Source organism: Lepisosteus oculatus, unplaced genomic scaffold (genome assembly GCF_040954835.1).
Source record: "Lepisosteus oculatus isolate fLepOcu1 unplaced genomic scaffold, fLepOcu1.hap2 HAP2_SCAFFOLD_37, whole genome shotgun sequence".
NCBI classification, from domain to species: domain Eukaryota; kingdom Metazoa; phylum Chordata; class Actinopteri; order Semionotiformes; family Lepisosteidae; genus Lepisosteus; species Lepisosteus oculatus.
The window spans coordinates 728,781-800,869 of NW_027167902.1; positions in this window are offsets into that span (position 1 = coordinate 728,781).

Consider the following 72,089-nt stretch of genomic DNA (forward strand, 5'->3'; position numbering starts at 1 on the left):
ATGATAAGAGAAAAACTGAAATAACCACAGCTACGCAAACACCAGTCCACCAAAAAAAAATCATTTAATTAAAATAAGGTAACATTTTTTTTTCATCATCATACGGATGAACTGTGCTAAATGTGTTTCTAAAAAGAAAAAGCAGGACGTGAGTCGTGAGCCAAGATCATGACTCTTTTGCTCTTCTTCACATCAGTTTTCATCTGCGAGGAGGAGGAGGAGGGCGGCTCCTGATGTGCTGACACTTGGGGAAGTGCCTCTGTGCCGGCCTGGGGGCAAAGCGCCGGCCGCAGTGAGGGCAGGGCACGTAGTCGGGGTTTGGATTCGCGGGGGGCTGGGGCAGGTTCACAACTTTCCCTCCTTGCGTGATCACCTGCTGCACCTCCCTGGCCTGTTTGATGCTCCGAATGAAATCCTCGTGCTTCTGCCTCCAGTTGTTCTTTCTCAGCTGGGAACAGGAAATGAAACCAATAAAACAGCTTCCAGAAAAAGTCCAGACTAGCACTGCGTACACAGTCTGGTCGCAAACCATTCACAAGGCAAGAAAATATCAATACAGTAATAACGTAGCTTTCTGGGGCTACCTTTCAGGTCATTGGGTAGAGAGTACAATTTACGTAGTTATGGTTTTGTTTCCTGTGAGTGCTATTTGCTTGATATGTAGATTTTTACAACAGAATTCAGAAGTCACTAAGACACATTTATTCTGTCTGGCAAATGTGCCTTTGCGGCAGTTTTTCAGAAGAGTACTTCATAAAACACTTATTTATTGTTTACATTGATTTATAAGCTGAGTCTGACTCTAGGAGAAAAAAAGGGAAGCTTGGAAAGAGTTTAAGGATAGCCCTTACCACGATTGGCGGTTTAACCTTCTTCTTATGGATGTATGTCTCCAGTTCTGTTCCCTTGGCCCTGTGCTTGAAAGAGTCAAAAACCTTCCTCTTTGAATTCTGAAGCTTCTTGCAGATCTTGCTGTGTTTCTCCAGCCTCTCTACAGCAAACTTCCCGTGACACAGTTCACAGGGCACCAGCTGAGGGTTTCCACTCTGGCTATTCTCATATGGAAATTGCTCAGCGGTAGGGCACATCAGACTTGTAGGGGACAAATATCTGTTTTCCACTGACAGAGTTTGTTCATCCAGACATGTGGTGTTATTTCTGAAGTGGCCCTGCGCGGCCTGTGCCGCTGACACGTCGCTTTCAGGGAGCCTTGCTTTCTTGAGATACTTTCTCCTTCCACAGGGGACGTCTTCTAGCCCACGGCTGCAAGGGCTCACTTGACGTCTCTCCTGATGGGAAAGCGCAGAGGGAAAGTGCGATTCTGCGCATCCGCCATCTTCCATTGGAGAACCATAATCAAGGTTGTCTCCTCTGATAGGAAGGGCTTTCCTTGGAGTGAAGGCTTTTTGCTTCTCCATTCTGCAGGTCAGAAGAGGCACGGCCTTAGAGCGGTGGTTGGCCCATGGTCCTCTGGGGCAAAGCTCGCTCTGCCTCGCCTCTATTTTCCCTTCCGGCCACCTCTCTGGAGTCTTCCATCTCTCTCGGAACCATCCTCAGCTCCTCCTGAGCTCTGAAGAGCTTCGCCTGCATCATGGCCTCCTTCTGGCGAATCTCGTCCTTCATCATGGCCTCCTTCCGGCGCATCTCATCCTGCAGGCTGGCCTCCCTCCGGCGATGCTCCTCCTTCAGCGCGGCCTCTGCCTCGGCCACTTTTCGTAGCTCCTCTTGCAACTGAAAGTGCTCCTTCCCATTGGCATGAGAAGGGCATTGCCCTGGAGGGGTCGCCACCATGGGGAGGACAGTCCTGTCCTTAGGTTTGCGTACTCTTGAGCCCCTCCTGCCCGGCCTCTCGCAGGGCCTCTCATGACCATCCTGAGGCGGGGTGGGGGCAAACAAGGAATCACTCTGTGCGTCCGGGCGGTCCACAGCCCGAACCTCACCAGGGCCGGAGACTTTCCTGTTACCCATAGGCTTCAGGGGGTAAGACCGATCATACCCCACAATGTTCTTCTCGGGGCCCTGTTGGGCTTGGAAGCGATAGCTGTTCCCCATCTTCTTCTCCGCAGCGTATTTGACATATTGGAAACATTTTCTCATCTTCTGTAGAGCTGCCTCCTGCCGCCGATTGTACATGGCGATCATTTTTTTCTCCTTTTCCTGCATCAGTTTCTCTTGGAAGGTGTCCTTCAGAAGCTGTATCTTGAGAGGCGGGCAGTACGTGGAGATCAGATCCTGTTGCCTTAAGGGCGCGGGTCGATTCGAGTCTGTGTCCTTCGGGGAGGGGGACAGAGCACCAGGCTTAGGACTGGGCTCCATTGGCAAATGAGATATGAGCTTTGTTTCCCAGGTATCTGGAAAAGGCAAAAATGGCAAATAAATGATATCCTGCACAGTCTAGTATGGTCTAATAGAAAAGAATAAAAAAAAACAATTCAGGAAATACACAACTTTTTAATATTAAACCTAATGGTGTTGAATGCTGCATGCTGACTCAGTAGGAGACAGATCCTAAACACAAACATTATAATAAACATTTGTTTCCCAAATAACATTCTCAATGTTCAGAATGCTTAAAGTCATGAGCTTTTTTAAAAATGTTTAACTGAAACCTGGAAATGTGCTATTTCATTTCAAAGCTTGTATTATATCTATGATATAAATGTTTTTTTATATAAAATTAACCCATTATGCAACAGGGGTTTGAGCAAAAGTCACTGTGAATAAGGGAATTTATCAATATTAATTAGCCGTTTCACTACATTATAGATAGCTGAAGGATTATGATACAGTATATCGATTTCGCTACACATTGACAAGCATATTTGATGACACTTACCAAACAAGTTTTAAACAGCGGAGAAATAGTTCACCACGACGATAGCAATGCAATGTTTGACTGCATCTCCCTATGTGATATATCTGTATTTGGGTATATACAGATCACGTAATTCAGGGAGCACTGTTACGTCAGGTCACCAACCATTATTACGACGCTCATATGTCATAGAGCTCCTTAGGATGTTTGTATAATCTTTATCCAAATTTTCATATGGCCGCAGTTACGGGGTTTATTTTACAGTTAATGTAACAGGGTGTCATTATATTTTTCTGTCTTTATGGTGGCAGACCACTTAAATAAATCTGAGTAGGCGGTTTCTACAAGTGGGTCAGATAAAATATTAAATATACAGTAAAAGCTCACACCTATTCATACCCTTTATGTACTGTATATCTACAATTACGTATACTACGTATACAGTTATCGTATACTATAATACGATAACTACCATTACAAAATGTCTCCCTTTTGATTTGAAGTGGTTCTTTTAAATAAGTAAATTGCAATCACTTAGCCTACATCTGAGCTCCTAATTCATCGCGACGACGGACTGAGACTCCAGTCGGATTTGTGAGAAGGGGTGTGCCTGTTTTAAAACCGATTCATACGTCTTAAACACATGGACATAGATAGCAGTCTGTGTTATATAATTTATCTTTTTATTTTATTTAAATTTAAGTATCACATACACATTTTCAAAGTAACTGTACCCCTTTTAATTATGATCCCCATCGCTCACAGCTCCGAAGGTGAGACGAGGGCTACTTCAGATGGGATTTCCAATATTTCTCTCTTAGCTTGTATACCGGTGGAAAGGAGAGGGGTCTTAAAACGTGTTGATAGTAAGATTGGGATGTATTTGCAGTCTAGATATAGTTTTTTTAATGTTCGGAGCCGCCACAGATTCATTTTCTTACGACTGCTTTTCTGGATGACAATGACAATGCAAACGATGGTGTTAAGGCGAGGCTGTGCCTTAAGGCTCCTCTGCTTACAATGTTCAGCGCGTAAATCGCAAACGAGCGCCTTCCCTTACGATGAAAATGCAGAAAATAAGACCACGAGATTTAAACCTACGGCTTACAAATTTATGCGTAAACACTAAAACCGTATCTTTAGCAAAACTGGCGAGACAATGTGTTTTATCATTTAAAAAAGTACTGGAAAATAATTAAAGGTTATCACGATAAACAGAGGTTACTGATCTACTACTGTACGCTGTGACCAAAAATGAGAGTCCCCCGATCCTCGCAGCCTTCATGCTTTGGTCTGGGCCTGGCCGTTTTTTTTTTAGGATAATGGGGTCAAGTTAAGAAATTATGCAAGTTTCTAATCAAATCCAAGGGCGCCCCGATCTCCTAAACATCTTTAGAAGGCCGACGGACCACACTGCACGGTCCGGGTCCGGGCCCTGACCCGGTTCTGGATAATGCCAGCTTAAAGTGAAAAATTCTACTGTACATATTATGTTTCTTATTATGGTATATATGTATAATACAGTGCGACCGCTTCACGAAGCTAGAAAGAAAGTTATCCGCCTTTTTTATTTTACCTGCAATTGAATTTGCCATTAAAATCATTATTAATACCGCAGCTGCTAAATAACTTACCTAAAAGCGTTCAGATACAAAAGCACTTGAGCTGTAATGTTTGTATACTGTTGGCCCGATGACCTACTTCAAGAAGAATTGTTACATAGACCGCCAAGGACTGTCATCACACTTTACGTCATAAAGCGCTTTAAAACTTTTGACAAGTTCAACACCTCATATTTTGTACTGTTTATCATGTTAAAAGCAACTCAAAGCAATTATAAAAATGATCGAAAGGTAAAAATACAAGCTTATACGAGCTGTCGTTTTAACATTTATAACATATATTTAAACAAAACATATATCATCTATTTTAATAAAATAGAAAAGTGTTCTTAGTCTTCACTTAAAAGCTGTTAGAAGCTGCCTTTCTGACAAGAGAGTTCTGTGAGTTCCACAGTCTCAGTGCATTAAAGTCAAAACCAGTTGCTTTTTATTTCCTGTTTTACGACAGAGCAAGGAGGGTGTCCACAGACCACTGTGCACCTGCAGGCTGATATGGGGGGTAAAAAGTCTAGAAGTTAGTAAATAAGATTTTAACATATGTTCTAAAACACACCGGACACCTGTACAGTGATGCCAACACAGTGATCTGAGCTCCTTCTTTGAGTTAAATCCTAGCATCTGCATTTTTTACAAGTTGTTGCTATGGCAGAGCATGACCAGAGCATAACAGAAACCACCCATTTTCTAACCGCTTCATCCAATTCAGGGTCAGGGGGTCAGGGGGTCGCGGGGCACGGGGGAGCCAGAGCCTCAGAAAGTAATAAGCAGGAGATACCTGGGACTGGATGGTAGTCCAATGCAGGGAAGACACAGACACTCACCAATTATCCCAGAAGCCAATTAACCTACCAGTAGTTCTTTGAAGTGTGGGAGGAAGCCGGAGCACCCAAAGCAAACTCATGCAAACATGGGGAGAACATACAAGCTCCATACAGATAGCACCCCAGGTCCAGAAGTGTACCCAGGGCCTCAGCACTGTGAGCTAGCAATGCTAAACGCTGGGCTACTGTGCATGCAAATTTCTAGGTATCAGGTGATCAATCAGGTAGTGTTTCTCAGATAAAAGGACACCAGTAATTTAGTATGAGAATCAAATTGACCTCAGAACAAAATATAACTTATGTTATATAACTTATATAGAACTTACTACAGCATAACTGTCTTATTTGTAGAAAATATTAACAGCATGCCTATTAAACATACAGTATCTAGCAATCAGCAATCAAAATAAAAACATTTCCAAACATTGAAACTGCCAAGTTAATGAAGCATTTCAAAGACATTAATCTATTCAATAATTACAGTTTTAAGTAGATAACAGATTTATATTCAGATTATGAAAGCATCATAACAACTGCTGCTTGTGTAAGGAATCCATGAATACCACTGTACATGAGAATTCCACACCTATTTGTAATCAATACACAAAATCCTATTGAATTTCAGGTACTTGTTTATTCAGCATTGCTTGACTCCGCGGACTCCTTGTTGTTTCAATATTCTAGCAATAGGACTAATCGCCAATACAGTGCCGTTGTAATCTATGCCTTCTGCCAGCAGAGGACGGTATTCGCACAGCCAGTTCAGGATAAGATACGGTCCTCGCAGTTCACAGTACAACTGGCCAAAGCCGTATTCGGAATATGCTCTCGATAACCTCGTTTAGTTTAAGTACGGCCATATTTCATATCAACCCACAGATGCATTGCATAAACACTAGAATTCTGGTTGTACTTAAATTGACCTTATACGTTTTGGATTATGTTTAACCTTCTTCAATTTCTTCAACCATATTTTGAGATGATTACGTTTACAGAAGCAAATATTATTCAGTGCTTTTTCTTCACTCCTTTAATCAAACCCACATTTCTATAAGGAGGGCCATTGTGAAACTCCCCAAAGTGAGCTGAATTAATCTTTTATTCTTCACACCTGCGAAGTCATTCCTACATTGTGTAATATGAAGGCCTTTCATTATTCACGTATACTACAACATCTGAAAATAATGGGTCTTGAAATAGTTGAATGAAAGAAAATCCTGAATAACTCCTCCAAATGCGTGTTACACTTTCATCAAGTACACACACTTTGAATGTGATGAACTATAAAAAGTTATTTTAACCATACCCAATGGAGCTCAGGAGTGCGATTGCATACACAATCATGTTTTCAGTGTTTGGACATCAGCCGTACATCAGAACAATCATTTCACTAACACAGCTCCATGTTGAGTGACTTCCCTCCAAGAACACAAAGTCACTTTCCCTTAGCAATTATTGCATGGACTTTGATTATCTGCCTTCTGCATCAAGCCCTGTATTATATACGGTACAAAGCCAAGCTTTGGGATAGTGCTTTGTTTGGATCCTTGTCTTGATCCTTTTGGATCCCAGGCTGCTCATTTGCAAATGAGTTTTGACATTAATTATAGTGACTATAGCAATGAGCTGGCACTGTGGTTCACAGAGCTGGGGTCCTGGGTTCAATTCCTGGGGTGCAGTCTGGATGGAATTGTATGTTCTCACTTCATTTGTGTGGATTTCTTCCAGGTGCTCCAGTTTCTTCCCACAGTCCAAAGACATACAGTACTAGTAGGTTAAGGTGGAACTACAGTCCCAATTTTGCAGACACAAAATTATTTAATTTCAGTCACAAAATAAAATCATTGACATTATAGAAAAACTTTACAAACTCAAAATTGAGCACAAAATCATGAATTTTGTGAAAGGACTGTAAGTTACGCCATGTTGTAACAAATTCGCATTCAAGTTCCACACAAATTGCGATGTGATGCAGCCCTTCCTGCTCACTAATCACTGTAATAACTAATGCAATGTGATGTAGGAGAGAAAGGGTATAGGTTATGCAGCAAACATTTCACTGCAAAAAACGTTCCATTCCAAGGTTCTTTATGCAGAGTTAACAATGTAGTATTATTTATTGGCAAAAACGTAAAAAAGTTGAGAGTTATATTTCCATTGGATTAAACGAGATGTATTCACAAGCCTGCTCCTTTACAATGTCATAGGGCCACAACAGATTATAGGAAGTTTTGCTGCCTCGTTCTGAATCGCAGAACATGGTAATTCTTTAACCTTGAAATGTAGTCTATTTTGTGATGTAATGATGCAATGTCCCTTTACTGAGAGCCAGCAATCAACGGATGTGTCTGATCGTGAATGGTTTTCCCTGTTGTTTGTTGTATTACTTGGTGTTGCATTTTAAGCTGTGCATGAGGCAGGACCCGGAGGCTGCTGCTTCTGCTGGTGCTTCTGCTGGGATTGAGGAAGAGCTGAGCGCCATGTAAGGCAAAGACACTGCTTTCCACTTTATCAGGTGCCTGGAGTGTAAGAGCTGCAGATAATATTGAGTCACATTAATCCCAACATATTTCAAATATTATGAAAATTAAATAAATTAAATCAAATAACTTTCATTAAAAAAATCAATCACTCTTTACCTTGCTTTTTCAGTTGTTTTTAAGGAAAATTGATGCCGAGAATGTGTGAATACTGCTTTTTGATGGTTCCAAGACCAATGTGACCTGTTCTATTGCCTGCTAATTGTACGTTCCAGGTTGAAAAATTATTTTTAGGAGGTCAAGGTGTATGAATGATAAGAGAAAAACTGAAATAACCACAGCTACGCAAACACCAGTCCACCAAAAAAAAATCATTTAATTAAAATAAGGTAACATTTTTTTTTCATCATCATACGGATGAACTGTGCTAAATGTGTTTCTAAAAAGAAAAAGCAGGACGTGAGTCGTGAGCCAAGATCATGACTCTTTTGCTCTTCTTCACATCAGTTTTCATCTGCGAGGAGGAGGAGGAGGGCGGCTCCTGATGTGCTGACACTTGGGGAAGTGCCTCTGTGCCGGCCTGGGGGCAAAGCGCCGGCCGCAGTGAGGGCAGGGCACGTAGTCGGGGTTTGGATTCGCGGGGGGCTGGGGCAGGTTCACAACTTTCCCTCCTTGCGTGATCACCTGCTGCACCTCCCTGGCCTGTTTGATGCTCCGAATGAAATCCTCGTGCTTCTGCCTCCAGTTGTTCTTTCTCAGCTGGGAACAGGAAATGAAACCAATAAAACAGCTTCCAGAAAAAGTCCAGACTAGCACTGCGTACACAGTCTGGTCACAAACCATTCACAAGGCAAGAAAATATCAATACAGTAATAACGTAGCTTTCCGGGGCTACCTTTCAGGTCATTGGGTAGAGAGTACAATTTACGTAGTTATGGTTTTGTTTCCTGTGAGTGCTATTTGCTTGATATGTAGATTTTTACAACAGAATTCAGAAGTCACTAAGACACATTTATTCTGTCTGGCAAATGTGCCTTTGCGGCAGTTTTTCAGAAGAGTACTTCATAAAACACTTATTTATTGTTTACATTGATTTATAAGCTGAGTCTGACTCTAGGAGAAAAAAAGGGAAGCTTGGAAAGAGTTTAAGGATAGCCCTTACCACGATTGGCGGTTTAACCTTCTTCTTATGGATGTATGTCTCCAGTTCTGTTCCCTTGGCCCTGTGCTTGAAAGAGTCAAAAACCTTCCTCTTTGAATTCTGAAGCTTCTTGCAGATCTTGCTGTGTTTCTCCAGCCTCTCTACAGCAAACTTCCCGTGACACAGTTCACAGGGCACCAGCTGAGGGTTTCCACTCTGGCTATTCTCATATGGAAATTGCTCAGCGGTAGGGCAAATCAGACTTGTAGGGATCAAATATCTGTTTTCCACTGACAGAGTTTGTTCATCCAGACATGTGGTGTTATTTCTGAAGTGGCCCTGCGCGGCCTGTGCCGCTGACACGTCGCTTTCAGGGAGCCTTGCTTTCTTGAGATACTTTCTCCTTCCACAGGGGACGTCTTCTAGCCCACGGCTGCAAGGGCTCACTTGACGTCTCTCCTGATGGGAAAGCGCAGAGGGAAAGTGCGATTCTGCGCATCCGCCATCTTCCATTGGAGAACCATAATCAAGGTTGTCTCCTCTGATAGGAAGGGCTTTCCTTGGAGTGAAGGCTTTTTGCTTCTCCATTCTGCAGGTCAGAAGAGGCACGGCCTTAGAGCGGTGGTTGGCCCATGGTCCTCTGGGGCAAAGCTCGCTCTGCCTCGCCTCTATTTTCCCTTCCGGCCACCTCTCTGGAGTCTTCCATCTCTCTCGGAACCATCCTCAGCTCCTCCTGAGCTCTGAAGAGCTTCGCCTGCATCATGGCCTCCTTCTGGCGAATCTCGTCCTTCATCATGGCCTCCTTCCGGCGCATCTCATCCTGCAGGCTGGCCTCCCTCCGGCGATGCTCCTCCTTCAGCGCGGCCTCTGCCTCGGCCACTTTTCGTAGCTCCTTTTGCAACTGAAAGTGCTCCTTCCCATTGGCATGAGAAGGGCATTGCCCTGGAGGGGTCGCCACCATGGGGAGGACAGTCCTGTCCTTAGGTTTGCGTACTCTTGAGCCCCTCCTGCCCGGCCTCTCGCAGGGCCTCTCATGACCATCCTGAGGCGGGGTGGGGGCAAACAAGGAATCACTCTGTGCGTCCGGGCGGTCCACAGCCCGAACCTCACCAGGGCCGGAGACTTTCCTGTTACCCATAGGCTTCAGGGGGTAAGACCGATCATACCCCACAATGTTCTTCTCGGGGCCCTGTTGGGCTTGGAAGCGATAGCTGTTCCCCATCTTCTTCTCCGCAGCGTATTTGACATATTGGAAACATTTTCTCATCTTCTGTAGAGCTGCCTCCTGCCGCTGATTGTACATGGCGATCATTTTTTTCTCCTTTTCCTGCATCAGTTTCTCTTGGAAGGTGTCCTTCAGAAGCTGTATCTTGGGAGGCGGGCAGTACGTGGAAATCAGATCCTGTTGCCTTAAGGGCGCGGGTCGATTCGAGTCTGTGTCCTTCGGGGAGGGGGACAGAGCACCAGGCTTAGGACTGGGCTCCATTGGCAAATGAGATATGAGCTTTGTTTCCCAGGTATCTGGAAAAGGCAAAAATGGCAAATAAATGATATCCTGCACAGTCTAGTATGGTCTAATAGAATAGAATAAAAAAAAAACAATTCAGGAAATAAACAACTTTTTAATATTAAACCTAATGGTGTTGAATGCTGCATGCTGACTCAGTAGGAGACAGATCCTAAACATAAACATTATAATAAACATTTGTTTCCCAAATAACATTCTCAATGTTCAGAATGCTTAAAGTCATGAGCTTTTTTAAAAATGTTTAACTGAAACCTGGAAATGTGCTATTTCATTTCAAAGCTTGTATTATATCTATGATATAAATGTTTTTTTATGTAAAATTAACCCATTATGCAACAGGGGTTTGAGCAAAAGTCACTGTGAATAAGGGAATTTATCAATATTAATTAGCCGTTTCACTACATTATAGATAGCTGAAGGATTATGATACAGTATATCGATTTCGCTACAAATTGACAAGCATATTTGATGACACTTACCAAACAAGTTTTAAACAGCGGAGAAATAGTTCACCACGACGATAGCAATGCAATGTTTGACTGCATCTCCCTATGTGATATATCTGTATTTGGGTATATACAGATCACGTAATTCAGGGAGCACTGTTACGTCAGGTCACCAACCATTATTACGACGCTCATATGTCATAGAGCTCCTTAGGATGTTTGTATAATCTTTATCCAAATTTTCATATGGCCGCAGTTACGGCGTTTATTTTACAGTTAATGTAACAGGGTGTCATTATATTTTTCTGTCTTTATGGTGGCAGACCACTTAAATAAATCTGAGTAGGCGGTTTCTACAAGTGGGTCAGATAAAATATTAAATATACAGTAAAAGCTCACACCTATTCATACCCTTTATGTACTGTATATCTACAATTACGTATACTACGTATACAGTTATCGTATACTATAATACGATAACTACCATTACAAAATGTCTCCCTTTTGATTTGAAGTGGTTCTTTTAAATAAGTAAATTGCAATCACTTAGCCTACATCTGAGCTCCTAATTCATCGCGACGACGGACTGAGACTCCAGTCGGATTTGTGAGAAGGGGTGTGCCTGTTTTAAAACCGATTCATACGTCTTAAACACATGGACATAGATAGCAGTCTGTGTTATATAATTTATCTTTTTATTTTATTTAAATTTAAGTATCACATACACATTTTCAAAGTAACTGTACCCCTTTTAATTATGATCCCCATCGCTCACAGCTCCGAAGGTGAGACGAGGGCTACTTCAGATGGGATTTCCAATATTTCTCTCTTAGCTTGTATACCGGTGGAAAGGAGAGGGGTCTTAAAACGTGTTGATAGTAAGATTGGGATGTATTTGCAGTCTAGATATAGTTTTTTTAATGTTCGGAGCCGCCACAGATTCATTTTCTTACGACTGCTTTTCTGGATGACAATGACAATGCAAACGATGGTGTTAAGGCGAGGCTGTGCCTTAAGGCTCCTCTGCTTACAATATTCAGCGCGTAAATCGCAAACGAGCGCCTTCCCTTACGATGAAAATGCAGAAAATAAGACCACGAGATTTAAACCTACGGCTTACAAATTTGTGCGTAAACACTAAAACCGTATCTTTAGCAAAACTGGCGAGACAATGTGTTTTATCATTTAAAAAAGTACTGGAAAATAATTAAAGGTTATCACGATAAACAGAGGTTACTGATCTACTACTGTACGCTGTGACCAAAAATGAGAGTCCCCCGATCCTCGCAGCCTTCATGCTTTGGTCTGGGCCTGGCCGTTTTTTTTTTAGGATAATGGGGTCAAGTTAAGAAATTATGCAAGTTTCTAATCAAATCCAAGGGCGCCCCGATCTCCTAAACATCTTTAGAAGGCCGACGGACCACACTGCACGGTCCGGGTCCGGGCCCTGACCCGGTTCTGGATAATGCCAGCTTAAAGTGAAAAATTCTACTGTACATATTATGTTTCTTATTATGGTATATATGTATAATACAGGGCGACCGCTTCACGAAGGTAGAAAGAAAGTTATCCGCCTTTTTTATTTTACCTGCAATTGAATTTGCCATTAAAATCATTATTAATACCGCAGCTGCTAAATAACTTACCTAAAAGCGTTCAGATACAAAAGCACTTGAGCTGTAATGTTTGTATACTGTTGGCCCGATGACCTACTTCAAGAAGAATTGTTACATAGACCGCCAAGGACTGTCATCACACTTTACGTCATAAAGCGCTTTAAAACTTTTGACAAGTTCAACACCTCATATTTTGTACTGTTTATCATGTTAAAAGCAACTCAAAGCAATTATAAAAATGATCGAAAGGTAAAAATACAAGCTTATACGAGCTGTCGTTTTAACATTTATAACATATATTTAAACAAAACATATATCATCTATTTTAATAAAATAGAAAAGTGTTCTTAGTCTTCACTTAAAAGCTGTTAGAAGCTGCCTTTCTGACAAGAGAGTTCTGTGAGTTCCACAGTCTCAGTGCATTAAAGTCAAAACCAGTTGCTTTTTATTTCCTGTTTTACGACAGAGCAAGGAGGGTGTCCACAGACCACTGTGCACCTGCAGACTGATATGGGGGGTAAAAAGTCTAGAAGTTAGTAAATAAGATTTTAACATATGTTCTAAAACACACCGGACACCTGTACAGTGATGCCAACACAGTGATCTGAGCTCCTTCTTTGAGTTAAATCCTAGCATCTGCATTTTTTACAAGTTGTTGCTATGGCAGAGCATGACCAGAGCATAACAGAAACCACCCATTTTCTAACCGCTTCATCCAATTCAGGGTCAGGGGGTCAGGGGGTCGCGGGGCACGGGGGAGCCAGAGCCTCAGAAAGTAATAAGCAGGAGATACCTGGGACTGGATGGTAGTCCAATGCAGGGAAGACACAGACATTCACCAATTATCCCAGAAGCCAATTAACCTACCAGTAGTTCTTTGAACTGTGGGAGGAAGCCGGAGCACCCAAAGCAAACTCATGCAAACATGGGGAGAACATACAAGCTCCATACAGATAGCACCCCAGGTCCAGAAGTGTACCCAGGGCCTCAGCACTGTGAGCTAGCAATGCTAAACGCTGGGCTACTGTGCATGCAAATTTCTAGGCATCAGGTGATCAATCAGGTAGTGTTTCTCAGATAAAAGGACACCAGTAATTTAGTATGAGATTCAAATTGACCTCAGAACAAAATATAACTTATGTTATATAACTTATATAGAACTTACTACAGCATAACTGTCTTATTTGTAGAAAATATTAACAGCATGCCTATTAAACATACAGTATCTAGCAATCAGCAATCGAAATAAAAACATTTCCAAACATGGAAACTGCCCAGTTAATGAAGCATTTCAAAGACATTAATCTATTCAATAATTACAGTTTTAAGTAGATAACAGATTTATATTCAGATTACGAAAGCATCATAACAACTGCTGCTTGTGTAAGGAATCCATGAATACCACTGTACATGAGAATTCCACACCTATTTGTAATCAATACACAAAATCCTATTGAATTTCAGGTACTTGTTTATTCAGCATTGCTTGACTCCGCGGACTCCTTGTTGTTTCAATATTCTAGCAATAGGACTAATCGCCAATACAGTGCCGTTGTAATCTATTCCTTCTGCCAGCAGAGGACGGTATTCGCACAGCCAGTTCAGGATAAGATACGGTCCTCGCAGTTCACAGTACAACTGGCCAAAGCCGTATTCGGAATATGCTCTCGATAACCTCGTTTAGTTTAAGTACGGCCATATTTCATATCAACCCACAGATGCATTGCATAAACACTAGAATTCTGGTTGTACTTAAATTGACCTTATACGTTTTGGATTATGTTTAACCTTCTTCAATTTCTTCAACCATATTTTGAGATGATTACGTTTACAGAAGCAAATATTATTCAGTGCTTTTTCTTCACTCCTTTAATCAAACCCACATTTCTATAAGGAGGGCCATTGTGAAACTCCCCAAAGTGAGCTGAATTAATCTTTTATTCTTCACACCTGCGAAGTCATTCCTACATTGTGTAATTTGAAGGCCTTTCATTATTCACGTATACTACAACATCTGAAAATAATGGGTCTTGAAATAGTTGAATGAAAGAAAATCCTGAATAACTCCTCCAAATGCGTGTTACACTTTCATCAAGTACACACACTTTGAATGTGATGAACTATAAAAAGTTATTTTAACCATACCCAATGGAGCTCAGGAGTGCGATTGCATACACAATCATGTTTTCAGTGTTTGGACATCAGCCGTACATCAGAACAATCATTTCACTAACACAGCTCCATGTTGAGTGACTTCCCTCCAAGAACACAAAGTCACTTTCCCTTAGCAATTATTGCATGGACTTTGATTATCTGCCTTCTGCATCAAGCCCTGTATTATATACGGTACAAAGCCAAGCTTTGGGATAGTGCTTTGTTTGGATCCTTGTCTTGATCCTTTTGGATCCCAGGCTGCTCATTTGCAAATGAGTTTTGACATTAATTATAGTGACTATAGCAATGAGCTGGCACTGTGGTTCACAGAGCTGGGGTCCTGGGTTCAATTCCTGGGGTGCAGTCTGGATGGAATTGTATGTTCTCCCTTCATTTGTGTGGATTTCTTCCAGGTGCTCCAGTTTCTTCCCACAGTCCAAAGACATACAGTTCTAGTAGGTTAAGGTGGAACTACAGTCCCAATTTTGCAGACACAAAATTATTTAATTTCAGTCACAAAATAAAATCATTGACATTATAGAAAAACTTTACAAACTCAAAATTGAGCACAAAATCATGAATTTTGTGAAAGGACTGTAAGTTACGCCATGTTGTAACAAATTCGCATTCAAGTTCCACACAAATTGCGATGTGATGCAGCCCTTCCTGCTCACTAATCACTGTAATGACTAATGCAATGTGATGTAGGAGAGAAAGGGTATAGGTTATGCAGCAAACATTTCACTGCAAAAAACGTTCCATTCCAAGGTTCTTTATGCAGAGTTAACAATGTAGTATTATTTATTGGCAAAAACGTAAAAAAGTTGAGAGCAATATTTCCATTGGATTAAACGAGATGTATTCACAAGCCTGCTCCTTTACAATGTCACAGGGCCACAACAGATTATAGGAAGTTTTGCTGCCTCGTTCTGAATCGCAGAACATGGTAATTCTTTAACCTTGAAATGTAGTCTATTTTGTGATGTAATGATGCAATGTCCCTTTACTGAGAGCCAGCAATCAACGGATGTGTCTGATCGTGAATGGTTTTCCCTGTTGTTTGTTGTATTACTTGGTGTTGCATTTTAAGCTGTGCATGAGGCAGGACCCGGAGGCTGCTGCTTCTGCTGGTGCTTCTGCTGGGATTGAGGAAGAGCTGAGCGCCATGTAAGGCAAAGACACTGCGTTCCACTTTATCAGGTGCCTGGAGTGTAAGAGCTGCAGATAATATTGAGTCACATTAATCCCAACATATTTCAAATATTATGAAAATTAAATAAATTAAATCAAATAACTTTCATTAAAAAAATCAATCACTCTTTACCTTGCTTTTTCAGTTGTTTTTAAGGAAAATTGATGCCGAGAATGTGTGAATACTGCTTTTTGATGGTTCCAAGACCAATGTGACCTGTTCTATTGCCTGCTAATTGTACGTTCCAGGTTGAAAAATTATTTTTAGGAGGTCAAGGTGTATGAATGATAAGAGAAAAACTGAAATAACCACAGCTACGCAAACACCAGTCCACCAAAAAAAAATCATTTAATTAAAATAAGGTAACATTTTTTTTTCATCATCATACGGATGAACTGTGCTAAATGTGTTTCTAAAAAGAAAAAGCAGGACGTGAGTCGTGAGCCAAGATCATGACTCTTTTGCTCTTCTTCACATCAGTTTTCATCTGCGAGGAGGAGGAGGAGGGCGGCTCCTGATGTGCTGACACTTGGGGAAGTGCCTCTGTGCCGGCCTGGGGGCAAAGCGCCGGCCGCAGTGAGGGCAGGGCACGTAGTCGGGGTTTGGATTCGCGGGGGGCTGGGGCAGGTTCACAACTTTCCCTCCTTGCGTGATCACCTGCTGCACCTCCCTGGCCTGTTTGATGCTCCGAATGAAATCCTCGTGCTTCTGCCTCCAGTTGTTCTTTCTCAGCTGGGAACAGGAAATGAAACCAATAAAACAGCTTCCAGAAAAAGTCCAGACTAGCACTGCGTACACAGTCTGGTCACAAACCATTCACAAGGCAAGAAAATATCAATACAGTAATAACGTAGCTTTCTGGGGCTACCTTTCAGGTCATTGGGTAGAGAGTACAATTTACGTAGTTATGGTTTTGTTTCCTGTGAGTGCTATTTGCTTGATATGTAGATTTTTACAACAGAATTCAGAAGTCACTAAGACACATTTATTCTGTCTGGCAAATGTGCCTTTGCGGCAGTTTTTCAGAAGAGTACTTCATAAAACACTTATTTATTGTTTACATTGATTTATAAGCTGAGTCTGACTCTAGGAGAAAAAAAGGGAAGCTTGGAAAGAGTTTAAGGATAGCCCTTACCACGATTGGCGGTTTAACCTTCTTCTTATGGATGTATGTCTCCAGTTCTGTTCCCTTGGCCCTGTGCTTGAAAGAGTCAAAAACCTTCCTCTTTGAATTCTGAAGCTTCTTGCAGATCTTGCTGTGTTTCTCCAGCCTCTCTACAGCAAACTTCCCGTGACACAGTTCACAGGGCACCAGCTGAGGGTTTCCACTCTGGCTATTCTCATATGGAAATTGCTCAGCGGTAGGGCACATCAGACTTGTAGGGGAAAAATATCTGTTTTCCACTGACAGAGTTTGTTCATCCAGACATGTGGTGTTATTTCTGAAGTGGCCCTGCGCGGCCTGTGCCGCTGACACGTCGCTTTCAGGGAGCCTTGCTTTCTTGAGATACTTTCTCCTTCCACAGGGGACGTCTTCTAGCCCACGGCTGCAAGGGCTCACTTGACGTCTCTCCTGATGGGAAAGCGCAGAGGGAAAGTGCGATTCTGCGCATCCGCCATCTTCCATTGGAGAACCATAATCAAGGTTGTCTCCTCTGATAGGAAGGGCTTTCCTTGGAGTGAAAGCTTTTTGCTTCTCCATTCTGCAGGTCAGAAGAGGCACGGCCTTAGAGCGGTGGTTGGCCCATGATCCTCTGGGGCAAAGCTCGCTCTGCCTCGCCTCTATTTTCCCTTCCGGCCACCTCTCTGGAGTCTTCCATCTCTCTCGGAACCATCCTCAGCTCCTCCTGAGCTCTGAAGAGCTTCGCCTGCATCATGGCCTCCTTCTGGCGAATCTCGTCCTTCATCATGGCCTCCTTCCGGCGCATCTCATCCTGCAGGCTGGCCTCCCTCCGGCGATGCTCCTCCTTCAGCGCGGCCTCTGCCTCGGCCACTTTTCGTAGCTCCTCTTGCAACTGAAAGTGCTCCTTCCCATTGGCATGAGAAGGGCATTGCCCTGGAGGGGTCGCCACCATGGGGAGGACAGTCCTGTCCTTAGGTTTGCGTACTCTTGAGCCCCTCCTGCCCGGCCTCTCGCAGGGCCTCTCATGACCATCCTGAGGCGGGGTGGGGGCAAACAAGGAATCACTCTGTGCGTCCGGGCGGTCCACAGCCCGAACCTCACCAGGGCCGGAGACTTTCCTGTTACCCATAGGCTTCAGGGGGTAAGACCGATCATACCCCACAATGTTCTTCTCGGGGCCCTGTTGGGCTTGGAAGCGATAGCTGTTCCCCATCTTCTTCTCCGCAGCGTATTTGACATATTGGAAACATTTTCTCATCTTCTGTAGAGCTGCCTCCTGCCGCCGATTGTACATGGCGATCATTTTTTTCTCCTTTTCCTGCATCAGTTTCTCTTGGAAGGTGTCCTTCAGAAGCTGTATCTTGGGAGGCGGGCAGTACGTGGAAATCAGATCCTGTTGCCTTAAGGGCGCGGGTCGATTCGAGTCTGTGTCCTTCGGGGAGGGGGACAGAGCACCAGGCTTAGGACTGGGCTCCATTGGCAAATGAGATATGAGCTTTGTTTCCCAGGTATCTGGAAAAGGCAAAAATGGCAAATAAATGATATCCTGCACAGTCTAGTATGGTCTAATAGAAAAGAATAAAAAAAAAACAATTCAGGAAATAAACAACTTTTTAATATTAAACCTAATGGTGTTGAATGCTGCATGCTGACTCAGTAGGAGACAGATCCTAAACATAAACATTATAATAAACATTTGTTTCCCAAATAACATTCTCAATGTTCAGAATGCTTAAAGTCATGAGCTTTTTTAAAAATGTTTAACTGAAACCTGGAAATGTGCTATTTCATTTCAAAGCTTGTATTATATCTATGATATAAATGTTTTTTTATATAAAATTAACCCATTATGCAACAGGGGTTTGAGCAAAAGTCACTGTGAATAAGGGAATTTATCAATATTAATTAGCCGTTTCACTACATTATAGATAGCTGAAGGATTATGATACAGTATATCGATTTCGCTACAAATTGACAAGCATATTTGATGACACTTACCAAACAAGTTTTAAACAGCGGAGAAATAGTTCACCACGACGATAGCAATGCAATGTTTGACTGCATCTCCCTATGTGATATATCTGTATTTGGGTATATACAGATCACGTAATTCAGGGAGCACTGTTACGTCAGGTCACCAACCATTATTACGACGCTCATATGTCATAGAGCTCCTTAGGATGTTTGTATAATCTTTATCCAAATTTTCATATGGCCGCAGTTACGGCGTTTATTTTACAGTTAATGTAACAGGGTGTCATTATATTTTTCTGTCTTTATGGTGGCAGACCACTTAAATAAATCTGAGTAGGCGGTTTCTACAAGTGGGTCAGATAAAATATTAAATATACAGTAAAAGCTCACACCTATTCATACCCTTTATGTACTGTATATCTACAATTACGTAGACTACGTATACAGTTATCGTATACTATAATACGATAACTACCATTACAAAATGTCTCCCTTTTGATTTGAAGTGGTTCTTTTAAATAAGTAAATTGCAATCACTTAGCCTACATCTGAGCTCCTAATTCATCGCGACGACGGACTGAGACTCCAGTCGGATTTGTGAGAAGGGGTGTGCCTGTTTTAAAACCGATTCATACGTCTTAAACACATGGACATAGATAGCAGTCTGTGTTATATAATTTATCTTTTTATTTTATTTAAATTTAAGTATCACATACACATTTTCAAAGTAACTGTACCCCTTTTAATTATGATCCCCATCGCTCACAGCTCCGAAGGTGAGACGAGGGCTACTTCAGATGGGATTTCCAATATTTCTCTCTTAGCTTGTATACCGGTGGAAAGGAGAGGGGTCTTAAAACGTGTTGATAGTAAGATTGGGATGTATTTGCAGTCTAGATATAGTTTTTTTAATGTTCGGAGCCGCCACAGATTCATTTTCTTACGACTGCTTTTCTGGATGACAATGACAATGCAAACGATGGTGTTAAGGCGAGGCTGTGCCTTAAGGCTCCTCTGCTTACAATATTCAGCGCGTAAATCGCAAACGAGCGCCTTCCCTTACGATGAAAATGCAGAAAATAAGACCACGAGATTTAAACCTACGGCTTACAAATTTATGCGTAAACACTAAAACCGTATCTTTAGCAAAACTGGCGAGACAATGTGTTTTATCATTTAAAAAAGTACTGGAAAATAATTAAAGGTTATCACGATAAACAGAGGTTACTGATCTACTACTGTACGCTGTGACCAAAAATGAGAGTCCCCCGATCCTCGCAACCTTCATGCTTTGGTCTTGGCCTGGCCGTTTTTTTTAAGATAATGGGGTCATGTTAAGAAATTATGCAAGTTTCTAATCAAATCCAAGGGCGCCCCGATCTCCTAAACATCTTTAGAAGGCCGACGGACCACACTGCACGGTCCGGGTCCGGGCCCTGACCCGGTTCTGGATAATGCCAGCTTAAAGTGAAAAATTCTACTGTACATATTATGTTTCTTATTATGGTATATATGTATAATGTGGCGCGACCGCTTCACGAAGCTAGAAAGAAAGTTATCCGCCATTTTTATTTTACCTGCAATTGAATTTGCCATTAAAATCACGATTAATACCGCAGCTGCTAAATTACTTACCTAAAAGCGTTCAGATACAAAAGCACTTGAGCTGTAATGTTTATATACTGTTGGCCCGATGACCTACTTCAAGAAGAATTGTTACATAGACCGCCAAGGACTGTCATCACAGTTTACGTCATAAAGCGCTTTAAAACTTTTGACAAGTTCAACACCTCATATTTTGTACTGTTTATCATGGTAAAAGGAACTCAAAGCAATTCTAAAAATGATCGAAAGGTAAAAATACAAGCTTATACGAGCTGTCGTTTTAACATTTATAACATATATTTAAACAAAACATATATAATCTATTTTAATAAAATAGAAAAGTGTTCTTAGTCTTCACTTAAAAGCTGTTAGAAGCTGCCTTTCTGACAAGAGAGTTCTGTGAGTTCCACAGTCTCAGTGCATTAAAGTCAAAACCAGTTGCTTTTTATTTCCTGTTTTACGACAGAGCAAGGAGGGTGTCCACAGACCACTGTGCACCTGCAGACTGATATGGGGGGTAAAAAGTCTAGAAGTTAGTAAATAAGATTTTAACATATGTTCTAAAACACACCGGACACCTGTACAGTGATGCCAACACAGTGATCTGAGCTCCTTCTTTGAGTTAAATCCTAGCATCTGCATTTTTTACAAGTTGTTGCTATGGCAGAGCATGACCAGAGCATAACAGAAACCACCCATTTTCTAACCGCTTCATCCAATTCAGGGTCAGGTGGTCAGGGGGTCGGGGGGTCACGGGGGAGCCAGAGCCTCAGAAAGTAATAAGCAGGAGATACCTGGGACTGGATGGTAGTCCAATGCAGGGAAGACACAGACACTCACCAATTATCCCAGAAGCCAATTAACCTACCAGTAGTTCTTTGAAGTGTGGGAGGAAGCCGGAGCACCCAAAGCAAACTCATGCAAACATGGGGAGAACATACAAGCACCATACAGATAGCACCCCAGGTCCAGAAGTGTACCCAGGGCCTCAGCACTGTGAGCTAGCAATGCTAAACACTGGGCTACTGTGCATGCTAATTTCTAGGCATCAGGTGATCAATCAGGTAGTGTTTCTCAGATAAAAGGACACCAGTTATTTAGTATGAGATTCAAATTGACCTCAGAACAAAATATAACTTATGTTATATAACTTATATAGAACTTACTACAGCATAACTGTCTTATTTGTAGAAAATATTAACAGCATGCCTATTAAACATACAGTATCTAGCAATCAGCAATCAAAATAAAAACATTTCCAAACATGGAAACTGCCCAGTTAATGAAGCATTTCAAAGACATTAATCTATTCAATAATTACAGTTTTAAGTAGATAACAGATTTATATTCAGATTACGAAAGCATCATAACAACTGCTGCTTGTGTAAGGAATCCATGAATACCACTGTACATGAGAATTCCACACCTATTTGTAATCAATACACAAAATCCTATTGAATTTCAGGTACTTGTTTATTCAGCATTGCTTGACTCCGCGGACTCCTTGTTGTTTCAATATTCTAGCAAAAGGACTAATCGCCAATACAGTGCCGTTGTAATCTATTCCTTCTGCCAGCAGAGGACGGTATTCGCACAGCCAGTTCAGGATAAGATACGCTCCTCGCAGTTCACAGTACAACTGGCCAAAGCCGTATTCGGAATATGCTCTCGATAACCTCGTTTAGTTTAAGTACGGCCATATTTCATATCAACCCACAGATGCATTGCATAAACACTAGAATTCTGGTTGTACTTAAATTGACCTTATACGTTTTGGATTATGTTTAACCTTCTTCAATTTCTTCAACCATATTTTGAGATGATTACGTTTACAGAAGCAAATATTATTCAGTGCTTTTTCTTCACTCCTTTAATCAAACCCACATTTCTATAAGGAGGGCCATTGTGAAACTCCCCAAAGTGAGCTGAATTAATCTTTTATTCTTCACACCTGCGAAGTCATTCCTACATTGTGTAATATGAAGGCCTTTCATTATTCACGTATACTACAACATCTGAAAATAATGGGTCTTGAAATAGTTGAATGAAAGAAAATCCTGAATAACTCCTCCAAATGCGTGTTACACTTTCATCAAGTACACACACTTTGAATGTGATGAACTATAAAAAGTTATTTTAACCATACCCAATGGAGCTCAGGAGTGCGATTGCATACACAATCATGTTTTCAGTGTTTGGACATCAGCCGTACATCAGAACAATCATTTCACTAACACAGCTCCATGTTGAGTGACTTCCCTCCAAGAACACAAAGTCACTTTCCCTTAGCAATTATTGCATGGACTTTGATTATCTGCCTTCTGCATCAAGCCCTGTATTATATACGGTACAATGCCAAGCTTTGGGATAGTGCTTTGTTTGGATCCTTGTCTTGATCCTTTTGGATCCCAGGCTGCTCATTTGCAAATGAGTTTTGACATTAATTATAGTGACTATAGCAATGAGGTGGCACTGTGGTTCACAGATCTGGGGTCCTGGGTTCAATTCCTGGGGTGCAGTCTGGATGGAATTGTATGTTCTCCCTTCATTTGTGTGGATTTCTTCCAGGTGCTCCAGTTTCTTCCCACAGTCCAAAGACATACAGTACTAGTAGGTTAAGGTGGAACTACAGTCCCAATTTTGCAGACACAAAATTATTTAATTTCAGTCACAAAATAAAATCATTGACATTATAGAAAAACTTTACAAACTCAAAATTGAGCACAAAATCATGAATTTTGTGAAAGGACTGTAAGTTACGCCATGTTGTAACAAATTCGCATTCAAGTTCCACACAAATTGCGATGTGATGCAGCCCTTCCTGCTCACTAATCACTGTAATGACTAATGCAATGTGATGTAGGAGAGAAAGGGTATAGGTTATGCAGCAAACATTTCACTGCAAAAAACGTTCCATTCCAAGGTTCTTTATGCAGAGTTAACAATGTAGTATTATTTATTGGCAAAAACGTAAAAAAGTTGAGTTATATTTCCATTGGATTAAACGAGATGTATTCACAAGCCTGCTCCTTTACAATGTCATAGGGCCACAACAGATTATAGGAAGTTTTGCTGCCTCGTTCTGAATCGCAGAACATGGTAATTCTTTAACCTTGAAATGTAGTCTATTTTGTGATGTAATGATGCAATGTCCCTTTACTGAGAGCCAGCAATCAACGGATGTGTCTGATCGTGAATGGTTTTCCCTGTTGTTTGTTGTATTACTTGGTGTTGCATTTTAAGCTGTGCATGAGGCAGGACCCGGAGGCTGCTGCTTCTGCTGGTGCTTCTGCTGGGATTGAGGAAGAGCTGAGCGCCATGTAAGGTAAAGACACTGCGTTCCACTTTATCAGGTGCCTGGAGTGTAAGAGCTGCAGATAATATTGAGTCACATTAATCCCAACATATTTTAAATATTATGAAAATTAAATAAATTAAATCAAATAACTTTCATTAAAAAAATCAATCACTCTTTACCTTGCTTTTTCAGTTGTTTTTAAGGAAAATTGATGCCGAGAATGTGTGAATACTGCTTTTTGATGGTTCCAAGACCAATGTGACCTGTTCTATTGCCTGCTAATTGTACGTTCCAGGTTGAAAAATTATTTTTAGGAGGTCAAGGTGTATGAATGATAAGAGAAAAACTGAAATAACCACAGCTACGCAAACACCAGTCCACCAAAAAAAAATCATTTAATTAAAATAAGGTAACATTTTTTTTTCATCATCATACGGATGAACTGTGCTAAATGTGTTTCTAAAAAGAAAAAGCAGGACGTGAGTCGTGAGCCAAGATCATGACTCTTTTGCTCTTCTTCACATCAGTTTTCATCTGCGAGGAGGAGGAGGAGGGCGGCTCCTGATGTGCTGACACTTGGGGAAGTGCCTCTGTGCCGGCCTGGGGGCAAAGCGCCGGCCGCAGTGAGGGCAGGGCACGTAGTCGGGGTTTGGATTCGCGGGGGGCTGGGGCAGGTTCACAACTTTCCCTCCTTGCGTGATCACCTGCTGCACCTCCCTGGCCTGTTTGATGCTCCGAATGAAATCCTCGTGCTTCTGCCTCCAGTTGTTCTTTCTCAGCTGGGAACAGGAAATGAAACCAATAAAACAGCTTCCAGAAAAAGTCCAGACTAGCACTGCGTACACAGTCTGGTCGCAAACCATTCACAAGGCAAGAAAATATCAATACAGTAATAACGTAGCTTTCTGGGGCTACCTTTCAGGTCATTGGGTAGAGAGTACAATTTACGTAGTTATGGTTTTGTTTCCTGTGAGTGCTATTTGCTTGATATGTAGATTTTTACAACAGAATTCAGAAGTCACTAAGACACATTTATTCTGTCTGGCAAATGTGCCTTTGCGGCAGTTTTTCAGAAGAGTACTTCATAAAACACTTATTTATTGTTTACATTGATTTATAAGCTGAGTCTGACTCTAGGAGAAAAAAAGGGAAGCTTGGAAAGAGTTTAAGGATAGCCCTTACCACGATTGGCGGTTTAACCTTCTTCTTATGGATGTATGTCTCCAGTTCTGTTCCCTTGGCCCTGTGCTTGAAAGAGTCAAAAACCTTCCTCTTTGAATTCTGAAGCTTCTTGCAGATCTTGCTGTGTTTCTCCAGCCTCTCTACAGCAAACTTCCCGTGACACAGTTCACAGGGCACCAGCTGAGGGTTTCCACTCTGGCTATTCTCATATGGAAATTGCTCAGCGGTAGGGCACATCAGACTTGTAGGGGACAAATATCTGTTTTCCACTGACAGAGTTTGTTCATCCAGACATGTGGTGTTATTTCTGAAGTGGCCCTGCGCGGCCTGTGCCGCTGACACGTCGCTTTCAGGGAGCCTTGCTTTCTTGAGATACTTTCTCCTTCCACAGGGGACGTCTTCTAGCCCACGGCTGCAAGGGCTCACTTGACGTCTCTCCTGATGGGAAAGTGCAGAGGGAAAGTGCGATTCTGCGCAACCGCCATCTTCCATTGGAGAACCATAATCAAGGTTGTCTCCTCTGATAGGAAGGGCTTTCCTTGGAGTGAAGGCTTTTTGCTTCTCCATTCTGCAGGTCAGAAGAGGCACGGCCTTAGAGCGGTGGTTGGCCCATGGTCCTCTGGGGCAAAGCTCGCTCTGCCTCGCCTCTATTTTCCCTTCCGGCCACCATTCTGGAGTCTTCCATCTCTCTCGGAACCATCCTCAGCTCCTCCTGAGCTCTGAAGAGCTTCGCCTGCATCATGGCCTCCTTCTGGCGAATCTCGTCCTTCATCATGGCCTCCTTCCGGCGCATCTCATCCTGCAGGCTGGCCTCCCTCCGGCGATGCTCCTCCTTCAGCGCGGCCTCTGCCTCGGCCACTTTTCGTAGCTCCTCTTGCAACTGAAAGTGCTCCTTCCCATTGGCATGAGAAGGGCATTGCCCTGGAGGGGTCGCCACCATGGGGAGGACAGTCCTGTCCTTAGGTTTGCGTACTCTTGAGCCCCTCCTGCCCGGCCTCTCGCAGGGCCTCTCATGACCATCCTGAGGCGGGGTGGGGGCAAACAAGGAATCACTCTGTGCGTCCGGGCGGTCCACAGCCCGAACCTCACCAGGGCCGGAGACTTTCCTGTTACCCATAGGCTTCAGGGGGTAAGACCGATCATACCCCACAATGTTCTTCTCGGGCCCTGTTGGGCTTGGAAGCGATAGCTGTTCCCCGTCTTCTTCTCCGCAGCGTATTTGACATATTGGAAACATTTTCTCATCTTCTGTAGAGCTGCCTCCTGCCGCCGATTGTACATGGCGATCATTTTTTTCTCCTTTTCCTGCATCAGTTTCTCTTGGAAGGTGTCCTTCAGAAGCTGTATCTTGGGAGGCGGGCAGTACGTGGAGATCAGATCCTGTTGCCTTAAGGGCGCGGGTCGATTCGAGTCTGTGTCCTTCGGGGAGGGGGACAGAGCACCAGGCTTAGGACTGGGCTCCATTGGCAAATGAGATATGAGCTTTGTTTCCCAGGTATCTGGAAAAGGCAAAAATGGCAAATAAATGATATCCTGCACAGTCTAGTATGGTCTAATAGAAAAGAATAAAAAAAAACAATTCAGGAAATACACAACTTTTTAATATTAAACCTAATGGTGTTGAATGCTGCATGCTGACTCAGTAGGAGACAGATCCTAAACATAAACATTATAATAAACATTTGTTTCCCAAATAACATTCTCAATGTTCAGAATGCTTAAAGTCATGAGCTTTTTTAAAAATGTTTAACTGAAACCTGGAAATGTGCTATTTCATTTCAAAGCTTGTATTATATCTATGATATAAATGTTTTTTTATATAAAATTAACCCATTATGCAACAGGGGTTTGAGCAAAAGTCACTGTGAATAAGGGAATTTATCAATATTAATTAGCCGTTTCACTACATTATAGATAGCTGAAGGATTATGATACAGTATATCGATTTCGCTACAAATTGACAAGCATATTTGATGACACTTACCAAACAAGTTTTAAACAGCGGAGAAATAGTTCACCACGACGATAGCAATGCAATGTTTGACTGCATCTCCCTATGTGATATATCTGTATTTGGGTATATACAGATCACGTAATTCAGGGAGCACTGTTACGTCAGGTCACCAACCATTATTACGACGCTCATATGTCATAGAGCTCCTTAGGATGTTTGTATAATCTTTATCCAAATTTTCATATGGCCGCAGTTACGGCGTTTATTTTACAGTTAATGTAACAGGGTGTCATTATATTTTTCTGTCTTTATGGTGGCAGACCACTTAAATAAATCTGAGTAGGCGGTTTCTACAAGTGGGTCAGATAAAATATTAAATATACAGTAAAAGCTCACACCTATTCATACCCTTTATGTACTGTATATCTACAATTACGTAGACTACGTATACAGTTATCGTATACTATAATACGATAACTACCATTACAAAATGTCTCCCTTTTGATTTGAAGTGGTTCTTTTAAATAAGTAAATTGCAATCACTTAGCCTACATCTGAGCTCCTAATTCATCGCGACGACGGACTGAGACTCCAGTCGGATTTGTGAGAAGGGGTGTGCCTGTTTTAAAACCGATTCATACGTCTTAAACACATGGACATAGATAGCAGTCTGTGTTATATAATTTATCTTTTTATTTTATTTAAATTTAAGTATCACATACACATTTTCAAAGTAACTGTACCCCTTTTAATTATGATCCCCATCGCTCACAGCTCCGAAGGTGAGACGAGGGCTACTTCAGATGGGATTTCCAATATTTCTCTCTTAGCTTGTATACCGGTGGAAAGGAGAGGGGTCTTAAAACGTGTTGATAGTAAGATTGGGATGTATTTGCAGTCTAGATATAGTTTTTTTAATGTTCGGAGCCGCCACAGATTCATTTTCTTACGACTGCTTTTCTGGATGACAATGACAATGCAAACGATGGTGTTAAGGCGAGGCTGTGCCTTAAGGCTCCTCTGCTTACAATATTCAGCGCGTAAATCGCAAACGAGCGCCTTCCCTTACGATGAAAATGCAGAAAAAAAGACCACGAGATTTAAACCTACGGCTTACAAATTTATGCGTAAACACTAAAACCGTATCTTTAGCAAAACTGGCGAGACAATGTGTTTTATCATTTAAAAAAGTACTGGAAAATAATTAAAGGTTATCACGATAAACAGAGGTTACTGATCTACTACTGTACGCTGTGACCAAAAATGAGAGTCCCCCGATCCTCGCAGCCTTCATGCTTTGGTCTTGGCCTGGCCGTTTTTTTTAAGATAATGGGGTCAAGTTAAGAAATTATGCAAGTTTCTAATCAAATCCAAGGGCGCCTCGATCTCCTAAACATCTTTAGAAGGCCGACGGACCACACTGCACGGTCCGGGTCCGTTCCCTGACCCGGTTCTGGATAATGCCAGCTTAAAGTGAAAAATTCTACTGTACATATTATGTTTCTTATTATGGTATATATGTATAATATAGCGCGACCGCTTCACGAAGCTAGAAAGAAAGTTATCCGCCATTTTTATTTTACCTGCAATTGAATTTGCCATTAAAATCATTATTAATACCGCAGCTGCTAAATAACTTACCTAAAAGCGTTCAGATACAAAAGCACTTGAGCTGTAATGTTTGTATACTGTTGGCCCGATGACCTACTTCAAGAAGAATTGTTACATAGACCGCCAAGGACTGTCATCACACTTTACGTCATAAAGCGCTTTAAAACTTTTGACAAGTTCAACACCTCATATTTTGTACTGTTTATCATGGTAAAAGCAACTCAAAGCAATTATAAAAATGATCGAAAGGTAAAAATACAAGCTTATACGAGCTGTCGTTTTAACATTTATAACATATATTTAAACAAAACATATATAATCTATTTTAATAAAATAGAAAAGTGTTCTTAGTCTTCACTTAAAAGCTGTTAGAAGCTGCCTTTCTGACAAGAGAGTTCTGTGAGTTCCACAGTCTCAGTGCATTAAAGTCAAAACCAGTTGCTTTTTATTTCCTGTTTTACGACAGAGCAAGGAGGGTGTCCACAGACCACTGTGCACCTGCAGACTGATATGGGGGGTAAAAAGTCTAGAAGTTAGTAAATAAGATTTTAACATATGTTCTAAAACACACCGGACACCTGTACAGTGATGCCAACACAGTGATCTGAGCTCCTTCTTTGAGTTAAATCCTAGCATCTGCATTTTTTACAAGTTGTTGCTATGGCAGAGCATGACCAGAGCATAACAGAAACCACCCATTTTCTAACCGCTTCATCCAATTCAGGGTCAGGGGGTCAGGGGGTCGCGGGGCACGGGGGAGCCAGAGCCTCAGAAAGTAATAAGCAGGAGATACCTGGGACTGGATGGTAGTCCAATGCAGGGAAGACACAGACACTCACCAATTATCCCAGAAGCCAATTAACCTACCAGTAGTTCTTTGAAGTGTGGGAGGAAGCCGGAGCACCCAAAGCAAACTCATGCAAACATGGGGAGAACATACAAGCTCCATACAGATAGCACCCCAGGTCCAGAAGTGTACCCAGGGCCTCAGCACTGTGAGCTAGCAATGCTAAACGCTGGGCTACTGTGCATGCTAATTTCTAGGCATCAGGTGATCAATCAGGTAGTGTTTCTCAGATAAAAGGACACCAGTTATTTAGTATGAGATTCAAATTGACCTCAGAACAAAATATAACTTATGTTATATAACTTATATAGAACTTACTACAGCATAACTGTCTTATTTGGCTCTTGTAGAAAATATTAACAGCATGCCTATTAAACATACAGTATCTAGCAATCAGCAATCAAAATAAAAACATTTCCAAACATGGAAACTGCCCAGTTAATGAAGCATTTCAAAGACATTAATCTATTCAATAATTACAGTTTTAAGTAGATAACAGATTTATATTCAGATTACGAAAGCATCATAACAACTGCTGCTTGTGTAAGGAATCCATGAATACCACTGTACATGAGAATTCCACACCTATTTGTAATCAATACACAAAATCCTATTGAATTTCAGGTACTTGTTTATTCAGCATTGCTTGACTCCGCGGACTCCTTGTTGTTTCAATATTCTAGCAATAGGACTAATCGCCAATACAGTGCCGTTGTAATCTATTCCTTCTGCCAGCAGAGGACGGTATTCGCACAGCCAGTTCAGGATAAGATACGGTCCTCGCAGTTCACAGTACAACTGGCCAAAGCCGTATTCGGAATATGCTCTCGATAACCTCGTTTAGTTTAAGTACGGCCATATTTCATATCAACCCACAGATGCATTGCATAAACACTAGAATTCTGGTTGTACTTAAATTGACCTTATACGTTTTGGATTATGTTTAACCTTCTTCAATTTCTTCAACCATATTTTGAGATGATTACGTTTACAGAAGCAAATATTATTCAGTGCTTTTTCTTCACTCCTTTAATCAAACCCACATTTCTATAAGGAGGGCCATTGTGAAACTCCCCAAAGTGAGCTGAATTAATCTTTTATTCTTCACACCTGCGAAGTCATTCCTACATTGTGTAATATGAAGGCCTTTCATTATTCACGTATACTACAACATCTGAAAATAATGGGTCTTGAAATAGTTGAATGAAAGAAAATCCTGAATAACTCCTCCAAATGCGTGTTACACTTTCATCAAGTACACACACTTTGAATGTGATGAACTATAAAAAGTTATTTTAACCATACCCAATGGAGCTCAGGAGTGCGATTGCATACACAATCATGTTTTCAGTGTTTGGACATCAGCCGTACATCAGAACAATCATTTCACTAACACAGCTCCATGTTGAGTGACTTCCCTCCAAGAACACAAAGTCACTTTCCCTTAGCAATTATTGCATGGACTTTGATTATCTGCCTTCTGCATCAAGCCCTGTATTATATACGGTACAAAGCCAAGCTTTGGGATAGTGCTTTGTTTGGATCCTTGTCTTGATCCTTTTGGATCCCAGGCTGCTCATTTGCAAATGAGTTTTGACATTAATTATAGTGACTATAGCAATGAGCTGGCACTGTGGTTCACAGAGCTGGGGTCCTGGGTTCAATTCCTGGGGTGCAGTCTGGATGGAATTGTATGTTCTCCCTTCATTTGTGTGGATTTCTTCCAGGTGCTCCAGTTTCTTCCCACAGTCCAAAGACATACAGTACTAGTAGGTTAAGGTGGAACTACAGTCCCAATTTTGCAGACACAAAATTATTTAATTTCAGTCACAAAATAAAATCATTGACATTATAGAAAAACTTTACAAACTCAAAATTGAGCACAAAATCATGAATTTTGTGAAAGGACTGTAAGTTACGCCATGTTGTAACAAATTCGCATTCAAGTTCCACACAAATTGCGATGTGATGCAGCCCTTCCAGCTCACTAATCACTGTAAAGACTAATGCAATGTGATGTAGGAGAGAAAGGGTATAGGTTATGCAGCAAACATTTCACTGCAAAAAACGTTCCATTCCAAGGTTCTTTATGCAGAGTTAACAATGTAGTATTATTTATTGGCAAAAACGTAAAAAAGTTGAGAGTTATATTTCCATTGGATTAAACGAGATGTATTCACAAGCCTGCTCCTTTACAATGTCATAGGGCCACAACAGATTATAGGAAGTTTTGCTGCCTCGTTCTGAATCGCAGAACATGGTAATTCTTTAACCTTGAAATGTAGTCTATTTTGTGATGTAATGATGCAATGTCCCTTTACTGAGAGCCAGCAATCAACGGATGTGTCTGATCGTGAATGGTTTTCCCTGTTGTTTGTTGTATTACTTGGTGTTGCATTTTAAGCTGTGCATGAGGCAGGACCCGGAGGCTGCTGCTTCTGCTGGTGCTTCTGCTGGGATTGAGGAAGAGCTGAGCGCCATGTAAGGCAAAGACACTGCGTTCCACTTTATCAGGTGCCTGGAGTGTAAGAGCTGCAGATAATATTGAGTCACATTAATCCCAACATATTTCAAATATTATGAAAATTAAATAAATTAAATCAAATAACTTTCATTAAAAAAATCAATCACTCTTTACCTTGCTTTTTCAGTTGTTTTTAAGGAAAATTGATGCCGAGAATGTGTGAATACTGCTTTTTGATGGTTCCAAGACCAATGTGACCTGTTCTATTGCCTGCTAATTGTACGTTCCAGGTTGAAAAATTATTTTTAGGAGGTCAAGGTGTATGAATGATAAGAGAAAAACTGAAATAACCACAGCTACGCAAACACCAGTCCACCAAAAAAAAATCATTTAATTAAAATAAGGTAACATTTTTTTTTCATCATCATACGGATGAACTGTGCTAAATGTGTTTCTAAAAAGAAAAAGCAGGACGTGAGTCGTGAGCCAAGATCATGACTCTTTTGCTCTTCTTCACATCAGTTTTCATCTGCGAGGAGGAGGAGGAGGGCGGCTCCTGATGTGCTGACACTTGGGGAAGTGCCTCTGTGCCGGCCTGGGGGCAAAGCGCCGGCCGCAGTGAGGGCAGGGCACGTAGTCGGGGTTTGGATTCGCGGGGGGCTGGGGCAGGTTCACAACTTTCCCTCCTTGCGTGATCACCTGCTGCACCTCCCTGGCCTGTTTGATGCTCCGAATGAAATCCTCGTGCTTCTGCCTCCAGTTGTTCTTTCTCAGCTGGGAACAGGAAATGAAACCAATAAAACAGCTTCCAGAAAAAGTCCAGACTAGCACTGCGTACACAGTCTGGTCACAAACCATTCACAAGGCAAGAAAATATCAATACAGTAATAACTTAGCTTTCTGGGGCTACCTTTCAGGTCATTGGGTAGAGAGTACAATTTACGTAGTTATGGTTTTGTTTCCTGTGAGTGCTATTTGCTTGATATGTAGATTTTTACAACAGAATTCAGAAGTCACTAAGACACATTTATTCTGTCTGGCAAATGTGCCTTTGCGGCAGTTTTTCAGAAGAGTACTTCATAAAACACTTATTTATTGTTTACATTGATTTATAAGCTGAGTCTGACTCTAGGAGAAAAAAAGGGAAGCTTGGAAAGAGTTTAAGGATAGCCCTTACCACGATTGGCGGTTTAACCTTCTTCTTATGGATGTATGTCTCCAGTTCTGTTCCCTTGGCCCTGTGCTTGAAAGAGTCAAAAACCTTCCTCTTTGAATTCTGAAGCTTCTTGCAGATCTTGCTGTGTTTCTCCAGCCTCTCTACAGCAAACTTCCCGTGACACAGTTCACAGGGCACCAGCTGAGGGTTTCCACTCTGGCTATTCTCATATGGAAATTGCTCAGCGGTAGGGCACATCAGACTTGTAGGGGACAAATATCTGTTTTCCACTGACAGAGTTTGTTCATCCAGACATGTGGTGTTATTTCTGAAGTGGCCCTGCGCGGCCTGTGCCGCTGACACGTCGCTTTCAGGGAGCCTTGCTTTCTTGAGATACTTTCTCCTTCCACAGGGGACGTCTTCTAACCCACGGCTGCAAGGGCTCACTTGACGTCTCTCCTGATGGGAAAGCGCAGAGGGAAAGTGCGATTCTGCGCATCCGCCATCTTCCATTGGAGAACCATAATCAAGGTTGTCTCCTCTGATAGGAAGGGCTTTCCTTGGAGTGAAGGCTTTTTGCTTCTCCATTCTGCAGGTCAGAAGAGGCACGGCCTTAGAGCGGTGGTTGGCCCATGGTCCTCTGGGGCAAAGCTCGCTCTGCCTCGCCTCTATTTTCCCTTCCGGCCACCATTCTGGAGTCTTCCATCTCTCTCGGAACCATCCTCAGCTCCTCCTGAGCTCTGAAGAGCTTCGCCTGCATCATGGCCTCCTTCCGGCGCATCTCATCCTGCAGGCTGGCCTCCCTCCGGCGATGCTCCTCCTTCAGCGCGGCCTCTGCCTCGGCCACTTTTCGTAGCTCCTCTTGCAACTGAAAGTGCTCCTTCCCATTGGCATGAGAAGGGCATTGCCCTGGAGGGGTCGCCACCATGGGGAGGACAGTCCTGTCCTTAGGTTTGCGTACTCTTGAGCCCCTCCTGCCCGGCCTCTCGCAGGGCCTCTCATGACCATCCTGAGGCGGGGTCGGGGCAAACAAGGAATCACTCTGTGCGTCCGGGCGGTCCACAGCCCGAACCTCACCAGGGCCGGAGACTTTCCTGTTACCCATAGGCTTCAGGGGGTAAGACCGATCATACCCCACAATGTTCTTCTCGGGGCCCTGTTGGGCTTGGAAGCGATAGCTGTTCCCCATCTTCTTCTCCGCAGCGTATTTGACATATTGGAAACATTTTCTCATCTTCTGTAGAGCTGCCTCCTGCCGCCGATTGTACATGGCGATCATTTTTTTCTCCTTTTCCTGCATCAGTTTCTCTTGGAAGGTGTCCTTCAGAAGCTGTATCTTGGGAGGCGGGCAGTACGTGGAGATCAGATCCTGTTGCCTTAAGGGCGCGGGTCGATTCGAGTCTGTGTCCTTCGGGGAGGGGGACAGAGCACCAGGCTTAGGACTGGGCTCCATTGGCAAATGAGATATGAGCTTTGTTTCCCAGGTATCTGGAAAAGGCAAAAATGGCAAATAAATGATATCCTGCACAGTCTAGTATGGTCTAATAGAAAAGAATAAAAAAAAACAATTCAGGAAATACACAACTTTTTAATATTAAACCTAATGGTGTTGAATGCTGCATGCTGACTCAGTAGGAGACAGATCCTAAACATAAACATTATAATAAACATTTGTTTCCCAAATAACATTCTCAATGTTCAGAATGCTTAAAGTCATGAGCTTTTTTAAAAATGTTTAACTGAAACCTGGAAATGTGCTATTTCATTTCAAAGCTTGTATTATATCTATGATATAAATGTTTTTTTATATAAAATTAACCCATTATGCAACAGGGGTTTGAGCAAAAGTCACTGTGAATAAGGGAATTTATCAATATTAATTAGCCGTTTCACTACATTATAGATAGCTGAAGGATTATGATACAGTATATCGATTTCGCTACAAATTGACAAGCATATTTGATGACACTTACCAAACAAGTTTTAAACAGCGGAGAAATAGTTCACCACGACGATAGCAATGCAATGTTTGACTGCATCTCCCTATGTGATATATCTGTATTTGGGTATATACAGATCACGTAATTCAGGGAGCACTGTTACGTCAGGTCACCAACCATTATTACGACGCTCATATGTCATAGAGCTCCTTAGGATGTTTGTATAATCTTTATCCAAATTTTCATATGGCCGCAGTTACGGCGTTTATTTTACAGTTAATGTAACAGGGTGTCATTATATTTTTCTGTCTTTATGGTGGCAGACCACTTAAATAAATCTGAGTAGGCGGTTTCTACAAGTGGGTCAGATAAAATATTAAATATACAGTAAAAGCTCACACCTATTCATACCCTTTATGTACTGTATATCTACAATTACGTATACTACGTATACAGTTATCGTATACTATAATACGATAACTACCATTACAAAATGTCTCCCTTTTGATTTGAAGTGGTTCTTTTAAATAAGTAAATTGCAATCACTTAGCCTACATCTGAGCTCCTAATTCATCGCGACGACGGACTGAGACTCCAGTCGGATTTGTGAGAAGGGGTGTGCCTGTTTTAAAACCGATTCATACGTCTTAAACACATGGACATAGATAGCAGTCTGTGTTATATAATTTATCTTTTTATTTTATTTAAATTTAAGTATCACATACACATTTTCAAAGTAACTGTACCCCTTTTAATTATGATCCCCATCGCTCACAGCTCCGAAGGTGAGACGAGGGCTACTTCAGATGGGATTTCCAATATTTCTCTCTTAGCTTGTATACCGGTGGAAAGGAGAGGGGTCTTAAAACGTGTTGATAGTAAGATTGGGATGTATTTGCAGTCTAGATATAGTTTTTTTAATGTTCGGAGCCGCCACAGATTCATTTTCTTACGACTGCTTTTCTGGATGACAATGACAATGCAAACGATGGTGTTAAGGCGAGGCTGTGCCTTAAGGCTCCTCTGCTTACAATATTCAGCGCGTAAATCGCAAACGAGCGCCTTCCCTTACGATGAAAATGCAGAAAATAAGACCACGAGATTTAAACCTACGGCTGGCCCTGACCCGGTTCTGGATAATGCCAGCTTAAAGTGAAAAATTCTACTGTACATATTATGTTTCTTATTATGGTATATATGTATAATACAGCGCGACCGCTTCACGAAGCTAGAAAGAAAGTTATCCGCCTTTTTTATTTTACCTGCAATTGAATTTGCCATTAAAATCATTATTAATACCGCAGCTGCTAAATAACTTACCTAAAAGCGTTCAGATACAAAAGCACTTGAGCTGTAATGTTTGTATACTGTTGGCCCGATGACCTACTTCAAGAAGAATTGTTACATAGACCGCCAAGGACTGTCATCACACTTTACGTCATAAAGCGCTTTAAAACTTTAGACAAGTTCAACACCTCATATTTTGTACTGTTTATCATGGTAAAAGCAACTCAAAGCAATTATAAAAATGATCGAAAGGTAAAAATACAAGCTTATACGAGCTGTCGTTTTAACATTTATAACATATATTTAAACAAAACATATATCATCTATTTTAATAAAATAGAAAAGTGTTCTTAGTCTTCACTTAAAAACTGTTAGAAGCTGCCTTTCTGACAAGAGAGTTCTGTGAGTTCCACAGTCTCAGTGCATTAAAGTCAAAACCAGTTGCTTTTTATTTCCTCTTTTACGACAGAGCAAGGAGGGTGTCCACAGACCACTGTGCACCTGCAGGCTGATATGGGGGGTAAAAAGTCTAGAAGTTAGTAAATAAGATTTTAACATATGTTCTAAAACAAACCGGACACCTGTACAGTGATGCCAACACAGTGATCTGAGCTCCTTCTTTGAGTTAAATCCTAGCATCTGCATTTTTTACAAGTTGTTGCTATGGCAGAGCATGACCAGAGCATAACAGAAACCACCCATTTTCTAACCGCTTCATCCAATTCAGGGTCAGGGGGTCAGGGGGTCAGGGGGTCGCGGGGCACGGGGGAGCCAGAGCCTCAGAAAGTAATAAGCAGGAGATACCTGGGACTGGATGGTAGTCCAATGCAGGGAAGACACAGACACTCACCAATTATCCCAGAAGCCAATTAACCTACCAGTAGTTCTTTGAACTGTGGGAGGAAGCCGGAGCACCCAAAGCAAACTCATGCAAACATGGGGAGAACATACAAGCTCCATACAGATAGCACCCCAGGTCCAGAAGTGTACCCAGGGCCTCAGCACTGTGAGCTAGCAATGCTAAACGCTGGGCTACTGTGCATGCAAATTTCTAGGCATCAGGTGATCAATCAGGTAGTGTTTCTCAGATAAAAGGACACCAGTAATTTAGTATGAGATTCAAATTGACCTCAGAACAAAATATAACTTATGTTATATAACTTATATAGAACTTACTACAGCATAACTGTCTTATTTGTAGAAAATATTAACAGCATGCCTATTAAACATACAGTATCTAGCAATCAGCAATCAAAATAAAAACATTTCCAAACATGGAAACTGCCCAGTTAATGAAGCATTTCAAAGACATTAATCTATTCAATAATTACAGTTTTAAGTAGATAACAGATTTATATTCAGATTACGAAAGCATCATAACAACTGCTGCTTGTGTAAGGAATCCATGAATACCACTGTACATGAGAATTTCACACCTATTTGTAATCAATACACAAAATCCTATTGAATTTCAGGTACTTGTTTATTCAGCATTGCTTGACTCCGCGGACTCCTTGTTGTTTCAATATTCTAGCAATAGGACTAATCGCCAATACAGTGCCGTTGTAATCTATTCCTTCTGCCAGCAGAGGACGGTATTCGCACAGCCAGTTCAGGATAAGATACGGTCCTTGCAGTTCACAGTACAACTGGCCAAAGCCGTATTCGGAATATGCTCTCGATAACCTCGTTTAGTTTAAGTACGGCTATATTTCATATCAACCCACAGATGCATTGCATAAACACTAGAATTCTGGTTGTACTTAAATTGACCTTATACGTTTTGGATTATGTTTAACCTTCTTCAATTTCTTCAACCATATTTTGAGATGATTACGTTTACAGAAGCAAATATTATTCAGTGCTTTTTCTTCACTCCTTTAATCAAACCCACATTTCTATAAGGAGGGCCATTGTGAAACTCCCCAAAGTGAGCTGAATTAATCTTTTATTCTTCACACCTGCGAAGTCATTCCTACATTGTGTAATATGAAGGCCTTTCATTATTCACGTATACTACAACATCTGAAAATAATGGGTCTTGAAATAGTTGAATGAAAGAAAATCCTGAATAACTCCTCCAAATGCGTGTTACACTTTCATCAAGTACACACACTTTGAATGTGATGAACTATAAAAAGTTATTTTAACCATACCCAATGGAGCTCAGGAGTGCGATTGCATACACAATCATGTTTTCAGTGTTTGGACATCAGCCGTACATCAGAACAATCATTTCACTAACACAGCTCCATGTTGAGTGACTTCCCTCCAAGAACACAAAGTCACTTTCCCTTAGCAATTATTGCATGGACTTTGATTATCTGCCTTCTGCATCAAGCCCTGTATTATATACGGTACAAAGCCAAGCTTTGGGATAGTGCTTTGTTTGGATCCTTGTCTTGATCCTTTTGGATCCCAGGCTGCTCATTTGCAAATGAGTTTTGACATTAATTATAGTGACTATAGCAATGAGGTGGCACTGTGGTTCACAGAGCTGGGGTCCTGGGTTCAATTCCTGGGGTGCAGTCTGGATGGAATTGTATGTTCTCCCTTCATTTGTGTGGATTTCTTCCAGGTACTCCAGTTTCTTCCCACAGTCCAAAGACATACAGTACTAGTAGGTTAAGGTGGAACTACAGTCCCAATTTTGCAGACACAAAATTATTTAATTTCAGTCACAAAATAAAATCATTGACATTATAGAAAAACTTTACAAACTCAAAATTGAGCACAAAATCATGAATTTTGTGAAAGGACTGTAAGTTACGCCATGTTGTAACAAATTCGCATTCAAGTTCCACACAAATTGCGATGTGATGCAGCCCTTCCTGCTCACTAATCACTGTAATGACTAATGCAATGTGATGTAGGAGAGAAAGGGTATAGGTTATGCAGCAAACATTTCACTGCAAAAAACGTTCCATTCCAAGGTTCTTTATGCAGAGTTAACAATGTAGTATTATTTATTGGCAAAAACGTAAAAAAGTTGAGAGTTATATTTCCATTGGATTAAACGAGATGTATTCACAAGCCTGCTCCTTTACAATGTCATAGGGCCACAACAGATTATAGGAAGTTTTGCTGCCTCGTTCTGAATCGCAGAACATGGTAATTCTTTAACCTTGAAATGTAGTCTATTTTGTGATGTAATGATGCAATGTCCCTTTACTGAGAGCCAGCAATCAACGGATGTGTCTGATCGTGAATGGTTTTCCCTGTTGTTTGTTGTATTACTTGGTGTTGCATTTTAAGCTGTGCATGAGGCAGGACCCGGAGGCTGCTGCTTCTGCTGGTGCTTCTGCTGGGATTGAGGAAGAGCTGAGCGCCATGTAAGGCAAAGACACTGCGTTCCACTTTATCAGGTGCCTGGAGTGTAAGAGCTGCAGATAATATTGAGTCACATTAATCCCAACATATTTCAAATATTATGAAAATTAAATAAATTAAATCAAATAACTTTCATTAAAAAAATCAATCACTCTTTACCTTGCTTTTTCAGTTGTTTTTAAGGAAAATTGATGCCGAGAATGTGTGAATACTGCTTTTTGATGGTTCCAAGACCAATGTGACCTGTTCTATTGCCTGCTAATTGTACGTTCCAGGTTGAAAAATTATTTTTAGGAGGTCAAGGTGTATGAATGATAAGAGAAAAACTGAAATAACCACAGCTACGCAAACACCAGTCCACCAAAAAAAAATCATTTAATTAAAATAAGGTAACATTTTTTTTTCATCATCATACGGATGAACTGTGCTAAATGTGTTTCTAAAAAGAAAAAGCAGGACGTGAGTCGTGAGCCAAGATCATGACTCTTTTGCTCTTCTTCACATCAGTTTTCATCTGCGAGGAGGAGGAGGAGGGCGGCTCCTGATGTGCTGACACTTGGGGAAGTGCCTCTGTGCCGGCCTGGGGGCAAAGCGCCGGCCGCAGTGAGGGCAGGGCACGTAGTCGGGGTTTGGATTCGCGGGGGGCTGGGGCAGGTTCACAACTTTCCCTCCTTGCGTGATCACCTGCTGCACCTCCCTGGCCTGTTTGATGCTCCGAATGAAATCCTCGTGCTTCTGCCTCCAGTTGTTCTTTCTCAGCTGGGAACAGGAAATGAAACCAATAAAACAGCTTCCAGAAAAAGTCCAGACTAGCACTGCGTACACAGTCTGGTCGCAAACCATTCACAAGGCAAGAAAATATCAATACAGTAATAACGTAGCTTTCTGGGGCAACCTTTCAGGTCATTGGGTAGAGAGTACAATTTACGTAGTTATGGTTTTGTTTCCTGTGAGTGCTATTTGCTTGATATGTAGATTTTTACAACAGAATTCAGAAGTCACTAAGACACATTTATTCTGTCTGGCAAATGTGCCTTTGCGGCAGTTTTTCAGAAGAGTACTTCATAAAACACTTATTTATTGTTTACATTGATTTATAAGCTGAGTCTGACTCTAGGAGAAAAAAAGGGAAGCTTGGAAAGAGTTTAAGGATAGCCCTTACCACGATTGGCGGTTTAACCTTCTTCTTATGGATGTATGTCTCCAGTTCTGTTCCCTTGGCCCTGTGCTTGAAAGAGTCAAAAACCTTCCTCTTTGAATTCTGAAGCTTCTTGCAGATCTTGCTGTGTTTCTCCAGCCTCTCTACAGCAAACTTCCCGTGACACAGTTCACAGGGCACCAGCTGAGGGTTTCCACTCTGGCTATTCTCATATGGAAATTGCTCAGCGGTAGGGCACATCAGACTTGTAGGGGACAAATATCTGTTTTCCACTGACAGAGTTTGTTCATCCAGACATGTGGTGTTATTTCTGAAGTGGCCCTGCGCGGCCTGTGCCGCTGACACGTCGCTTTCAGGGAGCCTTGCTTTCTTGAGATACTTTCTCCTTCCACAGGGGACGTCTTCTAGCCCACGGCTGCAAGGGCTCACTTGACGTCTCTCCTGATGGGAAAGCGCAGAGGGAAAGTGCGATTCTGCGCATCCGCCATCTTCCATTGGAGAACCATAATCAAGGTTGTCTCCTCTGATAGGAAGGGCTTTCCTTGGAGTGAAGGCTTTTTGCTTCTCCATTCTGCAGGTCAGAAGAGGCACGGCCTTAGAGCGGTGGTTGGCCCATGGTCCTCTGGGGCAAAGCTCGCTCTGCCTCGCCTCTATTTTCCCTTCCGGCCACCTCTCTGGAGTCTTCCATCTCTCTCGGAACCATCCTCAGCTCCTCCTGAGCTCTGAAGAGCTTCGCCTGCATCATGGCCTCCTTCTGGCGAATCTCGTCCTTCATCATGGCCTCCTTCCGGCGCATCTCATCCTGCAGGCTGGCCTCCCTCCGGCGATGCTCCTCCTTCAGCGCGGCCTCTGCCTCGGCCACTTTTCGTAGCTCCTCTTGCAACTGAAAGTGCTCCTTCCCATTGGCATGAGAAGGGCATTGCCCTGGAGGGGTCGCCACCATGGGGAGGACAGTCCTGTCCTTAGGTTTGCGTACTCTTGAGCCCCTCCTGCCCGGCCTCTCGCAGGGCCTCTCATGACCATCCTGAGGCGGGGTGGGGGCAAACAAGGAATCACTCTGTGCGTCCGGGCGGTCCACAGCCCGAACCTCACCAGGGCCGGAGACTTTCCTGTTACCCATAGGCTTCAGGGGGTAAGACCGATCATACCCCACAATGTTCTTCTCGGGGCCCTGTTGGGCTTGGAAGCGATAGCTGTTCCCCATCTTCTTCTCCGCAGCGTATTTGACATATTGGAAACATTTTCTCATCTTCTGTAGAGCTGCCTCCTGCCGCTGATTGTACATGGCGATCATTTTTTTCTCCTTTTCCTGCATCAGTTTCTCTTGGAAGGTGTCCTTCAGAAGCTGTATCTTGGGAGGCGGGCAGTACGTGGAGATCAGATCCTGTTGCCTTAAGGGCGCGGGTCGATTCGAGTCTGTGTCCTTCGGGGAGGGGGACAGAGCACCAGGCTTAGGACTGGGCTCCATTGGCAAATGAGATATGAGCTTTGTTTCCCAGGTATCTGGAAAAGGCAAAAATGGCAAATAAATGATATCCTGCACAGTCTAGTATGGTCTAATAGAAAAGAATAAAAAAAACAATTCAGGAAATACACAACTTTTTAATATTAAACCTAATGGTGTTGAATGCTGCATGCTGACTCAGTAGGAGACAGATCCTAAACATAAACATTATAATAAACATTTGTTTCCCAAATAACATTCTCAATGTTCAGAATGCTTAAAGTCATGAGCTTTTTTAAAAATGTTTAACTGAAACCTGGAAATGTGCTATTTCATTTCAAAGCTTGTATTATATCTATGATATAAATGTTTTTTTATATAAAATTAACCCATTATGCAACAGGGGTTTGAGCAAAAGTCACTGTGAATAAGGGAATTTATCAATATTAATTAGCCGTTTCACTACATTATAGATAGCTGAAGGATTATGATACAGTATATCGATTTCGCTACAAATTGACAAGCATATTTGATGACACTTACCAAACAAGTTTTAAACAGCGGAGAAATAGTTTACCACGACGATAGCAATGCAATGTTTGACTGCATCTCCCTATGTGATATATCTGTATTTGGGTATATACAGATCACGTAATTCAGGGAGCACTGTTACGTCAGGTCACCAACCATTATTACGACGCTCATATGTCATAGAGCTCCTTAGGATGTTTGTATAATCTTTATCCAAATTTTCATATGGCCGCAGTTACGGCGTTTATTTTACAGTTAATGTAACAGGGTGTCATTATATTTTTCTGTCTTTATGGTGGCAGACCACTTAAATAAATCTGAGTAGGCGGTTTCTACAAGTGGGTCAGATAAAATATTAAATATACAGTAAAAGCTCACACCTATTCATACCCTTTATGTACTGTATATCTACAATTACGTATACTACGTATACAGTTATCGTATACTATAATACGATAACTACCATTACAAAATGTCTCCCTTTTGATTTGAAGTGGTTCTTTTAAATAAGTAAATTGCAATCACTTAGCCTACATCTGAGCTCCTAATTCATCGCGACGACGGACTGAGACTCCAGTCGGATTTGTGAGAAGTAAAGGGGTGTGCCTGTTTTAAAACCGATTCATACGTCTTAAACACATGGACATAGATAGCAGTCTGTGTTATATAATTTATCTTTTTATTTTATTTAAATTTAAGTATCACATACACATTTTCAAAGTAACTGTACCCCTTTTAATTATGATCCCCATCGCTCACAGCTCCGAAGGTGAGACGAGGGCTACTTCAGATGGGATTTCCAATATTTCTCTCTTAGCTTGTATACCGGTGGAAAGGAGAGGGCTCTTAAAACGTGTTGATAGTAAGATTGGGATGTATTTGCAGTCTAGATATAGTTTTTTTAATGTTCGGAGCCGCCACAGATTCATTTTCTTACGACTGCTTTTCTGGATGACAATGACAATGCAAACGATGGTGTTAAGGCGAGGCTGTGCCTTAAGGCTCCTCTGCTTACAATATTCAGCGCGTAAATCGCAAACGAGCGCCTTCCCTTACGATGAAAATGCAGAAAATAAGACCACGAGATTTAAACCTACGGCTTACAAATTTATGCGTAAACACTAAAACCGTATCTTTAGCAAAACTGGCGAGACAATGTGTTTTATCATTTAAAAAAGTACTGGAAAATAATTAAAGGTTATCACGATAAACAGAGGTTACTGATCTACTACTGTACGCTGTGACCAAAAATGAGAGTCCCCCGATCCTCGCAGCCTTCATGCTTTGGTCTTGGCCTGGCCGTTTTTTTTAAGATAATGGGGTCAAGTTAAGAAATTATGCAAGTTTCTAATCAAATCCAAGGGCGCCTCGATCTCCTAAACATCTTTAGAAGGCCGACGGACCACACTGCACGGTCCGGGTCCGGGCCCTGACCCGGTTCTGGATAATGCCAGCTTAAAGTGAAAAATTCTACTGTACATATTATGTTTCTTATTATGGTATATATGTATAATATAGCGCGACCGCTTCACGAAGCTAGAAAGATAGTTATCCGCCATTTTTATTTTACCTGCAATTGAATTTGCCATTAAAATCATTATTAATACCGCAGCTGCTAAATAACTTACCTAAAAGCGTTCAGATACAAAAGCACTTGAGCTGTAATGTTTGTATACTGTTGGCCCGATGACCTACTTCAAGAAGAATTGTTACATAGACCGCCAAGGACTGTCATCACACTTTACGTCATAAAGCGCTTTAAAACTTTTGACAAGTTCAACACCTCATATTTTGTACTGTTTATCATGGTAAAAGCAACTCAAAGCAATTATAAAAATGATCGAAAGGTAAAAATACAAGCTTATACGAGCTGTCGTTTTAACATTTATAACATATATTTAAACAAAACATATATAATCTATTTTAATAAAATAGAAAAGTGTTCTTAGTCTTCACTTAAAAGCTGTTAGAAGCTGCCTTTCTGACAAGAGAGTTCTGTGAGTTCCACAGTCTCAGTGCATTAAAGTCAAAACCAGTTGCTTTTTATTTCCTGTTTTACGACAGAGCAAGGAGGGTGTCCACAGACCACTGTGCACCTGCAGACTGATATGGGGGGTAAAAAGTCTAGAAGTTAGTAAATAAGATTTTAGCATATGTTCTAAAACACACCGGACACCTGTACAGTGATGCCAACACAGTGATCTGAGCTCCTTCTTTGAGTTAAATCCTAGCATCTGCATTTTTTACAAGTTGTTGCTATGGCAGAGCATGACCAGAGCATAACAGAAACCACCCATTTTCTAACCGCTTCATCCAATTCAGGGTCAGGGGGTCAGGGGGTCGGGGGGCACGGGGGAGCCAGAGCCTCAGAAAGTAATAAGCAGGAGATACCTGGGACTGGATGGTAGTCCAATGCAGGGAAGACACAGACACTCACCAATTATCCCAGAAGCCAATTAACCTACCAGTAGTTCTTTGAAGTGTGGGAGGAAGCCGGAGCACCCAAAGCAAACTCATGCAAACATGGGGAGAACATACAAGCTCCATACAGATAGCACCCCAGGTCCAGAAGTGTACCCAGGGCCTCAGCACTGTGAGCTAGCAATGCTAAACGCTGGGCTACTGTGCATGCTAATTTCTAGACATCAGGTGATCAATCAGGTAGTGTTTCTCAGATAAAAGGACACCAGTTATTTAGTATGAGATTCAAATTGACCTCAGAACAAAATATAACTTATGTTATATAACTTATATAGAACTTACTACAGCATAACTGTCTTATTTGGCTCTTGTAGAAAATATTAACAGCATGCCTATTAAACATACAGTATCTAGCAATCAGCAATCAAAATAAAAACATTTCCAAACATGGAAACTGCCCAGTTAATGAAGCATTTCAAAGACATTAATCTATTCAATAATTACAGTTTTAAGTAGATAACAGATTTATATTCAGATTACGAAAGCATCATAACAACTGCTGCTTGTGTAAGGAATCCATGAATACCACTGTACATGAGAATTCCACACCTATTTGTAATCAATACACAAAATCCTATTGAATTTCAGGTACTTGTTTATTCAGCATTGCTTGACTCCGCGGACTCCTTGTTGTTTCAATATTCTAGCAATAGGACTAATCGCCAATACAGTGCCGTTGTAATCTATTCCTTCTGCCAGCAGAGGACGGTATTCGCACAGCCAGTTCAGGATAAGATACGGTCCTCGCAGTTCACAGTACAACTGGCCAAAGCCGTATTCGGAATATGCTCTCGATAACCTCGTTTAGTTTAAGTACGGCCATATTTCATATCAACCCACAGATGCATTGCATAAACACTAGAATTCTGGTTGTACTTAAATTGACCTTATACGTTTTGGATTATGTTTAACCTTCTTCAATTTCTTCAACCATATTTTGAGATGATTACGTTTACAGAAGCAAATATTATTCAGTGCTTTTTCTTCACTCCTTTAATCAAACCCACATTTCTATAAGGAGGGCCATTGTGAAACTCCCCAAAGTGAGCTGAATTAATCTTTTATTCTTCACACCTGCGAAGTCATTCCTACATTGTGTAATATGAAGGCCTTTCATTATTCACGTATACTACAACATCTGAAAATAATGGGTCTTGAAATAGTTGAATGAAAGAAAATCCTGAATAACTCCTCCAAATGCGTGTTACACTTTCATCAAGTACACACACTTTGAATGTGATGAACTATAAAAAGTTATTTTAACCATACCCAATGGAGCTCAGGAGTGCGATTGCATACACAATCATGTTTTCAGTGTTTGGACATCAGCCGTACATCAGAACAATCATTTCACTAACACAGCTCCATGTTGAGTGACTTCCCTCCAAGAACACAAAGTCACTTTCCCTTAGCAATTATTGCATGGACTTTGATTATCTGCCTTCTGCATCAAGCCCTGTATTATATACGGTACAAAGCCAAGCTTTGGGATAGTGCTTTGTTTGGATCCTTGTCTTGATCCTTTTGGATCCCAGGCTGCTCATTTGCAAATGAGTTTTGACATTAATTATAGTGACTATAGCAATGAGCTGGCACTGTGGTTCACAGAGCTGGGGTCCTGGGTTCAATTCCTGGGGTGCAGTCTGGATGGAATTGTATGTTCTCCCTTCATTTGTGTGGATTTCTTCCAGGTGCTCCAGTTTCTTCCCACAGTCCAAAGACATACAGTACTAGTAGGTTAAGGTGGAACTACAGTCCCAATTTTGCAGACACAAAATTATTTAATTTCAGTCACAAAATAAAATCATTGACATTATAGAAAAACTTTACAAACTCAAAATTGAGCACAAAATCATGAATTTTGTGAAAGGACTGTAAGTTACGCCATGTTGTAACAAATTCGCATTCAAGTTCCACACAAATTGCGATGTGATGCAGCCCTTCCTGCTCACTAATCACTGTAATAACTAATGCAATGTGATGTAGGAGAGAAAGGGTATAGGTTATGCAGCAAACATTTCACTGCAAAAAACGTTCCATTCCAAGGTTCTTTATGCAGAGTTAACAATGTAGTATTATTTATTGGCAAAAACGTAAAAAAGTTGAGAGTTATATTTCCATTGGATTAAACGAGATGTATTCACAAGCCTGCTCCTTTACAATGTCATAGGGCCACAACAGATTATAGGAAGTTTTGCTGCCTCGTTCTGAATCGCAGAACATGGTAATTCTTTAACCTTGAAATGTAGTCTATTTTGTGATGTAATGATGCAATGTCCCTTTACTGAGAGCCAGCAATCAACGGATGTGTCTGATCGTGAATGGTTTTCCCTGTTGTTTGTTGTATTACTTGGTGTTGCATTTTAAGCTGTGCATGAGGCAGGACCCTGAGGCTGCTGCTTCTGCTGGTGCTTCTGCTGGGATTGAGGAAGAGCTGAGCGCCATGTAAGGCAAAGACACTGCGTTCCACTTTATCAGGTGCCTGGAGTGTAAGAGCTGCAGATAATATTGAGTCACATTAATCCCAACATATTTCAAATATTATGAAAATTAAATAAATTAAATCAAATAACTTTCATTAAAAAAATCAATCACTCTTTACCTTGCTTTTTCAGTTGTTTTTAAGGAAAATTGATGCCGAGAATGTGTGAATACTGCTTTTTGATGGTTCCAAGACCAATGTGACCTGTTCTATTGCCTGCTAATTGTACGTTCCAGGTTGAAAAATTATTTTTAGGAGGTCAAGGTGTATGAATGATAAGAGAAAAACTGAAATAACCACAGCTACGCAAACACCAGTCCACCAAAAAAAAATCATTTAATTAAAATAAGGTAACATTTTTTTTTCATCATCATACGGATGAACTGTGCTAAATGTGTTTCTAAAAAGAAAAAGCAGGACGTGAGTCGTGAGCCAAGATCATGACTCTTTTGCTCTTCTTCACATCAGTTTTCATCTGCGAGGAGGAGGAGGAGGGCGGCTCCTGATGTGCTGACACTTGGGGAAGTGCCTCTGTGCCGGCCTGGGGGCAAAGCGCCGGCCGCAGTGAGGGCAGGGCACGTAGTTGGGGTTTGGATTCGCGGGGGGCTGGGGCAGGTTCACAACTTTCCCTCCTTGCGTGATCACCTGCTGCACCTCCCTGGCCTGTTTGATGCTCCGAATGAAATCCTCGTGCTTCTGCCTCCAGTTGTTCTTTCTCAGCTGGGAACAGGAAATGAAACCAATAAAACAGCTTCCAGAAAAAGTACAGACTAGCACTGCGTACACAGTCTGGTCGCAAACCATTCACAAGGCAAGAAAATATCAATACAGTAATAACGTAGCTTTCTGGGGCTACCTTTCAGGTCATTGGGTAGAGAGTACAATTTACGTAGTTATGGTTTTGTTTCCTGTGAGTGCTATTTGCTTGATATGTAGATATTTACAACAGAATTCAGAAGTCACTAAGACACATTTATTCTGTCTGGCAAATGTGCCTTTGCGGCAGTTTTTCAGAAGAGTACTTCATAAAACACTTATTTATTGTTTACATTGATTTATAAGCTGAGTCTGACTCTAGGAGAAAAAAAGGGAAGCTTGGAAAGAGTTTAAGGATAGCCCTTACCACGATTGGCGGTTTAACCTTCTTCTTATGGATGTATGTCTCCAGTTCTGTTCCCTTGGCCCTGTGCTTGAAAGAGTCAAAAACCTTCCTCTTTGAATTCTGAAGCTTCTTGCAGATCTTGCTGTGTTTCTCCAGCCTCTCTACAGCAAACTTCCCGTGACACAGTTCACAGGGCACCAGCTGAGGGTTTCCACTCTGGCTATTCTCATATGGAAATTGCTCAGCGGTAGGGCACATCAGACTTGTAGGGGACAAATATCTGTTTTCCACTGACAGAGTTTGTTCATCCAGACATGTGGTGTTATTTCTGAAGTGGCCCTGCGCGGCCTGTGCCGCTGACACGTCGCTTTCAGGGAGCCTTGCTTTCTTGAGATACTTTCTCCTTCCACAGGGGACGTCTTCTAGCCCACGGCTGCAAGGGCTCACTTGACGTCTCTCCTGATGGGAAAGCGCAGAGGGAAAGTGCGATTCTGCGCATCCGCCATCTTCCATTGGAGAACCATAATCAAGGTTGTCTCCTCTGATAGGAAGGGCTTTCCTTGGAGTGAAGGCTTTTTGCTTCTCCATTCTGCAGGTCAGAAGAGGCACGGCCTTAGAGCGGTTGTTGGCCCATGGTCCTCTGGGGCAAAGCTCGCTCTGCCTCGCCTCTATTTTCCCTTCCGGCCACCTCTCTGGAGTCTTCCATCTCTCTCGGAACCATCCTCAGCTCCTCCTGAGCTCTGAAGAGCTTCGCCTGCATCATGGCCTCCTTCTGGCGAATCTCGTCCTTCATCATGGCCTCCTTCCGGCGCATCTCATCCTGCAGGCTGGCCTCCCTCCGGCGATGCTCCTCCTTCAGCGCGGCCTCTGCCTCGGCCACTTTTCGTAGCTCCTCTTGCAACTGAAAGTGCTCCTTCCCATTGGCATGAGAAGGGCATTGCCCTGGAGGGGTCGCCACCATGGGGAGGACAGTCCTGTCCTTAGGTTTGCGTACTCTTGAGTCCCTCCTGCCCGGCCTCTCGCAGGGCCTCTCATGACCATCCTGAGGCGGGGTGGGGGCAAACAAGGAATCCCTCTGTGCGTCCGGGCGGTCCACAGCCCGAACCTCACCAGGGCCGGAGACTTTCCTGTTACCCATAGGCTTCAGGGGGTAAGACCGATCATACCCCACAATGTTCTTCTCGGGGCCCTGTTGGGCTTGGAAGCGATAGCTGTTCCCCATCTTCTTCTCCGCAGCGTATTTGACATATTGGAAACATTTTCTCATCTTCTGTAGAGCTGCCTCCTGCCGCTGATTGTACATGGCGATCATTTTTTTCTCCTTTTCCTGCATCAGTTTCTCTTGGAAGGTGTCCTTCAGAAGCTGTATCTTGGGAGGCGGGCAGTACGTGGAGATCAGATCCTGTTGCCTTAAGGGCGCGGGTCGATTCGAGTCTGTGTCCTTCGGGGAGGGGGACAGAGCACCAGGCTTAGGACTGGGCTCCATTGGCAAATGAGATATGAGCTTTGTTTCCCAGGTATCTGGAAAAGGCAAAAATGGCAAATAAATGATATCCTGCACAGTCTAGTATGGTCTAATAGAAAAGAATAAAAAAAACAATTCAGGAAATACACAACTTTTTAATATTAAACCTAATGGTGTTGAATGCTGCATGCTGACTCAGTAGGAGACAGATCCTAAACATAAACATTATAATAAACATTTGTTTCCCAAATAACATTCTCAATGTTCAGAATGCTTAAAGTCATGAGCTTTTTTAAAAATGTTTAACTGAAACCTGGAAATGTGCTATTTCATTTCAAAGCTTGTATTATATCTATGATATAAATGTTTTTTTATATAAAATTAACCCATTATGCAACAGGGGTTTGAGCAAAAGTCACTGTGAATAAGGGAATTTATCAATATTAATTAGCCGTTTCACTACATTATAGATAGCTGAAGGATTATGATACAGTATATCGATTTCGCTACAAATTGACAAGCATATTTGATGACACTTACCAAACAAGTTTTAAACAGCGGAGAAATAGTTTACCACGACGATAGCAATGCAATGTTTGACTGCATCTCCCTATGTGATATATCTGTATTTGGGTATATACAGATCACGTAATTCAGGGAGCACTGTTACGTCAGGTCACCAACCATTATTACGACGCTCATATGTCATAGAGCTCCTTAGGATGTTTGTATAATCTTTATCCAAATTTTCATATGGCCGCAGTTACGGCGTTTATTTTACAGTTAATGTAACAGGGTGTCATTATATTTTTCTGTCTTTATGGTGGCAGACCACTTAAATAAATCTGAGTAGGCGGTTTCTACAAGTGGGTCAGATAAAATATTAAATATACAGTAAAAGCTCACACCTATTCATACCCTTTATGTACTGTATATCTACAATTACGTATACTACGTATACAGTTATCGTATACTATAATACGATAACTACCATTACAAAATGTCTCCCTTTTGATTTGAAGTGGTTCTTTTAAATAAGTAAATTGCAATCACTTAGCCTACATCTGAGCTCCTAATTCATCGCGACGACGGACTGAGACTCCAGTCGGATTTGTGAGAAGGGGTGTGCCTGTTTTAAAACCGATTCATACGTCTTAAACACATGGACATAGATAGCAGTCTGTGTTATATAATTTATCTTTTTATTTTATTTAAATTTAAGTATCACATACACATTTTCAAAGTAACTGTACCCCTTTTAATTATGATCCCCATCGCTCACAGCTCCGAAGGTGAGACGAGGGCTACTTCAGATGGGATTTCCAATATTTCTCTCTTAGCTTGTATACCGGTGGAAAGGAGAGGGCTCTTAAAACGTGTTGATAGTAAGATTGGGATGTATTTGCAGTCTAGATATAGTTTTTTTAATGTTCGGAGCCGCCACAGATTCATTTTCTTACGACTGCTTTTCTGGATGACAATGACAATGCAAACGATGGTGTTAAGGCGAGGCTGTGCCTTAAGGCTCCTCTGCTTACAATATTCAGCGCGTAAATCGCAAACGAGCGCCTTCCCTTACGATGAAAATGCAGAAAATAAGACCACGAGATTTAAACCTACGGCTTACAAATTTATGCGTAAACACTAAAACCGTATCTTTAGCAAAACTGGCGAGACAATGTGTTTTATCATTTAAAAAAGTACTGGAAAATAATTAAAGGTTATCACGATAAACAGAGGTTACTGATCTACTACTGTACGCTGTGACCAAAAATGAGAGTCCCCCGATCCTCGCAGCCTTCATGCTTTGGTCTTGGCCTGGCCGTTTTTTTTTTAAGATAATGGGGTCAAGTTAAGAAATTATGCAAGTTTCTAATCAAATCCAAGGGCGCCCCGATCTCCTAAACATCTTTAGAAGGCCGACGGACCACACTGCACGGTCCGGGTCCGGGCCCTGACCCGGTTCTGGATAATGCCAGCTTAAAGTGAAAAATTCTACTGTACATATTATGTTTCTTATTATGGTATATATGTATAATATAGCGCGACCGCTTCACGAAGCTAGAAAGAAAGTTATCCGCCATTTTTATTTTACCTGCAATTGAATTTGCCATTAAAATCACGATTAATACCGCAGCTGCTAAATTACTTACCTAAAAGCGTTCAGATACAAAAGCACTTGAGCTGTAATGTTTATATACTGTTGGCCCGATGACCTACTTCAAGAAGAATTGTTACATAGACCGCCAAGGACTGTCATCACAGTTTACGTCATAAAGCGCTTTAAAACTTTTGACAAGTTCAACACCTCATATTTTGTACTGTTTATCATGGTAAAAGCAACTCAAAGCAATTATAAAAATGATCGAAAGGTAAAAATACAAGCTTATACGAGCTGTCGTTTTAACATTTATAACATATATTTAAACAAAACATATATAATCTATTTTAATAAAATAGAAAAGTGTTCTTAGTCTTCACTTAAAAGCTGTTAGAAGCTGCCTTTCTGACAAGAGAGTTCTGTGAGTTCCACAGTCTCAGTGCATTAAAGTCAAAACCAGTTGCTTTTTATTTCCTGTTTTACGACAGAGCAAGGAGGGTGTCCACAGACCACTGTGCACCTGCAGACTGATATGGGGGGTAAAAAGTCTAGAAGTTAGTAAATAAGATTTTAACATATGTTCTAAAACACACCGGACACCTGTACAGTGATGCCAACACAGTGATCTGAGCTCCTTCTTTGAGTTAAATCCTAGCATCTGCATTTTTTACAAGTTGTTGCTATGGCAGAGCATGACCAGAGCATAACAGAAACCACCCATTTTCTAACCGCTTCATCCAATTCAGGGTCAGGTGGTCAGGGGGTCGGGGGGTCACGGGGGAGCCAGAGCCTCAGAAAGTAATAAGCAGGAGATACCTGGGACTGGATGGTAGTCCAATGCAGGGAAGACACAGACACTCACCAATTATCCCAGAAGCCAATTAACCTACCAGTAGTTCTTTGAAGTGTGGGAGGAAGCCGGAGCACCCAAAGCAAACTCATGCAAACATGGGGAGAACATACAAGCACCATACAGATAGCACCCCAGGTCCAGAAGTGTACCCAGGGCCTCAGCACTGTGAGCTAGCAATGCTAAACACTGGGCTACTGTGCATGCTAATTTCTAGGCATCAGGTGATCAATCAGGTAGTGTTTCTCAGATAAAAGGACACCAGTAATTTAGTATGAGATTTAAATTGACCTCAGAACAAAATATAACTTATGTAATATAACTTATATAGAACTTACTACAGCATAACTGTCTTTTTTGGCTCTTGTAGAAAATATTAACAGCATGCCTATTAAACATACAGTATCTAGCAATCAGCAATCAAAATAAAAACATTTCCAAACATGGAAACTGCCCAGTTAATGAAGCATTTCAAAGACATTAATCTATTCAATAATTACAGTTTCAAGTAGATAACAGATTTATATTCAGATTACGAAAGTATCATAACAACGGCTGCTTGTGTAAGGAATCCATGAATACCACTGTACATGAGAATTTCACACCTATTTGTAATCAATACACAAAATCCTATTGAATTTCAGGTACTTGTTCATTCAGCATTGCTTGACTCCGCGGACTCCTTGTTGTTTCAATATTCTAGCAATAGGACTAATCGCCAATACAGTGCCGTTGTAATCTATTCCTTCTGCCAGCAGAGGACGGTATTCGCACAGCCAGTTCAGGATAAGATACGGTCCTCGCAGTTCACAGTACAACTGGCCACAGCCGTACTCGGAATATGCTCTCGATAACCTCGTTTAGTTTAAGAACGGCCGTATTTCATATCAACCCACAGATGCATTGCATAAACACTAGAATTTTGGTTGTACTTAAATTGACCTTATACGTTTTGGATTATGTTTAACCTTCTTCAATTTCTTTAACCATATTTTGAGATGATTACGTTTACAGAAGCAAATATTATTCAGTGCTTTCTCTTCACTCCTTTAATCAAACCCACATTTCTTTAAGGAGGGCCATTGTGAAACTCCCCAAAGTGAGCTGAATTAATCTTTTATTCTTCACACCTGCGAAGTCATTCCTTCATTGTGTAATATGAAGGCTTTTCATTATTCACGTATACTACAACATCTGAAAATAATGGGTCTTGAAATAGTTGAATGAAAGAAAATCCTGAATAACTCCTCCAAATGCGTGTTACACTTTCATCAAGTACACACACTTTGAATGTGATGAACTATAAAAAGTTATTTTAACCATACCCAATGGAGCTCAGGAGTGCGATTGCATACACAATCATGTATTCAGTGTTTGGACATCAGCCGTACATCAGAACAATCATTTCACTAACACAGCTCCGTGTTGAGTGACTTCCCTCCAAGAACACAAAGTCACTTTCCCTTAGCAATTATTGCAAGGACGTAGATTATCTGCCTTCTGCATCAAGCCCTGTATGATATACTGTACAAAGCCAAGCTTTGGGATAGTGCTTTGTTTGGATCCTTGTCTTGATCCTTTTGGATCCCAGGCTGCTCATTTGCAAATGAGTTTTGACATTAATTAAAGTGACTATAGCAATGAGGTGGCACTGTGGTTCACAGAGCTGGGGTCCTGGGTTCAATTCCTGGGGTGCAGTCTGGATGGAATTGTATGTTCTCCCTTCATTTGTGTGGATTTCTTCCAGGTGCTCCAGTTTCTTCCCACAGTCCAAAGACATACAGTACTAGTAGGTTAAGGTGGAACTACAGTCCCAATTTTGCAGACACAAAAGTATTTAATTTCAGTCACAAAATAAAATCATTGACATTATAGAAAAACTTTACAAACTCAAAATTGAGCACAAAATCATGAATTTTGTGAAAGGACTGTAAGTTACGCCATGTTGTAACAAATTCGCATTCAAGTTCCACACAAATTGCGATGTGATGCAGCCCTTCCTGCTCACTAATCATTGTAATGACTAATGCAATGTGATGTAGGAGAGAAAAGGTATAGGTTATGCAGCAAACATTTCACTGCAAAAAACGTTCCATTCCAAGGTTCTTTATGCAGAGTTAACAATGTAATATTATTTATTGGCAAAAACGTAAAAAAGTTGAGAGCAATATTTCCATTGGATTAAACGAGATGTATTCACAAGCCTGCTCCTTTACAATGTCACAGGGCCACATCAGATTACAGGAAGTTTTGCTGCCTCGTTCTGAATCGCAGAACATGGTAATTCTTTAACCTTGAAATGTAGTCTATTTTGTGATGAAATGATGCAATGTCCCTTTACTGAGAGCCAGCAATCAACGGATGTGTCTGATCGTGAATGGTTTTCCCTGTTGTTTGTTGTATTACTTGGTGTTGCATTTTAAGCTGTGCATGAGGCAGGACCCGGAGGCTGCTGCTTCTGCTGGTGCTTCTGCTGGGATTGAGGAAGAGCTGAGCGCCATGTAAGGCAAAGACACTGCGTTCCACTTTATCAGGTGCCTGGAGTGTAAGAGCTGCAGATAATATTGAGTCACATTAATCCCAACATATTTCAAATATTATGAAAATTAAATAAATTAAATCAAATAACTTTCATTAAAAAAATCAATCACTCTTTACCTTGCTTTTTCAGTTGTTTTTAAGGAAAATTGATGCCGAGAATGTGTGAATACTACTTTTTGATGGTTCCAAGACCAATGTGACCTGTTCTATTGCCTGCCAATTGTACGTTCCAGGTTGAAAAATTATTTTTAGGAGGTCAAGGTGTATGAATGATAAGAGAAAAACTGAAATAACCACAGCTACGCAAACACCAGTCCACCAAAAAAAAAATCATTTAATTAAAATAAGGTAACATTTTTTTTTCATCATCATACGGATGAACTGTGCTAAATGTGTTTCTAAAAAGAAAAAGCAGGACGTGAGTCGTGAGCCAAGATCATGACTCTTTTGCTCTTCTTCACATCAGTTTTCATCTGCGAGGAGGAGGAGGAGGGCGGCTCCTGATGTGCTGACACTTGGGGATGTGCCTCTGTGCCGGCCTGGGGGCAAAGCGCCGGCCGCAGTGAGGGCAGGGCACGTAGTCGGGGTTTGGATTCGCGGGGGGCTGGGGCAGGTTCACAACTTTCCCTCCTTGCGTGATCACCTGCTGCACCTCCCTGGCCTGTTTGATGCTCCGAATGAAATCCTCGTGCTTCTGCCTCCAGTTGTTCTTTCTCAGCTGGGAACAGGAAATGAAACCAATAAAACAGCTTCCAGAAAAAGTCCAGACTAGCACTGCGTACACAGTCTGGTCGCAAACCATTCACAAGGCAAGAAAATATCAATACAGTAATAACTTAGCTTTCTGGGGCTACCTTTCAGGTCATTGGGTAGAGAGTACAATTTACGTAGTTATGGTTTTGTTTCCTGTGAGTGCTATTTGCTTGATATGTAGATTTTTACAACAGAATTCAGAAGTCACTAAGACACATTTATTCTGTCTGGCAAATGTGCCTTTGCGGCAGTTTTTAAGAAGAGTACTTCATAAAACACTTATTTATTGTTTACATTGATTTATAAGCTGAGTCTGACTCTAGGAGAAAAAAAGGGAAGCTTGGAAAGAGTTTAAGGATAGCCCTTACCACGATTGGCGGTTTAACCTTCTTCTTATGGATGTATGTCTCCAGTTCTGTTCCCTTGGCCCTGTGCTTGAAAGAGTCAAAAACCTTCCTCTTTGAATTCTGAAGCTTCTTGCAGATCTTGCTGTGTTTCTCCAGCCTCTCTACAGCAAACTTCCTGTGACACAGTTCACAGGGCACCAGCTGAGGGTTTCCACTCTGGCTATTCTCATATGGAAATTGCTCAGCGGTAGGGCAGATCAGACTTGTAGGGGACAAATATCTGTTTTCCACTGACAGAGTTTGTTCATCCAGACATGTGGTGTTATATCTGAAGTGGGCCTGCGCGGCCTGTGCCGCTGACACGTCGCTTTCAGGGAGCCTTGCTTTCTTGAGATACTTTCTCCTTCCACAGGGGACGTCTTCTAGCCCACGGCTGCAAGGGCTCACTTGACGTCTCTCCTGATGGGAAAGCGCAGAGGGAAAGTGCGATTCTGCGCATCCGCCATCTTCCATTGGAGAACCATAATCAAGGTTGTCTCCTCTGATAGGAAGGGCTTTCCTTGGAGTGAAGGCTTTTTGCTTCTCCATTCTACAGGTAAGAAGAGGCACGGCCTTAGAGCGGTGGTTGGCCCATGGTCCTCTGGGGCAAAGCTCGCTCTGCCTCGCCTGGAGTGTCTTCCTTAGGGTCAGGAGTCCTCTATTTTCCCTTCCGGCCACCTCTCTGGAGTCTTCCATCTCTCTCGGAACCATCCTCAGCTCCTCCTGAGCTCTGAAGAGCTTCGCCTGCATCATGGCCTCCTTCTGGCGAATCTCGTCCTTCATCATGGCCTCCTTCCGGCGCATCACATCCTGCAGGCTGGCCTCTCTCCGGCGATGCTCCTCCTTCAGTGCGGCCTCTGCCTCGGCCACTTTTCGTAGCTCCTCTTGCAACTGAAAGTGCTCCTTCCCATTGGCATGAGAAGGGCATTGCCCTGGAGGGGTCGCCACCATGGGGAGGACAGTCCTGTCCTTAGGTTTGCGTACTCTTGAGCCCCTCCTGCCCGGCCTCTCGCAGGGCCTCTCATGACCATCCTGAGGCGGGGTGGGGGCAAACAAGGAATCACTCTGTGCTTCCGGGCGGTCCACAGCCCGAACCTCACCAGGGCCGGAGACTTTCCTGTTACCCATAGGCTTCAGGGGGTAAGACCGATCATACCCCACAATGTTCTTCTCGGGGCCCTGTTGGGCTTGGAAGCGATAGCTGTTCCCCATCTTCTTCTCCGCAGCGTATTTGACATATTGGAAACATTTTCTCATCTTCTGTAGAGCTGCCTCCTGCCGCCGATTGTACATGGCGATCATTTTTTTCTCCTTTTCCTGCATCAGTTTCTCTTGGAAGGTGTCCTTCAGAAGCTGTATCTTGGGAGGCGGGCAGTACGTGGAGATCAGATCCTGTTGCCTTAAGGGCGCGGGTCGATTCGAGTCTGTGTCCTTCGGGGAGGGGGACAGAGCACCAGGCTTAGGACTGGGCTCCATTGGCAAATGAGATATGAGCTTTGTTTCCCAGGTATCTGGAAAAGGCAAAAATGGCAAATAAATGATATCCTGCACAGTCTAGTATGGTCTAATAGAAAAGAATAAAAAAAAAAATTCAGGAAATACACAACTTTTTAATATTAAACCTAATGGTGTTGAATGCCGCATGCTGACTCAGTAGGAGACAGATCCTAAACATAAACATTATAATAAACATTTGTTTCCCAAATAACATTCTCAATGTTCAGAATGCTTAAAGTCATGAGCTTTTTTAAAAATGTTTAACTGAAACCTGGAAATGTGCTATTTCATTTCAAAGCTTGTATTATATCTATGATATAAATGTTTTTTTTATATAAAATTAACCCATTATGCAACAGGGGTTTGAGCAAAAGTCACTGTGAATAAGGGAATTTATCAATATTAATTAGCCGTTTCACTACATTATAGATAGCTGAAGGATTATGATACAGTATATCGATTTCGCTACAAATTGACAAGCATATTTGATGACACTTACCAAACAAGTTTTAAACAGCGGAGAAATAGTTCACCACGACGATAGCAATGCAATGTTTGACTGCATCTCCCTATGTGATATATCTGTATTTGGGTATATACAGATCACGTAATTCAGGGAGCACTGTTACGTCAGGTCACCAACCATTATTACGACGCTCATATGTCATAGAGCTCCTTAGGATGTTTGTATAATCTTTATCCAAATTTTCATATGGCCGCAGTTACGGCGTTTATTTTACAGTTAATGTAACAGGGTGTCATTATATTTTTCTGTCTTTATGGTGGCAGACCACTTAAATAAATCTGAGTAGGCGGTTTCTACAAGTGGGTCAGATAAAATATTAAATATACAGTAAAAGCTCACACCTATTCATACCCTTTATGTACTGTATATCTACAATTACGTATACTACGTATACAGTTATCGTATACTATAATACGATAACTACCATTACAAAATGTCTCCCTTTTGATTTGAAGTGGTTCTTTTAAATAAGTAAATTGCAATCACTTAGCCTACATCTGAGCTCCTAATTCATCGCGACGACGGACTGAGACTCCAGTCGGATTTGTGAGAAGGGGTGTGCCTGTTTTAAAACCGATTCATACGTCTTAAACACATGGACATAGATAGCAGTCTGTGTTATATAATTTATCTTTTTATTTTATTTAAATTTAAGTATCACATACACATTTTCAAAGTAACTGTACCCCTTTTAATTATGATCCCCATCGCTCACAGCTCCGAAGGTGAGACGAGGGCTACTTCAGATGGGATTTCCAATATTTCTCTCTTAGCTTGTATACCGGTGGAAAGGAGAGGGGTCTTAAAACGTGTTGATAGTAAGATTGGGATGTATTTGCAGTCTAGATATAGTTTTTTTAATGTTCGGAGCCGCCACAGATTCATTTTCTTACGACTGCTTTTCTGGATGACAATGACAATGCAAACGATGGTGTTAAGGCGAGGCTGTGCCTTAAGGCTCCTCTGCTTACAATATTCAGCGCGTAAATCGCAAACGAGCGCCTTCCCTTACGATGAAAATGCAGAAAATAAGACCACGAGATTTAAACCTACGGCTTACAAATTTATGCGTAAACACTAAAACCGTATCTTTAGCAAAACTGGCGAGACAATGTGTTTTATCATTTAAAAAAGTACTGGAAAATAATTAAAGGTTATCACGATAAACAGAGGTTACTGATCTACTACTGTACGCTGTGACCAAAAATGAGAGTCCCCCGATCCTCGCAGCCTTCATGCTTTGGTCTTGGCCTGGCCGTTTTTTTTTTAGGATAATGGGGTCAAGTTAAGAAATTATGCAAGTTTCTAATCAAATCCAAGGGCGCCCCGATCTCCTAAACATCTTTAGAAGGCCGACGGACCACACTGCACGGTCCGGGTCCGTTCCCTGACCCGGTTCTGGATAATGCCAGCTTAAAGTGAAAAATTCTACTGTACATATTATGTTTCTTATTATGGTATATATGTATAATACAGCGCGACCGCTTCACGAAGCTAGAAAGAAAGTTATCCGCCTTTTTTATTTTACCTGCAATTGAATTTGCCATTAAAATCATTATTAATACCGCAGCTGCTAAATAACTTACCTAAAAGCGTTCAGATACAAAAGCACTTGAGCTGTAATGTTTGTATACTGTTGGCCCGATGACCTACTTCAAGAAGAATTGTTACATAGACCGCCAAGGACTGTCATCACACTTTACGTCATAAAGCGCTTTAAAACTTTAGACAAGTTCAACACCTCATATTTTGTACTGTTTATCATGGTAAAAGCAACTCAAAGCAATTATAAAAATGATCGAAAGGTAAAAATACAAGCTTATACGAGCTGTCGTTTTAACATTTATAACATATATTTAAACAAAACATATATCATCTATTTTAATAAAATAGAAAAGTGTTCTTAGTCTTCACTTAAAAACTGTTAGAAGCTGCCTTTCTGACAAGAGAGTTCTGTGAGTTCCACAGTCTCAGTGCATTAAAGTCAAAACCAGTTGCTTTTTATTTCCTCTTTTACGACAGAGCAAGGAGGGTGTCCACAGACCACTGTGCACCTGCAGGCTGATATGGGGGGTAAAAAGTCTAGAAGTTAGTAAATAAGATTTTAGCACATGTTCTAAAACAAACCGGACACCTGTACAGTGATGCCAACACAGTGATCTGAGCTCCTTCTTTGAGTTAAATCCTAGCATCTGCATTTTTTACAAGTTGTTGCTATGGCAGAGCATGACCAGAGCATAACAGAAACCACCCATTTTCTAACCGCTTCATCCAATTCAGGGTCAGGGGGTCAGGGGGTCAGGGGGTCGCGGGGCACGGGGGAGCCAGAGCCTCAGAAAGTAATAAGCAGGAGATACCTGGGACTGGATGGTAGTCCAATGCAGGGAAGACACAGACACTCACCAATTATCCCAGAAGCCAATTAACCTACCAGTAGTTCTTTGAACTGTGGGAGGAAGCCGGAGCACCCAAAGCAAACTCATGCAAACATGGGGAGAACATACAAGCTCCATACAGATAGCACCCCAGGTCCAGAAGTGTACCCAGGGCCTCAGCACTGTGAGCTAGCAATGCTAAACGCTGGGCTACTGTGCATGCAAATTTCTAGGCATCAGGTGATCAATCAGGTAGTGTTTCTCAGATAAAAGGACACCAGTAATTTAGTATGAGATTCAAATTGACCTCAGAACAAAATATAACTTATGTTATATAACTTATATAGAACTTACTACAGCATAACTGTCTTATTTGTAGAAAATATTAACAGCATGCCTATTAAACATACAGTATCTAGCAATCAGCAATCAAAATAAAAACATTTCCAAACATGGAAACTGCCCAGTTAATGAAGCATTTCAAAGACATTAATCTATTCAATAATTACAGTTTCAAGTAGATAACAGATTTATATTCAGATTACGAAAGTATCATAACAACGGCTGCTTGTGTAAGGAATCCATGAATACCACTGTACATGAGAATTTCACACCTATTTGTAATCAATACACAAAATCCTATTGAATTTCAGGTACTTGTTCATTCAGCATTGCTTGACTCCGCGGACTCCTTGTTGTTTCAATATTCTAGCAATAGGACTAATCGCCAATACAGTGCCGTTGTAATCTATTCCTTCTGCCAGCAGAGGACGGTATTCGCACAGCCAGTTCAGGATAAGATACGGTCCTCGCAGTTCACAGTACAACTGGCCACAGCCGTACTCGGAATATGCTCTCGATAACCTCGTTTAGTTTAAGAACGGCCGTATTTCATATCAACCCACAGATGCATTGCATAAACACTAGAATTTTGGTTGTACTTAAATTGACCTTATACGTTTTGGATTATGTTTAACCTTCTTCAATTTCTTTAACCATATTTTGAGATGATTACGTTTACAGAAGCAAATATTATTCAGTGCTTTCTCTTCACTCCTTTAATCAAACCCACATTTCTTTAAGGAGGGCCATTGTGAAACTCCCCAAAGTGAGCTGAATTAATCTTTTATTCTTCACACCTGCGAAGTCATTCCTTCATTGTGTAATATGAAGGCTTTTCATTATTCACGTATACTACAACATCTGAAAATAATGGGTCTTGAAATAGTTGAATGAAAGAAAATCCTGAATAACTCCTCCAAATGCGTGTTACACTTTCATCAAGTACACACACTTTGAATGTGATGAACTATAAAAAGTTATTTTAACCATACCCAATGGAGCTCAGGAGTGCGATTGCATACACAATCATGTATTCAGTGTTTGGACATCAGCCGTACATCAGAACAATCATTTCACTAACACAGCTCCGTGTTGAGTGACTTCCCTCCAAGAACACAAAGTCACTTTCCCTTAGCAATTATTGCAAGGACGTAGATTATCTGCCTTCTGCATCAAGCCCTGTATGATATACTGTACAAAGCCAAGCTTTGGGATAGTGCTTTGTTTGGATCCTTGTCTTGATCCTTTTGGATCCCAGGCTGCTCATTTGCAAATGAGTTTTGACATTAATTAAAGTGACTATAGCAATGAGGTGGCACTGTGGTTCACAGAGCTGGGGTCCTGGGTTCAATTCCTGGGGTGCAGTCTGGATGGAATTGTATGTTCTCCCTTCATTTGTGTGGATTTCTTCCAGGTGCTCCAGTTTCTTCCCACAGTCCAAAGACATACAGTACTAGTAGGTTAAGGTGGAACTACAGTCCCAATTTTGCAGACACAAAAGTATTTAATTTCAGTCACAAAATAAAATCATTGACATTATAGAAAAACTTTACAAACTCAAAATTGAGCACAAAATCATGAATTTTGTGAAAGGACTGTAAGTTACGCCATGTTGTAACAAATTCGCATTCAAGTTCCACACAAATTGCGATGTGATGCAGCCCTTCCTGCTCACTAATCATTGTAATGACTAATGCAATGTGATGTAGGAGAGAAAAGGTATAGGTTATGCAGCAAACATTTCACTGCAAAAAACGTTCCATTCCAAGGTTCTTTATGCAGAGTTAACAATGTAATATTATTTATTGGCAAAAACGTAAAAAAGTTGAGAGCAATATTTCCATTGGATTAAACGAGATGTATTCACAAGCCTGCTCCTTTACAATGTCACAGGGCCACATCAGATTACAGGAAGTTTTGCTGCCTCGTTCTGAATCGCAGAACATGGTAATTCTTTAACCTTGAAATGTAGTCTATTTTGTGATGAAATGATGCAATGTCCCTTTACTGAGAGCCAGCAATCAACGGATGTGTCTGATCGTGAATGGTTTTCCCTGTTGTTTGTTGTATTACTTGGTGTTGCATTTTAAGCTGTGCATGAGGCAGGACCCGGAGGCTGCTGCTTCTGCTGGTGCTTCTGCTGGGATTGAGGAAGAGCTGAGCGCCATGTAAGGCAAAGACACTGCGTTCCACTTTATCAGGTGCCTGGAGTGTAAGAGCTGCAGATAATATTGAGTCACATTAATCCCAACATATTTCAAATATTATGAAAATTAAATAAATTAAATCAAATAACTTTCATTAAAAAAATCAATCACTCTTTACCTTGCTTTTTCAGTTGTTTTTAAGGAAAATTGATGCCGAGAATGTGTGAATACTACTTTTTGATGGTTCCAAGACCAATGTGACCTGTTCTATTGCCTGCCAATTGTACGTTCCAGGTTGAAAAATTATTTTTAGGAGGTCAAGGTGTATGAATGATAAGAGAAAAACTGAAATAACCACAGCTACGCAAACACCAGTCCACCAAAAAAAAAATCATTTAATTAAAATAAGGTAACATTTTTTTTTCATCATCATACGGATGAACTGTGCTAAATGTGTTTCTAAAAAGAAAAAGCAGGACGTGAGTCGTGAGCCAAGATCATGACTCTTTTGCTCTTCTTCACATCAGTTTTCATCTGCGAGGAGGAGGAGGAGGGCGGCTCCTGATGTGCTGACACTTGGGGATGTGCCTCTGTGCCGGCCTGGGGGCAAAGCGCCGGCCGCAGTGAGGGCAGGGCACGTAGTCGGGGTTTGGATTCGCGGGGGGCTGGGGCAGGTTCACAACTTTCCCTCCTTGCGTGATCACCTGCTGCACCTCCCTGGCCTGTTTGATGCTCCGAATGAAATCCTCGTGCTTCTGCCTCCAGTTGTTCTTTCTCAGCTGGGAACAGGAAATGAAACCAATAAAACAGCTTCCAGAAAAAGTCCAGACTAGCACTGCGTACACAGTCTGGTCGCAAACCATTCACAAGGCAAGAAAATATCAATACAGTAATAACTTAGCTTTCTGGGGCTACCTTTCAGGTCATTGGGTAGAGAGTACAATTTACGTAGTTATGGTTTTGTTTCCTGTGAGTGCTATTTGCTTGATATGTAGATTTTTACAACAGAATTCAGAAGTCACTAAGACACATTTATTCTGTCTGGCAAATGTGCCTTTGCGGCAGTTTTTAAGAAGAGTACTTCATAAAACACTTATTTATTGTTTACATTGATTTATAAGCTGAGTCTGACTCTAGGAGAAAAAAAGGGAAGCTTGGAAAGAGTTTAAGGATAGCCCTTACCACGATTGGCGGTTTAACCTTCTTCTTATGGATGTATGTCTCCAGTTCTGTTCCCTTGGCCCTGTGCTTGAAAGAGTCAAAAACCTTCCTCTTTGAATTCTGAAGCTTCTTGCAGATCTTGCTGTGTTTCTCCAGCCTCTCTACAGCAAACTTCCTGTGACACAGTTCACAGGGCACCAGCTGAGGGTTTCCACTCTGGCTATTCTCATATGGAAATTGCTCAGCGGTAGGGCAGATCAGACTTGTAGGGGACAAATATCTGTTTTCCACTGACAGAGTTTGTTCATCCAGACATGTGGTGTTATATCTGAAGTGGGCCTGCGCGGCCTGTGCCGCTGACACGTCGCTTTCAGGGAGCCTTGCTTTCTTGAGATACTTTCTCCTTCCACAGGGGACGTCTTCTAGCCCACGGCTGCAAGGGCTCACTTGACGTCTCTCCTGATGGGAAAGCGCAGAGGGAAAGTGCGATTCTGCGCATCCGCCATCTTCCATTGGAGAACCATAATCAAGGTTGTCTCCTCTGATAGGAAGGGCTTTCCTTGGAGTGAAGGCTTTTTGCTTCTCCATTCTACAGGTAAGAAGAGGCACGGCCTTAGAGCGGTGGTTGGCCCATGGTCCTCTGGGGCAAAGCTCGCTCTGCCTCGCCTGGAGTGTCTTCCTTAGGGTCAGGAGTCCTCTATTTTCCCTTCCGGCCACCTCTCTGGAGTCTTCCATCTCTCTCGGAACCATCCTCAGCTCCTCCTGAGCTCTGAAGAGCTTCGCCTGCATCATGGCCTCCTTCTGGCGAATCTCGTCCTTCATCATGGCCTCCTTCCGGCGCATCACATCCTGCAGGCTGGCCTCTCTCCGGCGATGCTCCTCCTTCAGTGCGGCCTCTGCCTCGGCCACTTTTCGTAGCTCCTCTTGCAACTGAAAGTGCTCCTTCCCATTGGCATGAGAAGGGCATTGCCCTGGAGGGGTCGCCACCATGGGGAGGACAGTCCTGTCCTTAGGTTTGCGTACTCTTGAGCCCCTCCTGCCCGGCCTCTCGCAGGGCCTCTCATGACCATCCTGAGGCGGGGTGGGGGCAAACAAGGAATCACTCTGTGCTTCCGGGCGGTCCACAGCCCGAACCTCACCAGGGCCGGAGACTTTCCTGTTACCCATAGGCTTCAGGGGGTAAGACCGATCATACCCCACAATGTTCTTCTCGGGGCCCTGTTGGGCTTGGAAGCGATAGCTGTTCCCCATCTTCTTCTCCGCAGCGTATTTGACATATTGGAAACATTTTCTCATCTTCTGTAGAGCTGCCTCCTGCCGCCGATTGTACATGGCGATCATTTTTTTCTCCTTTTCCTGCATCAGTTTCTCTTGGAAGGTGTCCTTCAGAAGCTGTATCTTGGGAGGTGGGCAGTACGTGGAGATCAGATCCTGTTGCCTTAAGGGCGCGGGTCGATTCGAGTCTGTGTCCTTCGGGGAGGGGGACAGAGCACCAGGCTTAGGACTGGGCTCCATTGGCAAATGAGATATGAGCTTTGTTTCCCAGGTATCTGGAAAAGGCAAAAATGGCAAATAAATGATATCCTGCACAGTCTAGTATGGTCTAATAGAAAAGAATAAAAAAAACAATTCAGGAAATACACAACTTTTTAATATTAAACCTAATGGTGTTGAATGCCGCATGCTGACTCAGTAGGAGACAGATCCTAAACATAAACATTATAATAAACATTTGTTTCCCAAATAACATTCTCAATGTTCAGAATGCTTAAAGTCATGAGCTTTTTTAAAAATGTTTAACTGAAACCTGGAAATGTGCTATTTCATTTCAAAGCTTGTATTATATCTATGATATAAATGTTTTTTTTATATAAAATTAACCCATTATGCAACAGGGGTTTGAGCAAAAGTCACTGTGAATAAGGGAATTTATCAATATTAATTAGCCGTTTCACTACATTATAGATAGCTGAAGGATTATGATACAGTATATCGATTTCGCTACAAATTGACAAGCATATTTGATGACACTTACCAAACAAGTTTTAAACAGCGGAGAAATAGTTCACCACGACGATAGCAATGCAATGTTTGACTGCATCTCCCTATGTGATATATCTGTATTTGGGTATATACAGATCACGTAATTCAGGGAGCACTGTTACGTCAGGTCACCAACCATTATTACGACGCTCATATGTCATAGAGCTCCTTAGGATGTTTGTATAATCTTTATCCAAATTTTCATATGGCCGCAGTTACGGCGTTTATTTTACAGTTAATGTAACAGGGTGTCATTATATTTTTCTGTCTTTATGGTGGCAGACCACTTAAATAAATCTGAGTAGGCGGTTTCTACAAGTGGGTCAGATAAAATATTAAATATACAGTAAAAGCTCACACCTATTCATACCCTTTATGTACTGTATATCTACAATTACGTATACTACGTATACAGTTATCGTATACTATAATACGATAACTACCATTACAAAATGTCTCCCTTTTGATTTGAAGTGGTTCTTTTAAATAAGTAAATTGCAATCACTTAGCCTACATCTGAGCTCCTAATTCATCGCGACGACGGACTGAGACTCCAGTCGGATTTGTGAGAAGGGGTGTGCCTGTTTTAAAACCGATTCATACGTCTTAAACACATGGACATAGATAGCAGTCTGTGTTATATAATTTATCTTTTTATTTTATTTAAATTTAAGTATCACATACACATTTTCAAAGTAACTGTACCCCTTTTAATTATGATCCCCATCGCTCACAGCTCCGAAGGTGAGACGAGGGCTACTTCAGATGGGATTTCCAATATTTCTCTCTTAGCTTGTATACCGGTGGAAAGGAGAGGGGTCTTAAAACGTGTTGATAGTAAGATTGGGATGTATTTGCAGTCTAGATATAGTTTTTTTAATGTTCGGAGCCGCCACAGATTCATTTTCTTACGACTGCTTTTCTGGATGACAATGACAATGCAAACGATGGTGTTAAGGCGAGGCTGTGCCTTAAGGCTCCTCTGCTTACAATATTCAGCGCGTAAATCGCAAACGAGCGCCTTCCCTTACGATGAAAATGCAGAAAATAAGACCACGAGATTTAAACCTACGGCTTACAAATTTATGCGTAAACACTAAAACCGTATCTTTAGCAAAACTGGCGAGACAATGTGTTTTATCATTTAAAAAAGTACTGGAAAATAATTAAAGGTTATCACGATAAACAGAGGTTACTGATCTACTACTGTACGCTGTGACCAAAAATGAGAGTCCCCCGATCCTCGCAGCCTTCATGCTTTGGTCTTGGCCTGGCCGTTTTTTTTAAGATAATGGGGTCAAGTTAAGAAATTATGCAAGTTTCTAATCAAATCCAAGGGCGCCTCGATCTCCTAAACATCTTTAGAAGGCCGACGGACCACACTGCACGGTCCGGGTCCGGGCCCTGACCCGGTTCTGGATAATGCCAGCTTAAAGTGAAAAATTCTACTGTACATATTATGTTTCTTATTATGGTATATATGTATAATATAGCGCGACCGCTTCACGAAGCTAGAAAGATAGTTATCCGCCATTTTTATTTTACCTGCAATTGAATTTGCCATTAAAATCATTATTAATACCGCAGCTGCTAAATAACTTACCTAAAAGCGTTCAGATACAAAAGCACTTGAGCTGTAATGTTTGTATACTGTTGGCCCGATGACCTACTTCAAGAAGAATTGTTACATAGACCGCCAAGGACTGTCATCACACTTTACGTCATAAAGCGCTTTAAAACTTTTGACAAGTTCAACACCTCATATTTTGTACTGTTTATCATGGTAAAAGCAACTCAAAGCAATTCTAAAAATGATCGAAAGGTAAAAATACAAGCTTATACGAGCTGTCGTTTTAACATTTATAACATATATTTAAACAAAACATATATAATCTATTTTAATAAAATAGAAAAGTGTTCTTAGTCTTCACTTAAAAGCTGTTAGAAGCTGCCTTTCTGACAAGAGAGTTCTGTGAGTTCCACAGTCTCAGTGCATTAAAGTCAAAACCAGTTGCTTTTTATTTCCTGTTTTACGACAGAGCAAGGAGGGTGTCCACAGACCACTGTGCACCTGCAGACTGATATGGGGGGTAAAAAGTCTAGAAGTTAGTAAATAAGATTTTAACATATGTTCTAAAACACACCGGACACCTGTACAGTGATGCCAACACAGTGATCTGAGCTCCTTCTTTGAGTTAAATCCTAGCATCTGCATTTTTTACAAGTTGTTGCTATGGCAGAGCATGACCAGAGCATAACAGAAACCACCCATTTTCTAACCGCTTCATCCAATTCAGGGTCAGGGGGTCAGGGGGTCAGGGGGTCGCGGGGCACGGGGGAGCCAGAGCCTCAGAAAGTAATAAGCAGGAGATACCTGGGACTGGATGGTAGTCCAATGCAGGGAAGACACAGACACTCACCAATTATCCCAGAAGCCAATTAACCTACCAGTAGTTCTTTGAACTGTGGGAGGAAGCCGGAGCACCCAAAGCAAACTCATGCAAACATGGGGAGAACATACAAGCTCCATACAGATAGCACCCCAGGTCCAGAAGTGTACCCAGGGCCTCAGCACTGTGAGCTAGCAATGCTAAACGCTGGGCTACTGTGCATGCAAATTTCTAGGCATCAGGTGATCAATCAGGTAGTGTTTCTCAGATAAAAGGACACCAGTAATTTAGTATGAGATTCAAATTGACCTCAGAACAAAATATAACTTATGTTATATAACTTATATAGAACTTACTACAGCATAACTGTCTTATTTGTAGAAAATATTAACAGCATGCCTATTAAACATACAGTATCTAGCAATCAGCAATCAAAATAAAAACATTTCCAAACATGGAAACTGCCCAGTTAATGAAGCATTTCAAAGACATTAATCTATTCAATAATTACAGTTTTAAGTAGATAACAGATTTATATTCAGATTACGAAAGCATCATAACAACTGCTGCTTGTGTAAGGAATCCATGAATACCACTGTACATGAGAATTTCACACCTATTTGTAATCAATACACAAAATCCTATTGAATTTCAGGTACTTGTTTATTCAGCATTGCTTGACTCCGCGGACTCCTTGTTGTTTCAATATTCTAGCAATAGGACTAATCGCCAATACAGTGCCGTTGTAATCTATTCCTTCTGCCAGCAGAGGAGGGTATTCGCACAGTCAGTTCAGGATAAGATACGGTCCTTGCAGTTCACAGTACAACTGGCCAAAGCCGTATTCGGAATATGCTCTCGATAACCTCGTTTAGTTTAAGTACGGCCATATTTCATAACAACCCACAGATGCATTGCATAAACACTAGAATTCTGGTTGTACTTAAATTGACCTTATACGTTTTGGATTATGTTTAACCTTCTTCAATTTCTTCAACCATATTTTGAGATGATTACGTTTACAGAAGCAAATATTATTCAGTGCTTTTTCTTCACTCCTTTAATCAAACCCACATTTCTATAAGGAGGGCCATTGTGAAACTCCCCAAAGTGAGCTGAATTAATCTTTCATTCTTCACACCTGCGAAGTCATTCCTTCATTGTGTAATATGAAGGCCTTTCATTATTCACGTATACTACAACATCTGAAAATAATGGGTCTTGAAATAGTTGAATGAAAGAAAATCCTGAATAACTCCTCCAAATGCGTGTTACACTTTCATCAAGTACACACACTTTGAATGTGATGAACTATAAAAAGTTATTTTAACCATACCCAATGGAGCTCAGGAGTGCGATTGCATACACAATCATGTTTTCAGTGTTTGGACATCAGCCGTACATCAGAACAATCATTTCACTAACACAGCTCCGTGTTGAGTGACTTCCCTCCAAGAACACAAAGTCACTTTCCCTTAGCAATTATTGCATGGACTTTGATTATCTGCCTTCTGCATCAAGCCCTGTATTATATACGGTACAAAGCCAAGCTTTGGGATAGTGCTTTGTTTGGATCCTTGTCTTGATCCTTTTGGATCCCAGGCTGCTCATTTGCAAATGAGTTTTGACATTAATTATAGTGACTATAGCAATGAGGTGGCACTGTGGTTCACAGAGCTGGGGTCCTGGGTTCAATTCCTGGGGTGCAGTCTGGATGGAATTGTATGTTCTCCCTTCATTTGTGTGGATTTCTTCCAGGAGCTCCAGTTTCTTCCCACAGTCCAAAGACATACAGTACTAGTAGGTTAAGGTGGAACTACAGTCCCAATTTTGCAGACACAAAAGTATTTAATTTCAGTCACAAAATAAAATCATTGACATTATAGAAAAACTTTACAAACTCAAAATTGAGCACAAAATCATGAATTTTGTGAAAGGACTGTAAGTTACGCCATGTTGTAACAAATTCGCATTCAAGTTCCACACAAATTGCGATGTGATGCAGCCCTTCCTGCTCACTAATCACTGTAATGACTAATGCAATGTGATGTAGGAGAGAAAGGGTATAGGTTATGCAGCAAACATTTCACTGCAAAAAACGTTCCATTCCAAGGTTCTTTATGCAGAGTTAACAATGTAGTATTATTTATTGGCAAAAACGTAAAAAAGTTGAGAGCAATATTTCCATTGGATTAAACGAGATGTATTCACAAGCCTGCTCCTTTACAATGTCACAGGGCCACAACAGATTATAGGAAGTTTTGCTGCCTCGTTCTGAATCGCAGGACATGGTAATTCTTTAACCTTGAAATGTAGTCTATTTTGTGATGTAATGATGCAATGTCCCTTTACTGAGAGCCAGCAATCAACGGATGTGTCTGATTGTGAATGGTTTTCCCTGTTGTTTGTTGTATTACTTGGTGTTGCATTTTAAGCTGTGCATGAGGCAGGACCCGGAGGCTGCTGCTTCTGCTGGTGCTTCTGCTGGGATTGAGGAAGAGCTGAGCGCCATGTAAGGCAAAGACACTGCGTTCCACTTTATCAGGTGCCTGGAGTGTAAGAGCTGCAGATAATATTGAGTCACATTAATCCCAACATATTTCAAATATTATGAAAATTAAATAAATTAAATCAAATAACTTTCATTAAAAAAATCAATCACTCTTTACCTTGCTTTTTCAGTTGTTTTTAAGGAAAATTGATGCCGAGAATGTGTGAATACTACTT